General features: G+C 46.8%; 1 long non-coding RNA gene and 1 pseudogene across 1 annotated transcript; both read right to left on the reverse strand.

Annotated features, from left to right (window-relative positions):
* Window positions 1-13,615: 13,615 nt before the first annotated feature.
* On the reverse strand, window positions 13,616-58,451 carry LOC147353570 (uncharacterized). Its single transcript, XR_015145731.1, has 3 exons — window positions 57,509-58,451; window positions 14,412-14,629; window positions 13,616-14,236 (listed from the first exon to the last, which is right to left on the reverse strand). It is a non-coding gene; the product is annotated as an uncharacterized LOC147353570 (long non-coding RNA).
* Window positions 34,274-35,872, reverse strand: LOC147353571 (UDP-glucuronic acid decarboxylase 1-like; annotated as a pseudogene).
* Window positions 58,452-72,089: the final 13,638 nt, after the last annotated feature.

Below are 72,089 nucleotides of genomic sequence, written 5' to 3' on the forward strand. Positions count from 1 at the left end.
TTTTATATTTTGGTAATAAAAGCAAAAGAAAAGATGTAGTCCACAGGCACTCCCAGGAAATTAGGGGAGGCCGAGATGCAGACTGACTGGCGTAGTTCTGTTGTAATAAACTAAAGGGAAACTGTAATGGTGTATTTCAAGGGATCTTGACCAAGTGACACAAACAAGAGAAGCAGCAGACAGGACCATTTAACTTCAAACTCCACGGAAGCGAACCAAAATGTAGATTTCCTCCAGCAAGCCCGGCTGGCTACTGGGTGGCCATCTTCATTCCTCAGCAGAAAAGCCACCCCCTCAAGACGCTTCAGGCTCCCCCAACGGCATTTCTTATCGAGTGTCTAGAAGGTGGGCGCTGTTAGAATGCTTTTGTCTAGGTACAGATGATCACAGCCCCTTTTTCCCCTTTGGCTACAGACATACATGGAGTTTCAAATATTAGCTGGAACTCCGGTTCCTAATTGCTCTCTGAGGGAAGGGATCGTAAACGCAAGTATGGATGACAAAGATGCAGGCAGGAATCCTGCATCAAAGCTGTTTGCAAAGTGACACAACTAGTTATTAAAAAGTACATTTTTATTCTAGGCTTACAATTTGCATTCCTCAGAAACCCCGTGGATTTTGAAATGCAACCAAAGAAACATTGGGGTAACTGACCGTTCCTCATACCTACAAAGGAAAGACACCTCAGTATTTTCCCGGCCAGTTTAATACATTCAAGCACTTCTGTCAATAAAAGTAACCCACTCGTTTAAATGAGTTAATATTAGCACATCTTTCTTACCCGCTGCTATAAGCAGTCTGGCTGCAAGTAGGTAAGCAAAAAAGGCCAAGACAATGTGAGTTTATCTGGTCCCACCTGCATTTCTACTCCCGATTCTGCTGAAACAAATGGGAAAGAAAAACTTACTGACTTTTGGCAAACTACAAAGGTTAACTCTATTCATCATGGAGGAACGGATGCTAAGTGCTTTCTGTCTGTCCATATATTTTAAAGATTTAGAAGGCACCTGGTCGTGTTCTCAGGATAAAGACAGCCGTGTTCATCTTTGGCATATGCGGAGTTTTTCTCGCAGCTTTCTCTTTGTATTGCTGGAACTATTGAAATCCTTTTTGGACTAAGGAGTTCTGGAAACAAGGTTATTTTTCAGCGATATAAAAAGCCAAAGCTTTTCCTTCTTCGGATCTTTTGTGAAGTCTTTTAAGGTAAGTGAGAGGATGTGAAGGTGCCTTTACCCCTTGGAGGAGAAGCAGCTCACTCGCTGTAAAGGTAAGAATATAATTCTCATCACCCATATAGTGATAAGACATGCCTCTCCTGATATCGATAAAGCCTTCCCTGGAGAAGATTTCCAGAGACTTGGAAGCAAGTGAACGGTACACTCAGAGGAAATACAAGGTGAAAGAAACCAGGTGGCCTGGTTTTTCGATCTTAACTCTTAAAGCAACAGCTTCCAAAGTTCAGAGCCCAAACTGCCATCTGCTATGTGGCCTCACAGGGGAAGGGACAAGGAAGTTTGGAACCTGATGACCTCCTTGGTGGCCATCAGAGCCTTTCTCTGCAGCATCCCATGTCCCACCTTTGCGAATCGCCCACCAACCACTTTCTCCAACTCATTTACATGAATTTACTTTTTTGCCTTAAGAGGTGGTTGTATGTTAAAACACACAGTGCAATTTTATCTCCATAATATCACAAAAGAAATATTATGTTAGTATAAAGTTAAAAAAAAAATGCTTTCAAAATCTGCTGCTCGGCTAGCAGCAAAGCGCTGCTCAAAAGCGCCACCCACAGGCGGGAGGGGTGTCAAGCCATTCTGGGAGTGATCGTTTTTGTTAATTTCAGCAATCCGAGTGTAAAAAATGACAACGCCACGCAAGTTGAGGGAGGCTTTTGATTGAAGTGACTGATTGCCTCAGCTGCACCTGCGGAAAATTGATGACAATGCTGTCTAAACCATTCATTAGGATTGGGAACTTCACGGCGATGAACGCTGGATTCATAAATTTGCTAGACATGTGTTGTAGATAATATGACAAAGCACTGTTTCCAAATGAACATTTCTTTGACCTAATTTTATCGAAATCATGCGAAGGAAAGAAAGAATACTTGTTCCCAAACTCTTTGGGAACAGCTGCAACTAAAACTGAGTCTCTCTCATTCTCTTTCTGTCTCTCTTTCTCTCTTTGTCTTTCAAATAAATTTCAGTGAAACATATTTGGAATATATCTTCTGGTTTGCTTTAAAATATTTGTTAGAATGACAAGGCATCTATTTTTACCTCTTACGGACAATGTTACTCTCTTGTTTCTCAGATGAAGAAAAATTATTTTAAGGTTTTTTTCAAGATCCCAAATTTGCTAAATTGAGCACTCGCAGAAAATAGATGGTACTACTAATAATAACACCTTCACAGACATCTTGGGAGGAACCATTTCAGTACCAATTGGACCTGCATTCTGTGAGAACTAGACGGGCTACAGGCTTCAAGGGAGGAGAAATCCCTTTAAAAATGGACCCTTCTGGTCAAAAAAGGTGAAACCAGGAAAAAATATGCCATCTGTACACATTTTATATAAGATTCTTGACGTGCTGTTGATTTTAACGTATTGAAACACTATCAATATTGAATGAAGCTTTTTCTGTGTGTCCAAAAAAAAAAAAAAAAGGTTACTGAGAGGGGAGAGAGCATGGAAAGCATGGTGCTCAGACCTGGCTTTGCTTAGCTGCACGCAGGAAGGAAAGGCGGTGGCTGAATCCCTCTCCTAGAGCATTTCCCACTGGAGGTTTGACTTGTTAGGAAAGAGTTACGTTTTTAGAAAAGAATACCTGATACTAAAGAATCTGAAATTCTTGCTGTAGAAATAGATCTGACTCCTACAACAAGGACCCTCTGTCTTGTACTTGGAATCCCCCCCAAAAAAACAAAATGAATATTTATTAACCTAAGAAGAACCTGGCGCAGGTCGGTCCCATGCATCCCAATCTGCCAAACTGCTTCTAAATCTCTTCTCCGGCATTTAAAAGAAATCTATTTTTATAAATTCTCATGAATTTAGGTTTTACTACGAGTAAGGTAATTTCTGATTAGGCATCTTGATTTTTTTTTTTTTTTCCTTCTCTTTTTTCCTAACGCGTCCTTGCAAATATCAGGTGCTTATGTTAACCCCGCGCCTGGGTGGAGAAGCACCGCAGGTGTGAACAGCAAAGCTAATGGAGCTGAGTTCTGCCAAGCATTTTCTTACTGCTCTAGCAGTTACTCTGAACTGGGAAACATTATCCAGACAAATCCAAACAGGGCTCTTTAAGGATGCTCTGCCCAAGCTGCTGCAGATACAAAATTACCAAATAGATATGCGAAAACCCCTGAATACAGAACATCCGAGTTGTCTTCTAATTGCTATGCTTCATTTTCTAATGGGGGAAATGTGTAAAACAAATAACAGGGGACGGGGAGCTCTGAACAGTAAAAGCAGAATATTCCTGTGTTTCAGTACATCATTTAACTCTCTAATTTAGCCAGATCTGGAAGCCTAGAGCTCCAGCTGCCTCTTGACTATTCAGACCCCATGTGTCTGCTTCACATTCGGGGCAATATGTTTAAAACAATTTCTAGTTCGTCTTGGGTGACCTTCACAATGAGAATTCCAGGCCTGCAAAACGTCTGAGGTCAAACATGCATTGACCTCAACAGTCCACCAGCAAAGAGAGACACATGAGCCCTGGCTGTACTGCCCAGTCCTGGGTACCGAGAGGAACAGAAGGGGACGACAGAGGATGAGATGGCTGGATGGCATCACTGACTCGATGGACGTGAGTCTCAGTGAACTCCGGGAGTTGGTGATGGACAGGGAGGCCTGGCGTGCTGCGATTCATGAGGTCGCAAAGAGTCGGACATGACTGAGCGACTGATCTGATCTGATCTTTGCCCTGGGAGATGTTACAATATGGTCAGGGGTGTGTGTGTGTGGGTGTGAGGGGGTGCATAGGGAGTGAGGAGCAAGGAAGTATGGGTGTAAAATATGCATAAATTCTTGACAGGGCAAGTAAAGAAAACCCTGATGTAGGGACATCCCTGGCAGTCCAGTGGTTAAGACTGAGCAGGGGGCACAGGATCCATCCCTGGTTGGGGAACTAAGATCCTGAATACTGCATGGCACAGCCTAAAAAGGAAAAAAAAAAAAAAAATCTAATAAACTACTTTTTGAGCAAGCTCTGGGAGTTGGTGATGGACAGGGAAGTCTGGCATGCTACAGTCCATGAGATCGCAGAGAGTCAGACATGACTGAACGACTGAACTGAACTACTTTTAAATGCTGTTCAAAGAAAAGAAAGAAAGAAAGAAAAAGAGGGAAACTCAGCTGCCCAGATGGCTCCACTCTAGGTTAGGTTGACTGGCAGCTCTTGGAAGATGGGGACACGCAAACACAAACAGTAAAATCTTTGGAGGGAGGGGTAGCGGGGGCCTGTATGGCAGAGATATATATACATATGTCTCCAAGGACACATACAGACTAACCTGGGCCTGCTCTTTCCTCCTGCAATTAATTCCCCTCCAACTGTTCTGGCATGGTTCAGCCAAGCAAAGACAAGAAGGGTGGTTCGGGGTGGACTCATTCCCCGCCAACCCTGGCTCTGGCCTGGGCAGACACCTGAGTCTGTAATCCCTGATGGAGATAACCACCGCCCCCACCGCCCCCACCTCCACCTTCCATTCTGGTACTTTTTCAGGAAGCCTTTCTTCTCAACATGAGAAAAAGAGTTCTTTTCCTCCAAGATCTTTAGCTGAGAATCATTTTGCTCATCCTATATGTGCTGGTAATTTCCTTTTTCCAATTCCTTTTGCTCAGAAAGCCTGTGTCATCAACATAGTTTGGGAGTCTACACTTCTTCCAGTGAAAACTCCTTGGACGTGGGGTTTTGCCCCTTTGCCGTATGTGTCCCCTCAAATTCTACTCCAAATCCTCTTCTTTGGTAGCCTGAAAAGGGATCCTTTTTGAGCAAGGTGTGAGACAGCTTCTGTCCTTACTGGGGTCTCAAATGCTGAATTCATCTTCACTTCCCCTTAAACACAAGGAACTAAGACCAAGGTTTTGTTTTGATTTTAAGACCGAAGCTTTTAAACAAAGATTCCCAGAAAAGGGAGCCCAGCTTGAGCCAGATGCTCCTCTCAGGTGCCTACCATCTCAGCAAACATCTTTAGCTGTGGACTGGCATAATGAATGGTGCCTTGAAGTCCAACCACCTTGGCCGGGGAGCCAGGTCCTCCCACCAACACAGCTGTAGTGGGGTGCAGGGGAGGATGCCTCTTGGAGAAAAGGAAAAGAAGGTAAGTGCCCAATTTCAGGATAGTGAGTTCTCCTTGAAAATGAAGGTTTTTGAAGCACCTACTCCCCCCTCCAGCTCAGGTTGGACTAAGATCTTGGAGGTCCATAAGAAAACTGTGTTCCAGGGCTGAGCCTGACAGTTGTAATAGGCAGACAACACAGGGAGTGGGGAGAGGAGAGGGGAATGAAGAGGTTCCACAGGAAAAGTAATCTTAAAAATATGACCCAGCTTTCCTTCTTTGGGAAAGGAAATGGCTAAGAGGCAGAGGCCAGGCTAGGACCCGGGCCCACAGGATCTCTCCGCACGCTTCTCCTCCCACGATCTCAGGAGCCTGCTGGACCACAACCACTGAACTAAGTTAGCAACTTCCCATTCCAGACTTGAGAAGAAGACAGAGCTCCTTTCGCATCCATCTATCCATCCAGGGACCCAGTCAGTTACATCCACCAGTTACAAGTCTGTACTGGAGATACAAAGATGAACATGACAGCTGCCCTGTCCTCCAAGAGCTCCTGGTCCAGCAGGAGACAGTGGCAAGAAGCAAGAGGCAGGATCTCTGAGCTGTGTCCCAGTGGCAGGGATGCCTCGCACACAAACATCCACACTCTTGCTGTATCTCCCCTTGTGCCAGGCCAAAACAGAGCTGATGGAGACCCCATCTGGGCATGCATACACACACATACTTGAGTGTATCTACACATATCTCACCACCACCGGGAGGGAAAGAAAAAATTAACCATTGGGAACAACCGTGTTGTGAGACCCCAAACCGCAGCAGGTACCAATTTCAGAGGCAACAGCATCTTTAAATGCGGCAGGAATGCACTCCTACCTGAGGCAGGTATGCAGAGCTGGCCTTCCACCCTGGCTTTGCAGATTGCAAGGGGGCTGCACAGGAAACCCCTTACATATCAGCCTCTGTGGTCCTTCCCGAGGCTGAGAGGAGCTTGCTCTCAAAAGCGTGGTTGTGTCTGGGCTGAAAGAACATGGTCCCAGTGGAGAGTATGAAAGATCCCACCTCTGAGCAATGCAGCTGACACTCCTTAGCCCAGTTGTCACTTGTAACAAACCCCAGCTGGCCACATGGCTGATGTGTCCCCAAGCAGACACCAGTGTTGTGTAAATACCTGCAGCAGCAGGAAAGCCAGTCAGATCACCGGGGTGGGGAAGCCTGCCAGTGCAAGACGCAGGGAACAGGGACTATGGGGACCTGGGAGGGGTCGGCGCCATCTAAAGGGGCAGGGGTCAGCCCTGATGGGTTGTTCTCTGTAGATGTGCGGACTTGAATTTTCCAGCCCTTTCAAGCATTCAAATGAAGCCAGAAATCCAGATAAATATGTGAAATCTCAGATTATGAAACATTGGCAATAAATTCGTATTTCTTTTTAATAATCTGAGAACAAAGCAGAATACATCTGTGGGTGGCTCATGTCACAAAGATGCCCAATTTTGTGACCCTGGCCTAAGTCCGTCCTCCAAGGCTCCTGGGAGCTCACGTGACCCCTTTACTTCCTCTCCTTCCCCTGAATCAGGTGTTGCCCCATTAAATGGGTGACACTCTACGCTGGCCTATTGGGTCCGGGACTCATCAGTGGGACCGGGTCGTTTGGCAGAGTTCAGAGGCTTTGTTCTGAATGTGTGATATCAGGGGCTTGCTTCTGGGAGGAGTCCCAAGACACCCCCACAGAGTTGCCAGATATTCAACACAATGTTCCACAACCTCTCTGGGGAGCAGGCTTTGCAGGAGGGTTCATTTAAATGCGACCAATTTCTACTTCCTGCTTCCCTATGGAAGGAGGCAGAATTACCCCATGGTTGTAAGGGAATCACCTCTTCACAGATAGTGTGTGAGCTGGGTGACTTAAATTTTAGCTTTTGTCAGCAGTTGCTTCTATCAGATTTTATTCTTTTTATATATTATATATTTATGTATATTTACAAATATACATAATTCAGAAATGTACTTATTGTATATATATACATACATATATTTTGTCTCTTTCTTTGCTACAGATTGAGCCCCATGCAAAAGTGAAAATATCACATTTCAACAAATGGGTTTTTCTGTATTGAAATACGATAGCTGAGGCTCAGTGGGAATCAATTTGCTCTCAAGTTCCCCGATTCTGGGCCCTCTGATTTCAACAAGGAAAGCAGGGGGCTCCAGGTGTCCCCACTCAGGGGCTGCCACTGAAGGATCTACCAAATCTTCACAAAAGGGGGACATCAAACAGATCCTTTTTCTCTTCTCTGGTGTGTAACCGTGTGGGTGCATATCCGTGAGTGTTTGCATCTCGTGTATTTAAAAATCCTATTTAAGAATGCAAAGGTCCATACAGTGTCATTAAAACAAATGAGTATAACCCTTTGGTCATCTAGGTGAAAGCATTTTGTTGGTTTTTTTTTTTTTTTTCAAATTGCTATTGCTATATATAAATGTAACATATAGCAATAACCGTAGAAAGATACTGTGCCCTTGTGTATGGATAATTAAAATAGGAACATCTCCGGACTAAATTAAAATGTGTAAAAACCAAATCCTTATAGCATCCATGAAATTACAGAAGCTACAAGTGAATCACTAGCCCAGAGACGAAGCATTTCTCTCATTACTTCAAGAATCTCTTCCATGATCACAGTTTTACATTTTCACAAATCTACATGGTTCTTTTTATGTCACTAAATATCTCACCTCACTTTTACTGCCCTCTTTCTATAGATGCTAGTTGGTAACAGCATGCAAACACTCTCCAATCATTTAAAAGAAACCAACACTCTTAGTGCTTTTGATGACACGATGACTACACATTATGAACTAAAAATTTAAATAGGATAGATGGAGATAAATCATATCTTTATGAACATAAAGAAAAAAACACTCGTGTGTTTCAGTTTCAGAAAATCACACCCCACAGGTCATAGTCTATGAATTAAGAGGGTCTGAATACCTGAGGACCTGTACACAGATTTTTCACCTTAACCTGTGACCTACACAATCTGAGTGATTTCCCCCGACGGAGAGCTCCTGGTATGCCCTTTCCTCCTCTGTACTCTGAGCATAAGAGGTGTTATTACCCATAACTTTTTATTTAAAGGAATTGTGCAGCTGGGAAAATGAATGAATTTAATTATCAATGCAGTGTGAAAAAAATCATTAGAGCAAAGGCCTGGAACGCCACATATTAAAAATAAACAAAGGCTATTAAAAAACAGTTCCCAAAAAGAATGTCAGTTTTTCTTCAATTCTTAAAAGGTAAATACCAAAAATAAAACCATATGTAAACATCCATAGTTACAGAAGAAATTACTCTTTAAGAAAATGGTAAATGACTGACTGGATCATTTAACTTTAAATCTATACTTTATGTGGCAGTATGGGAAGGTCATTTGATTGCTATGCATAGAAAAATGAGAATTCTAATATGTTCTCAAAGTTTCACCTTCATAAGACAAAATTTTCATTATAAAATTTTATTTAATGGTGAGCACACGGAACTTCTGGCTCAAGCTGTACATGATGACACTTTCATAACCAGACAGCAAGCTTGCCTTAGCCTTTTCAAAGAGAGTAGAATTACATCTTTTAACCAAATTATTAAAAAAAAATTCTTTATTAATATTTCCTCACAAATGGAGGGTGAACGCATTAAGTGTGGGGGATAAATAGTAAGCAAAGTCACCTCAAAAGGCATCTCTGGTTGGAAAAGGCCACAGAGAAGCACACTCTGCAGACAAGCAGGGATGCTGAACCACGTGAGGGATGTGCAGGGCTTCCTGTTGGGACCCAACAGGACCTGTAGCTGCACAGACTCCCATGGGATATTTACAGCAGCACCACTTACAGCTCTGATGAGGTGAGGCTCAGGCAAGATGGATAGGGGCTCAGCCATTTTACACTAGGAGAAGCCATGTGATGACAGAGATCGTGGCCCCCAGAGGTCTACCTCCAGAGCCCAGTTAAACAGAGAACAGGAGACAAATTCAGGAATAAGGGAAGGAAGGGCAGAAGATTCCACCTGGGAGGGAAGGGCAGGGGGACTTTGCCTCCATCAATTCAAGGAAGCTCACTGACTCACGTGACCCTGAGACCTGGAACACCGAATGGGGTCAGAGATGCTGCAGAAAACGAGGAAGATGCAGATTGCAACAATGGAGGGTCCAGCCTACGGCAGAGGGGGAATGGCCCTGGGGAAGCTATATGCCCTGAGCTGTGTTCAAGACACCTGGAGCAGAGCTGCCTTCCTGTAGCCAGGAGGCGGATGTAAAGGCAGAAACTCACATTGGACAGGGGTCACCAACCACATCAGCCAGTGGTCCACACCATCCTGGTCACTTTGACGCAAAGCTTTGGTTTGTATGTGTTTCACACATGGCTCCTATTTACACCCCTCCTCTCCACTGGGATTCCCTCTGGAAGATTCTAGGAGGGAGTCCAGTGGGGCTTAGCTGGTTCTTCCCAGCACCACTCCTCTTGGACCCCTGCCAGGATCAGTCTCCAGTGGTCCCCACCAGAACCTTGCCCAGCCCCCCAGCCAGTCCCCTCCCCCAGCCTCAGTGGTGCCAACTGTAAAGCCAGGGCATTAAGCAAATGCATGGGAAGGTGGCTGGGGTTCTGAGTGCCTGCAGATGTTTGAGATCTCAGTCCCTGCTAGAGAAGAGCTCTTTGAAAACCCAATGGGAGCAATGGACTTTCTCCCCCGGGGGGAGAAAAAAAGCTGGAATATTGCATACAATTTCAGGAGATCCATGGACCATCCCAAAGCTCATGCACAGACCCCAGGCTAAGAGCCCCTGAACTGGCTCAAAGGCAACTTTCTCATCAACAAGAGTTTTCCTATCAAGGAAACTGAGGTTCCAGAGAACAGGACCAAGTGTCCCAGAGTCCCCCGAAAGTTGGTGTCCACACGGCTGAGAACGGTTTCCTCTGCACCCTCTCCCCTCTCAGGCAGTCTCCTGAGCCCCCAGTTTGCTATCTGGACACCACCATCCTTCCCATGCCAGAGCACATTTCCCAGCAAGGGCAGAGACATGGGTGGGTGGGGGGCGTGGAAGAGGTGGGACACAGAGCCAGAACAAGTGCCACAGTCCCCCAAATGCCATTGTCATCCAGCAAGCCCCAGGTTGTCACTGCGGGGAAGGGGGGCATGAAGGGATCACCTGTGCCTCCCTAGCAGAACAAGGGGCCCTAAGTTGTCTCCAAAAGCACATTTGCTATCTTTAAAAAAAAAAAATGTGGAGGAGGAGGAGGAGGAAAGGATGCTCAGTCTAGATAAATTCAGAATGATTTGAATACATTATTGTAGTTAAGTTTAGTACATAAAGTACTGGGGATGGCTCTGCGGCGCATTTCAATGAAGCCCAAAATAATGAGGCTCTGGCGGGCCGTTGCCGCTTCGTCAGAGCGATTCTCCCCTAATAAGCGGGAAGGAGGTGTCCACGGCCCCCTGCCCCTGAATTGTCCTCATGGGATTGGACCCAGCCTCAGAGGGACGGCAAACTTCTAATGGGTGTGAGAGGAGAGATTGAACACCTGGAGTGAAGGGCGAGCCATGGAGGTCATTTCAGACCTGAAGCAGAAGCCAAAGTCTGTCCCCTAAACCTTCCAGGGATCCAGCGTGGCCGGCATGCCAGAAGGGGAGGGCGGCTACCAATGCTTCTGCCAGCTCTTCCTTCTCGCCCTCTGCCCCATCCTAGCCTGTGGCACCCCCAGAAAATGGAAGAGTGGCATCAACTAAGGGGCTAAGAAGTTCCTTCCAGGACTTTTCAGAGGGAGGGGCTTAGGAGAGAAGGAAGGATTGGGGAAGAGGGGGAAGAACCGAAATACAGAGAGACAGTCTCCCAGCTGAGCCTCCTCCTTCCTTGAGTCAAGAGACATGAGGTGGGGTTTTCTCCAGCATTGCTGGGCTCAAACAGCTGAATCTGCCAGAGTTAAAGGAGAAAAGACTGACTCCACCGCCACCCAATGAGCCACATGTTCCAGGAAACATCCCAGGAGTCAACATCCGGGGACAGGAAGGCGGGGAAGGGTAGAAAAAGCATGCTAGAAAGACGTGACCATCTGTGAGGACTCTTCCCGGATCCTGTGTGTGACCATTCCATACTCCAAAGCTAGAGCAGAAAGAGCCCGTGAAGGCACCAGGACCACCCCACCCCCCGCCACCTAGGGCAAAACAAGCTTTCCTGTCCAATCTGACCCCCACCAGGGGAGCTCCAAGCCTCCGGTAGGTGAGCCTAGCAGATGCGACAAGCTTGCAAATATGGGGTGAAAGTTACTAGCCTCTGTATAAAAGGAAACCCACAGACTGTGAGCCAACCACTCACTGAGAAAATATAAATAGTTAAATGGGTAGAATCAGCCTCCTTTTCTGTTCTCTGGATATAACTTGCTCCTGGACTTCTGTGAATACTTAACTGAAAAGCTGTTGGGGTGGACATCTGTTGTTTTTGCCTGCCCAGCCTCTTTCCTCCTTTTACTGGAAATAGCATCCTGATTTTCCTTGAGGAATCACTCCTCCCCCATGCTCGATCCATGTGGTCTTGGGTGGAGCTGAACCCACCCGCAGCTCCAGGGATAGACAGGTGACCCAGACTGAGGCAATGAGGACATCACAACCCACTGGCCACCATGACTGGCTCAGAGGTGGGTGTAGGACACAGTCAGGACCAGACTGACTCAGGAACAGGTGTTTGTGCAAAGAATCTTTTCCCTACAATTCCTGAGAGGATTGATTGCTGGAAGCCATCTCACCACCACAAAGAGAGTCCAAACTGCCTGAAAATGGAATCAAGGCAGAAGAAATCAAAGCTGAACCCTGCCAACAGCGTTCTTGCCCCTGGATCCAGCCACACCTGAAGCTTGACTTTTCAGTCACACGAGCTAAAATAATCTATGGTTTGACAAGCTCATGTGACTTGGGCTCTTCTGAAAGAGCCCTGACTGAGGTTGTTGTTCACTGATGGACTGATGGATATATAACATTTCCTATGAAATCACAGGAATGATGAGAGGCTGAAGGCTCTCCACTCCCAGGGAACAAAATGCCTACCAGGTTCCCAGGGACTTCAAAAAAAGCACCTGCTGGCCCAGTTGCATTTTGGGAGACACTGTGACTGAAGGACTCCTTCTCTGGGAATCTATCACACTGTGAAGTATTCACAGTTTTAAAATTACTCATCAAGAGCTAGGTTTGTTTTTTTTTTCCCACTCTGCTACCTTAGTTACTGATTATTTCCAGATCCATCAGATATACAAACTCTTGTTTTTAAAATGCAATCAGCACACCCACGCACCCATCTATAGATAGTAAGGAACAGGTAGCCGAAGGTCCTAGAACATAATGTCATCACACAGGATGAAATGGATAGCATTACAAATGTATACTCAGCAGGAAAATACTATTTAGCTGGTAATTCAAGCTGGGGATGAATAATCAGTTCATTTTGAATAATGAACCAAGAAAGCACTGCCATTTAGAAAACTTGGGGTCCATCCTTCTCTTGGAAAGCCTGGTGTGGCTGTCTCACTCTGATGCAGAAGGTCACCATCCCTTCCAGAGGCCCCAGGCCATGGTCCTCAGCCAGCAGGGTGGCTGGCTGAAGACCACCCAGGCCGACTTCTCGGACTCTGGGTTTTCATCTGACTCCAGGTCTCTGGGAGGCCATACGAGGTTTCTCATTTCAGCAGCTCTGCAGGACAAATGGTGCATGGCTCTGTAGTCTCTGCACACATTTAAAAGCCCCATTTACTGTTTTCTTCTCTGTGCATCAGGTTCCCTCACCGACCTGCTCATGGCCAGGATCTGTAAGGTCCTTATGGGGAGGGGTCCTTCCAATTTTTCCTGACATGGCGACAAAAACTGCTTAGGTAATGATGCTTTTAAGATAGGACCAGCTACTTGAAGCATATACCAGAGGAGCATCAGCACAGGAAAATATCTTAGAAAAAGGAACTCACGTAACACCGCTTTATAGCTGACTTTGACCCATTTTGAAGAAAGTTGCTCCCTTTGTTAGTGTGACCATGATGTGATGTGTGTGGCCTACACTTTGATCTCCTTTTCAGATGGGAAATAAACAGACACTCCTGCCCGCCTGGCTGAGTCAGCAGCTTTGTCAGGCAAGGGGCCTGCAGCCTCCCTTATGGTTGTCCAATCTCTTGAGCCAGTAGCCAGAGATCTAATCCCAGACCCAGGACCTTAGCCTACCAGGCCAGGGGTCTGAAAAATCCACACATTCTGGACTTTGCTTTGGGCTGAAGCCATCCCCTCTCCAAAGGATCCTCAGATTCCATAAAAAGCTTTGGAACTTTATTCTCGTGAAACACTGACCTAATCTTTGCATGGAGACTGCTATTTACATTAAAATTGGTCACATAATGAAAAAAAAAAAAAAAGTAGTTCATTAATATGCTAAGAAGTGCTAATTTGAACATTGCTGAAAAGCAATTGCAAATTCCATTTTGCAACTTGCAAATGTGATGCAGTGCAAATTAAGGCTGATGGACTCATCTTCAGACATTCAAACTTCATCTGGATACTTCCTTAGCATCCAGGTCTCAGCTGCATCCACCGGCTTCAAGACCCAAAGGGGTGACTCCTCCTTCATTTGGGAAGAAAGAGCGTGCCTCCAGTAATGGGAGGGTTCCACTATGAGCCATTTCTACAACGACATCTGGTGAGTCCAAGTAAGGGCATCATGAGGGGTGCTGCTGAAACGACCCATAACGAAAGAATAAAATAACTCCCAATCTTCACCAACACAAATCCTCTGTAAGATGGAGCCATACCAGATTCACAACTTCCAGCTGGATCCCAGCCTCCAGCTCTCTTCCGACAGGTGACCTGTGATGCCCTGTTGACCCAAACTGGCTTGAGAAGGTAGCCTGAGATGCCCTCTCTCTGCCGAGGAAACCTGTGGGGGTCAGAGCCAGATTGGCAAGTGTCAGCCACTGTTCTCCCTGGGGAGCACCAGGGGCAACTCTGTGGATGGGAAATAAATCCCTGAGGACTATGTCACACTCAGGAGTTCCTTCCGTCTTCCTGCCACCCTCCCTGCTGTCTACACAGGCAGTGGAATCAGAACTTACATGGAGTGAGGCTCCCAAGTCAGCACATACAGGGCCATCTGTGTGGGCCTCGGAAGACCCTTAAGACAGCATAGCATCGGACACCAACATCCTTCTCCTGCTAAGTGCAGCATATTCACCTTCCTCCATCTTTGGTCAGTTATTCCTTCTTCTGTCGAATACCAGACGAGGTGGCTGGCTGGCTTTGGGGGCCGTACTATATTTTTGAAGTGTGTTATCTACAAACATATAAAAACTTATTAAACACAGCAAGATATTCCAGCTCTGAGAGGTACCAGTCAGGGGCCCCAATACTCATTGCCAAGGCTTGCCACCTTGGCAGGGTCAGCACAGGCGGAAGCCCCTTGTCGTTGCCCCACTCCAGGTGATTTCCCTGGAGGATGAGCAGCCCCACCTGCTGTCCCTTCAAGTCAGGAGCATTTAGTCCTGACCACATCCTCAGCTAGGCCTCAACTAGACTTTGCTCTCTTGACTCCCTCCCCACTGCTTCTCAAAAGGATGCCCATCAAACAAAAGGATGAAGTAAAGAGATGAAGGGACCTGGGTAAGGCAAGAGCAGAAACGTTAGTATAGAGCCAGAAATAAGCTTAATACAGAGTCAGGTGAACATGCAGTGCCAAGAGGGACATGAAAAACAGCTTCCCCGGAGGCAGAGCAAACGGAAACAAGAGGCGTGAAGAACTCTGTCCAGAAAACTGAAAAGGCTCTTCTGCAGCTGAGGGCTAAGAGAAGTTTCTCTGGTGGGTCCCCTTCAAGGGAATGGACACTGAAGTGGAACCCAGAAACCAAGCATTTGGCAGGTCAGCTCCTGAAATGTTGCTCAGTAAACACCCACAACAATCTGAAAAGGCAGTTTTGCCAGGTTGTTCCCTATCCCTGAGACACAGTCAGACCTATACCTGTATGTGTGTATAGGTCTGACTGTGTCACTCAGTCATGTTCGACTCTTTGTGACCCCACGGACTGTAGCCCGCCAGGCTCCTCTGTCCATGGAATACTCCCAGCAAGAATACTGGAATGGGTAGCCATTCCCTTCTCCAGGAGATTTGATCTTCCTGATCCAGGGGCTGAACCTGGGTGGGTCTCTTGCATTGCAGGCAGATTCTCTACCACCTGAGCCACCAGGGAAGCCCTAGTGAGACCTGTGCTTATGTCCAAAGTGTCTGTTTGCAGAGGATGTTTCTACTCTAAGATGGACACGAAAGGGAGATGACAGAGGTCCGTCCCACACCTGCCTCACTATGGCTTCTGGGCCCCCCATGCTTGTCCGTGTTGGTGCCATGACACCTGCTCGCCCCTCACACCAGCCACCCGGGAAGGCTCGGGGGGAGCTTGGGCAAACTGATGCTTTCTCATCACCCAGGTTTCCTCTCAAATGCGCCCTGCTCTGTGACAAGTCCGCTCAAGCTAACGGTGCCTTCCTAGTGCCTATCACCATCTGGAACTCCTTCCCAACTACTAGAATGTAAACTCCATGCAGGCAAGAACTTATCTTGCTTAAGCTAAATCCCAGGCACAAGGAATTTTGCCTGGTGCCTGACAGGTATTTAATAAATACTTGTGAAATAAATGAACTGTCTAACACACCCTTCTATAGCATGTTCTATGGGCCAGGCACCGCTAAGCCCTTTTAAAAAATAATAACTCTTTCTCCCTCAGAGTAGCTCTCATATGTAAGTTTTATCACTAACCCATTTCACAGATGAGGAAACTGAGGCACAGAGAGGTTTTAAGTCATTTGTCTAGGGTCACACCGCTAGTGGGGGATAGGACCTGGAGATCCAGCTCCAGTCACAGCCCTTGATCCCGCAGCCGATATGTGATGGGGGCAGGATGCCTGGCTCACGGCCAGCAGTTTTCATCCTCTTCCCCGAATTCAGAAAACTTCTTACACTCCTGCCCCTCATCCAGAGCTGCTGGGCACACTGATTCCAGAGATAAGTAGCCTAATCCATTTAAAATCTTCTTTTTCAACGTTGTTGATTTTAGCTGAAATGCAAAGTGCAGCACAGAGGAGCCCAGACGGCATCCACTGGAGAGTCTGGGATTAGTTCATTAATAGGTTCGGCTGCTGCCCATGAGGCAGCATACCATTAGGAGCTAACTGCTTCCGACCACGCGCCACTTAGAACCGCAAATTTGCAAATCAGCTCGAGATGCAGATCACTGTGAGAGATGGCAGTGTGAAAGAAAGGCATTTTTCACTTGTTCTCCTAGTAATAGCTATTATGGAATACGATTGGTGTAGACAATGCAAAAAAGTAGTTTTTCCCATTTGTTTTCTAAACCAGCCAACATACCCCATTCACACAGCACAACTCTGTGGGCAGCTGTGGGCATCTCAAACAGAAATCCTCCAGGAAGCAGTCTGGACCTGGGCAAACCAGACACGCCTGGCCTGGCCTGGTCCCCACATGCCTAGGTCCAGTGCTGAAAACACTGACAGTTTCTGCAGAACCCAGGAGAGGAGAATACACGCTCTGGGGAAGGAGCACCCTTTCTGTAAGGGAAGACCCCAGCTGAAGCCTGCAAAGCGGCCTGGCCCCCTTGTCCCAGAGACGCATGCTCTGGTGTGACCGTGTCATGCCTGTCATTGAACAAACTCCACCCGCCACTCTGTGCATCATCTCCATCCTCAGAAGATGCCTTCTCTCTTCTTCATTGTTCTGAGTATCCATGTGCTTTCTTTGCCTCCTGGTTTCTGCTGCTTCTGAGCTCCAGCTTTCTTGTGACTCCACTCTCCATGACCTCCCAAGGCCCCACTCACCTTGCAGCTTCCTTGCTGCCTTCAGCTTCAAGTGTGGTCTCCCACACTGAGAGCAAGCACTGCCTGGAAAAATAGCCAGAGAAACCAAGAAACTATCCTCTTCTCACTTCACCTTCCCAACTCTTTCCTCTGCAAAGAAGTATCCATGGGGTGTCAGGTCTCCTGGCATCCAGGAAGGCCAAGGAAACCAGTACCACTGGTTCTCCCCAAGCAAAGTTTAGTTTATCAGGCTTGTAGGAAATTGGAGCCAAAAAGTAAAAATTAACTTATTTAGGAGAGACCCTGCCTGAATGGATCTATCATTTGAGAAAAGTGGGCTGGCCCATTGCTCTTACTGATGGAACTACCTGCCTACTGGGGAAGGTGGAAAACACTGTTGCAAGAAAATATCTTGGCTCCAAGAAAGGCCAGCTCATGTTAATGCAGGAAGCCCAGTTTTCAGACTATTATCTTTCTCACTGTTAAGTAACACATTGAACTTCTGCGTTTATGCATCAGTCTCACAACTTTGACTAATGTGAGTCTATACCTAAGACAGATCCACTTTCAGAATCTGAATAAACTCCAATTTCTGGATTTTGAGGTTGAGAATCAAACTCAGGCTGTGATAGATTGCTAGCTAACAAAGGCCATTCTGCAGCAGCTACCTCTGGTTAATGGTCTCCCTCCATGCTCTATACCAGGCCCTAGTAAAACTCATCCTGGAAAGGAAAAAGCACTCAAGCACTCACAACTTAAAGCAAGTGATTCTTAACCTTGGCTACTGAGTGGAGTCAGCTAGATCTTACCCCAGATACTCTAACCTAATTGGCCAGCCCTGCCCCTTGGGCACTGCCCACCTCGTGGTTCTGTTGTACAGTGAAAACCACTGACTAGAGCTTGGAAGCCCTCAGGTCCATCTGAGCTACCAGGGAAGTGTAAAAGGAGGGACAACCCACTGCAGTTCTGAGCAGAAGCCTCTAGAGATGGAGGAAAACTTCCACCAAGGGCATAACTCACCTTATCCTCCCCCACCACTTCCTCACCGAGTCCTGCCATGATGGCACTCCCCAAGAGTCAGGTGTCTGTGCTGGCTGATAAGAGGAACTGTGAGCTCTGGCTAAAGTTTGGAACTGCATTTGGATGCAAGTTAAACCTATAATTAGAATTCACTGCCATTCCAATAATAGAGGACTGACCCACAGCCCAGGACTCCAGCGGCACCGGCTTCAGGCCAGTGATTGAAAACCTCAGTGGACAGATTTGCCACACCTTACAGCCATCTCCTGGTGGGCTGTCCCCTCTGATGTCCAATGAGGAGGAATTGAATTGTGGCCTCAGATGCCAGAGAAGTCACGGGGCAGGGGTATGGGGGTACGGTGGAAATGGCAATTATGCATGGACCCGGGTGGGCCACTGGACACAAGGCAACATGGGAAGACAGCCAATCTCCCCTTAGTCCTTCAAGTCTCCTTCAAGAAACCCATCCCAGTGCTGCTCTGGTAGAGAAGCAGCTGCCACGCTGGAAACAACACAGAGGTGTGAGCTTCGCCAAGAACCACCCCTGCAATTGCAGGGTCAAGACACCACCATCAGCCTTCACATTCACAAGTAATAAATATGCTCAAATTAAAAATGCATTTGCCCCACTCATTGTATCTCTGTTATGTATCATATCATGTAAATACACATTCCACTTGTCTTTCGTTTATTATTTACTTTCTGTTCTCCTGTTGGTCAGCAGAGGAAATAATAACCATCTTCCTATGTATGTATCTCAATATCACTAATATTCTTTAAATTTTATAGATTCTCCTTTAAGATTGAATGAAGGCTATCGCCTTTGGCACAGGAAGCAATTGAAAACTTTGTGAATTATATGCCTAGTTTGCTCTTATTTTCCAAGCTAAATATCTAAGATAGAATATTTAAGAATATTTTGTGACCACTAGAAAGTTCTTAACAATATGGTGAGAAGAAGTGTGGAGCCCATATCATAGTTGGAATCAGGAGACTCTGGTTTGAGTCCCAGCTTGTGCACAAAGCTGTTCTATGACTCTGGCTATTAGCATCTCCCTGTTTTCTGTGTCCTCAATGAACTGGGAACACCCTTACCTGGCCTGCCCACCTCGTGGTGATATTAGGAGCATCAACAGGTGCCCTACGAGGTGAGAAGCTGCAGGAAGCAGGGAGCAAGCAACAGGAAACCCGTCACCACAGATGGGGCCCTGGAGAAGAGTGTGGGCTCAGTTAAGGGAGGAAAGTAGGAACAGCGGGTTCCCCAGAGGGACCAGAGTGTTCCCAGAGCCCAGTACGCACTGGAACTTCAGAGGAAGGACCCCCTAACAAGTGCTTAAGCTGGGGGCTCCCCAAAGCCAGGCGACTGAGACAGCTTGCCCACCTCACTCTCCCCCTGCCTATGGTTTCCTCTGTGGCTCACAATGGCCAAGTCCAGTTGGAACCAGCCAGCAAGGACCACCCACATGACCAACCTCCAGAGGCAGAAGGAAGGGTAGAGAAGGCTGGAAATGGATGGGGTGGGGGTCATAACCAGCACAGAGGCTTATGCACAATCCAAATCTCCATTCAAACCCAGGTATAAAAGCCATGGTACTTCGCTGCAAAGGATTTTTCAAATGCCTCAGAATTCAGCTCCCCTCAACTAACAAAGACCCTCCTTGACGCTGAGTCGAAAGGGACATGTAGTTCTAATAGGGGTACCGATGAATTGACTCTGCCTTAAGAAAGTTCAATACCCAAGAAGGCAAAATTTAGCATAGAATCAAGAAAGGTTCTTCACCTTCAAAGGGCTCTCCTAGTGCAAGGATCCCTCCCAGGGCTCATTAAGCAGCAGGCCCCATCCCCTTCACTCACACACACATACGCACACACGCTCACACGCACACACGCTCACACGCACACACTGTCAGAGGCTGCCAGGGGCTGCAGGAGGGGGAGCCAGGAGAGCTGCAGGCGAGGGAGGGAGCTTGCCCACGGGTCAGTCACCGGCTGCAGCCAGCACCCTGTACCTTTTTAGTCTCTGACACTGCAGTGTCAATGGAGAAATAGGACATCTGGCGCCGTTTTGCAGTGTGCATACCTGTTTGGTCTCTGACATTTCACTGTCAGAGGAGAAATATGACATCTGGAGCAGGTTTTACAGCACCATAAGCAACCAGGGTGCACCCGAATGCTTGTTTTTGTCCTGGAAGTCCTCAGTAAACGCCCCGGTCATATCCTGGAATTTCATCATAGGAGAATATCGTGATGTAGTAACTGGGTGGATCTCAGAGGGTCAATCCAATCCCAGCTTCTGTTTGGCAGATAAGGAAATTGAGAGGCAAAGAGCAGATGTGACTTGCTCAAGACCACAGACACAGAGCAAGTCAGGGATGAAAGAATTCAGGCTTCCCTGGCGCCTAGTCCTGTGTTCCTTATCCCCCCATCTCCACCCCTCAGTGAGTGAAATCCATGTGAAAATACCTGAGGATGGGGTCTCTGTTAGGATATAAAGAGGACAAGAGTACAGGGTCTCAAATTTAATCGCTTGAGTTCAAACCTCTGCTCCATTTGGCTGAGTGAGTTTGAGAAAGATATTTCATCTCTTTCTAGGCCTCACTTGTTTCCTCTGTAAAATGGGTATGAAAAGCATATACGCACTTTAGCGAATCATTAGAAGGATGAGACGGGTCATATAAAGTGCTTAGTACATAATGAGCAATAAGAAAAAATGCCCAGTTTTGCCTGTTCATCGGAATACCAACATTAATGATGAGCATTTTCTCAGCCAAACCGAACATCCCAGGCATGGGACCCAATGTGATTCAAGAACTCAGTGAAGCAGCGGAAAGCAAAGCTCTTTCCATCCTCTCATGAAAAGTGAAAGTGCATTCTGGTACTGCCCTGGGGATGTGGAACCCAGGCCTGCAGGGGGCAGGATGGAGAGAGGAGTATGACAGGCTGCTCCAGCCACTGACCTGCCTGGGAAACTGGTCTGTCCACATGTCCCTAGCATCCAGGAGGCTGAAAAGGGGTAACATTGACTTTTTTGTCATTTTATTTTATTTTTATATTGGAGTATAGTTGATTAAAAACATTATGTCAGTCTCAGGTGTACAGCAAAGTGATTCAGTTATACATATACATATATCCATATCTATTCTTTTTTAAATCCTTTTCCCAGTTAGGTTATTACACAATATTGAGCAGAAGTTCCCTGTGCTATACAGTAGGTTGTTGTTAGTGATCTATCTTAAACATAACAGACTCACAGACTTAGAGAACAAACTTATGGTTATCATGGTGGGGGTGGGAAGGGATAGATTGAGAGTTTGGGATTAATATGTATACACATGTTGACAGTAAATACCAAAACTACGAGACCTGTAGTTCCCACCACCTTAACTCTGGATTCTGGCCCTCTCCTTCTGCCCTCTGCCAAGCGCCTCCTTTATTCCTGGGAGTCCTCAAAGGGAACTTCTGAAACACAGATTGCTTCATCCACCTACTGTGGACACCACCCCGCACTGCCATGCTCTACCCTCTTCAAGGACCCCCTCTCTGTTTCCATAGTAACTACCTGGTGCTACCTCTCCAGACCTCCAGGGGGTGCTAGACCAGTACTCGTGATAGAGCTGAGGGAGGGAGGAGACTAGGTCTCAGCCTTTCCCTCTCACCCAGGTCCTTGGGTGTCTCCCCGTCATTCCTCATCTTCAGTAACTCTCAAGGTCATCCCCCACCCCTCCTGTCCTTTGGTTCCTCCCCCCGCTGCCCCCAACCTCAGAGGGCTCCCCTCTGGGTCCTCTACTATCAGTACATTTTGGGATCTATGCCCAGCTACCTGGAATTGATGAATTATAGAGTAAGGCACCCCAACATCCACTGAGGCCATGGTTAGGGGCCTCCCTGGCCACAGGACATGAAATTTAAAAATTAAAGAAAAATAAAATTGCTATTGTTTCTGAATGAAATATCCGGATAATCACAGGAAAGGAGATCTTAAAACCATAATCATAATCATCTGTGGTCTTTGTTTGTGTAGACCTGGCTTAAGGCTTAAATTTAAACCCAGAGTGATGCTAAAAACTCCACAAATAGCTCATTTCCCAACAAAACTGCCATACAGGGAGGCAAATAATTTAAGTAGGGACAATGCTTCACCAGTATGCACATATTAAAAGTTCAAAATCACAACCCAGGGAAAGCCAATACAAGCATGAAGGAAAAACAAACTTTTGTTTCATTGCTTCCAGCTGGAAAGATCTCCCCTTTCTGAAACTGTCCTCAGTCTCCTGGCCAGAGCCCTTTTTTCCCTCTGAGCTGGGGTATCAAGGGGGTGACTGTCACAGATGGACTGTTGAGGTGGAAACCCCTCCTTGGAGGTGCAGAGGCAGGAATTTTGAGGGGGAGAGACCCAGCCATCAGTTCACAACTGGAAATTTACAATGGCTGTGTCTGCTCGTATCAGATTGATGGATGGAAGTGAGGTCTCATTTCTAACCCTAGGAGCACTTTAGCACTTTGATACAACATTATGTTTTCTGAGTGCTCCCCTTCCCCCCAGAATCAATGTATGGGTTATAGATTATTGATCACTAAGGACCCAGACCACAGCCTCTTGTTCAATGTCAGAATGAGAGCTATTGTTCTCCTTCCCAGGCTTCTAACCATGAGTCACCGTACATTTTCAGACACACAGCAATTATTCATAGTCAAGTTATCCTACCCAAGCTTATCAGGAATTTAAACGGAAAAATATGTACATATGCCTTCCTGTGGCAGCACGCTATAGATACACGGGGAAAGTCAGGAAAAAACGTTATTGGTCCAAGAGGAAACTTGAAACCATTGGCTTTTAATACGCAGCAGTTTCCACGAGACTAATATCGCCATCCTGTGAACCTGCCAGCAGATAGAAGCTACCACGTTATTGTGGTCTGTTCCTGAGGACAAATAAAGTATGCCGCTCTTTAGTGTTGTGTGGAGCACGCCACGCTCTAGACAGAAGTGTTTCAAGTCAACACAATATGAAAAAATTCAAAATAAAATGAAAAGTGTCTGAAAACAAACCAACATAAATATACAGCAGTCCTGTTAATTATGATTATTTATGATCCTAAGAACTGGCATCATTACTGTGGTTTCCTTTCCAAAATCTCACAAACTTGTTACTATACAGCAGTTTCGGAGTTCTATAGGCTTAAAAAGGTGGCGTGCTGGAGGCGGAAGTCATTTGGGGCCGGGACCACGTGTGTCCCGGCTGCAGGGACTGGCTTGTACACGTGCATACACGTGTGTGATGCTGACACACAGTAAAATCCTCTTGGTCCTTGCAACGTCCCCTGCCCCCAACATTAAACTGCTGGTAACGCATTACAGACGTCTCTGATGAGCACCACCAATCTATTAAACAAAGTGCTCCAAGCACCGGCAAGGGGCCTGAAGAATGATCTAGAAATCCGCCCCCTTGGGGGAAAACAGCCTAAGGAACATCACCGACAACACTGAATATTTCATCAGGGATGACAGGACTTTTCTCTTCCTGGTCCCCCACCGCCACCCCCTCCATCACCCTGCCTGCCACGTCCCCCCCCTTCCCAATTTTTTCTCCACTCACTTGACAACTAGTCACGGCCACATCACCGCCGTCCCGCTGTCCTTGCAAGCTGACCTCTGTAGTGTGCGGTGCCCAGTGGTCATGCTGTCCTCGTCTCTCTCCAACCACATCTGACAGGAGACGAGGCGATCACCGCAGCGGCTCCTGGCACCTGAGACGCCCTGGGACTACACAGGTAAACCAGGGAGCCCGTGTTGTCTCCAGACCAACAACAGAGGGAAAGACATGACACCTCCAGCCAGGAGCCCACGTCCGAATATTCAGAAGTTTCATCATGCGGGTGATGAAGGCGGCCCTCCCAGCCTTCCACGACGAGATGTGCGGGAGGCAAAGGGGGCGGGGAGGGGGGTCAGGAAGGAGCACCCGGCCCTGTCCTCAATCCAGGGTGAAGAAAAGCTCAGATGTAACAGGGCAGTGATGGCAAGTCCAGTGGGGGTGTGTAGTGGAGGGAGGTGGTACTGACCCCACCCACTCTTGGAGCCCCTCCTCGGGCACGCTCCAGCCCCCAGACATGCCTGCAGCCATGTGGGAGCTCAAGGCCACATCTGCCGACTGACTAGACCCAAGGAGACAAAGCAGGGAAATCACTGCTTTAAAAATGAGAAGATGGTTTTTTGAGTTGCTATATTCTCTCGCAACTCCTTTTTGGCGAAGTGTCGGAGTGCAGAAAAACATGAAGTATTTTGACTGAAATAAACGCTTGCATGGAAAACAGAGAGCCCTGGGGAGTATTCTGAGACTTGAAGAACGTCATACTATTTTAAGCAGGTGACAGTAATGTCATCGTCTGAGAGGTTAGGGTGTTTTCTCTAGACTTGCAAGAGAAGAGAGTAAGTTTGCAGCAAAAAAGTCAAGAAACACACTTTCCAGTTGCACGGATCACTCACAAGCTGCCAGGACAGGCATCCCCCACCCCGACCCCGCTCTCTGCCTTGGAGGGAGCTAACCAGTCCTGTCAGGGAGAGAGTGTTCACGGGCTCCAAGCAGAAAACCAAATAAAATACAAACACGCTTTTCAAATCACTCTGGTTTTTCCAACTTTAATTACACCCCCTACATCAACACGACTGCAAGCTGTTTGTTAAAAAAAAAAAAAAAAAACCTGTCTCAACATCCACTGTGGTTATTGTGGACCGGGATCTGGGGCAAATCTGGACAGCATATTCCATGTAACCCTGAGCTTAATTCTATGTAACCCTGAGCTTAACGCTTACTCCACGCCATCCCCTCCTCCTTTTCCGTTCCTGCCTTGGTAATACTTCATAGCAATAGTATCTGGTTGCTACCTACTAGAACCGCAGGCGCTGATGGAAGTCTTTCCTTCTTACACAGCACTAAAATATACACAAAGGAGTCTTGTGGGAATTTTGCTGGAAGACCTCACTAGAACCTTGTCTGCTTCACCCTGTTACGGATCAGGGTTCTTGGCCTTCTCCAATCAATAGAAATTGCTTAGAGGCCAGATAAGAAATTCAGGCAAGGCTTTACTGGGGCCCCTGCTGCCGCAGCAGGAGTGAGAACAAACAACTCCCGAGGAGGAGCAAACTGGTTCCTTACACAAGGTGAGGGTAGGGGTGTGTCCAGGGGTCAAGTCAGAGGGGTGGCTTTAGGTGCTATGTTCAGGGGGTATGGGCAGTACTCTGTTTTTGCTCCCAGCTCTTCAAAAGTGGCAGTTGGGATTTTTCAGTCTCTTTGTACCTGGGGGTCTAGAATTTGCCCCAGCCCCACATGCACACGTGCACACCGTTATTTTTAGCCCCATACAGTTTCTTTGTATTTTGTAGTTAGAGGAGAGCTATGTCCAGGTGCAAGCGTTGCAGCACTGTATACAGCAAAAGGGCCCAGGCCCAGCCTGCCGCCACCCCATGCTTCTTGACGTCATTCTGGAGGTGAGAACGGCTCCGGGGAGAGGGAGACAAGACAGGTAGCAGTCCCGTTCTCTGTTCTCTTGGGTTCCGTGGTGACGTCAGACACCCCTCCTGATCCAGGAGCTGGGGAGGGTGAGGATGCTCACATGTCTCCACCCCCCACCTCCCATGCACAGGTGTAACTTGTCTCACAGGGAAACAGAGCATCCACTCCAGCAGCCATACAGCAGCGCCTAGGGATACCAGGAATAGAGGAGAAGCAAAGGGAGGTGACTGACTTGGGTCCTGTGCCTCTGAGCTCAGGAATACCCTGAAGATGATGGGGGACAGGTGGGCAGGAGTCTGGGAGCACTCCTCTACCAGCAAAATGGCTGCTACTGCTGATGCATGAGAACCTGAAATCCTTCAGGCAGGACCAAGCTTGCATGCCCTTGAGGACAACGCAGTCCTCCCCAGGTGAGCACCAGCAATCTCCCTCTTGGCTGGTGGACCAATCCCTTAAATGAGTTCAAGTGGATGGACTGCAACGCTGAAGTCCCTGACGGGGTCATTGTTGAACTGGAAGCCCCCGGGGATTCCCTGGGATGCATAGCAGCCCCCACCTCTCAATCAGAGCCCCCCAGGTGGGTGTCCTTCCAGCCTTGGGATGAATCTCTTTCTCTTTTCTGGAGTACCCAGTGACGCAGTTGATATGACTATAGGAACCATATTATGTGAACTATGAATGTTTCTAACCACTAGGACCTCGCTACGTGTGCCCAAGGCTGGCTCTAAGAGGGATGGCGGTGGGGAGTGCCTAAGACCCAAGACCCAGCAAGGGCACTGCACATTCAGACCTCTACCTCCTGAGGCAGGAAAGACAGGGTGGGGCCCAAGATAACCTTCTCAGGCATAGGCATTAGGCAGAAGCCAAAGCTGCCTCCCTGTCTTGCACTTAATGAGGTCCTGAGGAACGGAAGAACAGTATCTAAAACAGAAACGTGGTAGCAGCTGAACAAGAAACTGACCATGAGACACAGACAAAGAGAACAGACCTATGGACAGAGTAGAGGCGGGGAGGCAAGGGTCGTGGGACGGATGGAGAAAGTAACATGGACACTTACATTACCATATGTAAAATAGACAGCCAGTGGGAATTTGCTGTATGACTCAGGGAACTCACCCCCAGGCTCTGTGACAACCTAGAGGCGGGGGATGGGAGGGAGGTGGGAGGGAGGTTTAAGAGGGAGGGGACATATATCTATGTGTCATGTGGCTGATGTGTGATTCTGTCTGATTCATGTTGATGTCTGACACAATATTAAAAAGCAATCATCCCTCAATTAAAAATAAGTTTTTTTTTTAAAAAAAGAAACTCTGACCATGAAAACCATGGAGAAGGCACAGGTTGCTGATGATCCTGTACCACCTTCCACGTGTGGGGCTCCACTAGTAAAGGAGATTTTGAGGTAAAACAGCTCTTAGAGCAACGCGTGTGCAGCGACTTCAGGAGAAGGGAGCAGAGGACCAGGAGATGAGGCGACCTGGTTCCATCCAGGCCACACCTCTCCTCTCCTTTCAATGAATATTCCAACCACGCCACGCCTCTCCCCTCCTCTCAATGAATATTTCACCCCTAATCAAAAAAGCCCCACCCATTCAAAGGGCTAAAAATAAGATAAAAAAGAGATGAAAAAACACTTGGTCACGAGGACCTCACCCTCACTTTTGCCTCAATCAACTGCTTCATTTTTCTCTTTGTGCCTCAGCCTCAGTGGGTTTTGTTTTTTTTTCTTCTTCTTCTTCTTTGCGTTCCTCATCCAAATTCTTCTTGGACGAGTTGAACAAGACCCTGGACTTCTGATAACAAGCTTTTCCTCTATCACCCTCAGGAAGCTCATTCTGGGATGACTCTCACCAAGTGGGTGCAGAGTGGAACTGTTAGAACCATCTCACCTATTTGATTTCTTAATTTTCTTTCTTTTTGCTTTGTTTTGAGGGCTTTTGTTGTTGTTCTTTAAAACTGTAGAGGCCACAGATGCTATCTTTTTTTTTTAATATTTATTTATTTGGCTGCACCAGGTCTTAGCTACAGCCTCTTTAGTTGTGGCATGTGGGATTTGGTTCCCTGACCGAGGACTGAACCTGTGCCCCCTGTATTGGGAGCTCTGAGTCTTAGCCACTGAACCACCAGGAAAGTCCCAGTTGGTTGATTTTAAAAGGGGTGTTTCTGTGGTCTGTATATTTAGAGTCAGACGTAAGTTGTGCATAAGTTGTAGCTATGTGCATGTCACAAGCTCATGAGGAAAACGCGCCTGGGAAAGTTTAAAGCAGGTTTTGTTGACGCTGGTCCCGTGGACTCTTTGGCTCAGGTAATTCTTTGCTGCGTGGAGCTGCTCTGTGCATTGTAGCTACTTTAGGCAGCATCCTCAGCCTCTGCCCTCCCAACGTGGGAGGCATTCATCTCCTAGTTGTGACAATCAAAAACATCTCCAGACAATGTCAAATGTCCCTTGGGGGTGAGGTTCCGGTGGGGGCTACCAAATGACACCATTTGAGAACCACCGCTCTAAACTTGCTGGTATTCACATGTGCAGTCAAGACCAGAACCCAGATCGTCTAGAAGCCCTTGTCCTTCCCATGATGCCCTGGGGGAAGGGAAAAGGCAGGGCTCAGCCTCCAGGTACTCTCCCCCCACCCTACTCCCCTGCCGTCATCATCCCAGGCTCCACCACCCTGATGCCACTCAGAGCCCATAACGCCACCCCCACCACAGAAAGAGGCTTTTCCTCTGAAGAAAGCTAGCCTTCCAACAAGCAGTGAAGGAATGAGACAAAGGCGTTGATAACCCATCTGCTGTCTTTAAAGCTGGGTCGCACAGTTTCACAGCAGCATGCCAGGATGACATGGCTTAAGTGGTAATGACTTCAGGATGCAATGTCATTCTACTGCTGCTGTGGATTCCTGCTCCCCACCCACAAGGTGGTGAAGGCACCTTTTGCACACAGCCCAGTCATCAGGCCAGGAGGGGGAACTCGTCAGAGTGGAGTCCATAGGACCCTCCTCGTGCTGCGTGGCCTGGGTCCCAGAGGGGCGCCAGGAAGGTGGACCTGAGACTCACAGTACTCAGTCTAGAGCAGAGGGGAATTTCAGACTTATCTGTGTAAAAAAAAAAAAAAAAATTCCAAACCCTGGCCAAGACTTCAGCCCCAAATCTCTCACAAGGTTGTAGGAGCAGCTCCCCCATCCCACACCCTGACCAGCCAGGTGCCCAGGGTGGGCCAACTGCCCTGGTTCCCCCAGAGAACACTCTGCTCCCAGCCCAGAGTGCCACTCATGGCTTTTCTCCCCATGCGGGGCTGTGAGATGGATTTTTATCCCAGTTACTCAGAGCATCCTCCTGGACGGTCTGCCAGGCTGAGCTCATGGCTTTGATCAGAAGGGTGAGCTCAGAACCAAATGTGCTGGTGGAGGCAGCAGCCCACCCAGGCCTCTCAGGGGGACACAGTTGGATAGAGACACCAAAGATAAGGACAAGGCAGCCAGCCACCTCCAGGCAGGGACATGAACAGGTACAAGGGCCCTGGGGCAGGGCTGAGAGTTTGTTCAAAGTACAGAAGGACGATCCTATAGCTGGAATAGAGACAGTTGTCCATCACATGAGAACTTGCAGGGCATGGTCAAGGGGAGATGTTTTCTTTTAAATGAATCAAAAGTCACTGTAAGGGTTTGGGCAGGTAGGAAGGATGCTCTGTTGCCAAAAAGACCACCTAAGCCCCAATAAGCAAAGAGACTCTGAGTGGGAAAGAGTAGATGCAGGGTGACTGGTGCTCAGGAACCAGGGGAGGTGGACAGACATGGGCATGATAGAGATGAGCTTGGAGAGTAGGATGGCTGTATGGGGCAGGCGGTGAGGGCTTTGCAGAGGAGAGAAGAGTCAAGCATGGCACTGCAGTCTGCCACGGTGATACTGTATGAAAATCCCCAAACTCAGAGGCTTCAGACAGTAAGCATTTAATTAGTTGACAAATCAGAACTGAGCAATTTAGGCTGAGCTTGGCGGGATGGTTCTTCTGGTCTTAACAATGCTCACTCTGACATCTTGAGGTTGGTTAGCTATTGGCTGGGCAAGCAGGCCAGCTGGCTCTCCTCCTCCAGCAGCCTAGCCCAGGCATGGCCTAATGAAGAAGGCCAAGGCAGAAGTGTGGACGAGTCCTGTCAAAAAACATCTTCCCGCCTCTGCTTCTATCTTATTTGTTAACACTCTTTGGTGGGAGCAGATAGAAACAGCAGCACCCTGAAGATAGACAGCAAAGGATAAAGACTAAGGCCACTTCTGCAATTGATCTGCCGGGGTGGCCGTAGGCTGGCCTAACTGAGCAGCTGGAGCTACCTTTACTGCCTTGCGGCAGACTGAGAGAGGAATGCACTGGGAGTTTCAGGAATTCTGCTTTGGTTTAGGAGTATGTATGGCAGCTGGTGGCTCAGATGATAAAGAATCTGCCTGCGGTGCAGGAGGCCCGGGTTCGATCCCTAGTCAGGAAGAGCTGCCGGAAAAGGGAATGGCAACCCACTCTGGTATTCTTGCCTGGAGAATTCCATAGACAGAGGAGCTTGGCGGGCTACAGTTCATGAAGTCGCAAAGAGTCGGACACGACTGAGCAACTAAACTAACACTAAGGGCCCCTGTAAGTTCCCTAAAGCACTCAGTAAGGGCTCATGGGAGCTGCCCAATGCTGATGGGCGATTCTCTCATTTTTAAACAAAAGCCACCAAGCTGGAATTCCAAAACTTCAAGACCACAAAACCTACTGATGAGCCGGCTTTGGAGACACAGGCCTCCTCCGTCGACTGTGTCCACCATTCTGTCTCCTCTGCGGAGTGATGGAAAGTCTACCCTGAGAGACTCTGATTTTATGCTGATCGTTAACTAAGAATATTTCTCTCCAGAGATTTATTACATTAATGAGCTCTGAAATTACTCAGAGCAATTAAGTATATTGTTTTGAAACTCTTTAGAAATCATCAAAACACACTGGTTGTTTCTCAGGGAAACATAAATAAGGGATGCAGTTGGTACCCAGACAAACCCAGCCAGCTCGCCTCCCACTGGCTTTGGGAGTCCCTAGCTCCCAGCTCCCAAGGTAGACACATGCCTGCCCGGCTGAGAGAGACTCTGCTTCGCATACATAGTGGTACTTTCTTTCTGAAGAAAGGACTGGACTCTGAGTCCAACTGGCCAGACCTTGGATGGCTCTGCTCCCTGGGGCCAGTATGAGAGCCAGGGCTTGTCCTGCAAACTGCTCCGTACTCACACACAAGAAGCAGAAAGACAGCTGAAAGCCACTCATGTGGCTTCAGAAGGCCTCTCGTTCCCAATAGCTGAGTGGTTTCTATATCCCTTGCTCAGCTAACACACACCTATAGGAGCCACTGCCCCTCAACTGCCCATGACACAAACGGGTCTTCAGATGGGGCCCCTGAATTGCACACATGACTCACTCCTCCATAACAAGTCACCATCATCACAATCACCTTCATAGCCACTTCCCAGGCCAGAGGAAGAAGGGCAGGAGCCAAGAGAAGCCCTCAGGTTTCGAGCTGCCTGACTCAAACACAGTCCATGCCCCTCACTAGCTGTCTCACATAACAAGGACTCACATAGCAAGGACTCTATTAACGCAGCATATGTCACAGAACTTGGTCCTCCCAAACACCTTGTAACAGTAGTTCAGCAATTTGCCAACATTCTCTCATTTACTTTGTTGTTGCTGTTGGAGTATAATTGCCTTACAACAATTAGTTTCTGCTGTACCAGGAAGTGAATCAGCTACACGGTTACATACATGTGCTCCCTCTTGCACCTCCCTCTCACCTCCCCATCCCAGCCCTCCAGGTCATCACGGAGCACCGAGCTGAGCTCCCTGTGCCTTACAGCAGCTTCCCACTCGCTTTGCATTTTACACATGGTAGTGTATGTATGCCAATCCTAATCTCCCATTTCATCCCACCCTCCCCTTACCCCACCCCACTCCTTGTCTGAATGTCAGTTCTACACGTCTGCATCCCTATCCCCATCCTGAAAACTGGTTCATCTGTGGAATCTAGAAAAATGTTACAGATGAATCTCTCATTTACTTTTCACAACTATGAGATGGGAACCACTATTTTTCCCTGTTTTACAAATAAGGAAACTGAGACACATGGAAGGGAAGTGTTTTGCCCAAGTCAGCTGTAGGCTTGGAGTTTCTAGAAATAAACTTCAGGGTCCTCTCCCCACACAGGGAGGCTGTCCTTATATGGACCATGTCATGGGCTTCTGGTCAAATTCAGCCAATGGAAGCCCCCAGAAGAGAGCAGGAGGGATAGGAAAAGTGGGACCACTCATTCTCCCAGCTCTCTCCTTACTGGTGACCTTCTCTCTGCTCCTCTCTGTTTGCAGGCTCCAGGATGCTCTGTCCCCCAACACTCAGGTCTGGACTTCCCCAGTCCCACACCCACAGACACCTAAGTCCCACCTGCTCCTTTACAAATTGTTCTCTCATTAAACTCCTCTAATTTGCACCCTTTGAGTGTGCCATCTGTCTCCCGCTGGGCCCCCAATTCCCAAGTCTGTACTCTAGGGACTACTGGGTACTGCCTACATTCTGGGCCCTAGAAAACAAGAGTGTTGACAGGAGGAAAACAAAATCATCTGTACATTTTTCACTTTTGAAGCTAAAATGAAGACCAGGAAGATCCAGCTCTCTAAGCCCTTTGACTGGGCTTCCAGCTTCCTGCTGGATGATAGGGGTCAGAGGAGCCCTGTCACAACCACCAGCACAGACCCTGGGAGCCCACGGACACAGCCAGAGTCCTGGCTACTTAGGTAACAGCCCAGGACAGTCCCAGCACCTCCTCTCAGCTCTGCTGTAAGCTCTGTGGTCCAGGAAGAAGGCCAATACTAAGTGCTGAGGATAAGGGGAGACCCAAAACCCCAGATCTGGGGAGCAATTCTCCAGCAAGCTCTTCCTAGAAGCCTACCTGCCAGGAAACTAGCTGACCTTTCAGAACCTCCAAGTCCCAAGTTCAACTGAGTGTGGCCTGGTCATTCTGGGCCCAGGATGGCCAGAGGGCTTTGCATTTAGAAGGGAAGAGACCTCTCTCTCTTACTCCCCTGCAGACAGCCCCTCCCCACAACACAAAGTGGAAGGCTCTGCCCTGGAGCTTACAAAGATAGCAATATCCTGAGAGACTGGGGTCCCAGGACAGGGGTGGGAATGGGCTGTTTTCTTTGTGTCTTTGCTTCCCTCCCCATCAACCTCTGGTGCCAATCACATCCATCTTCAGGTAAACATAAAATACACGTCCATTAGATTCTAGCACCATGAAGGGCCCAAATCAAATCCCTTTGCCTACACAGAGCTGGGCAAGGGACTCCTCGCTGAGTCCACTCAGACTTGCTAAGATGCTTCGTGCCGCAGTGTCCACCCCGTGGCAACTCCATGAAGAGAACAAAACCTTCATAGTCTCACATATACCCACCTGCCTCCTAATGCCTGCAGGCCTGGACACAGCCCACTTTCCAGACATTCCAAATAACAGTCAAAACAAAGAAAATCGCCAGCTTCCCTGGTGGCTCAGTGGTCAAGAGTCCATCTGCCAATGCAGGAGACACGAGTTCGATCCCCGATCTGGGAAGATCCCATATACCACAGAGCAACTAAGCCCATGTGCCACAACTATTGAGCCTGTTTTCTAGAGCCCATGAGCTTCAACTACTGAAGCCCAAGTGCCTAGAGCCCATGCTCCACAACGAGAGAAGCCACCGCAATGAGAAGCCCTGGCACCGCCACTAGAGAGTAGCCCCACTCACCGCAACCAGAGAAAAGCACGAACAGCAATGAAGACCCAGCACAGTCAAAAATAAAATAAAATAATAAAATTATATATTAATTAAAAAAAATACAGACCAGTGGGACAATAAGAGCCATCAGAGACCATCTGCACCATTATACAGATGGTACATACTTTTCCCAATATTTTATTAAAATAGTATATTTAACCACGGTTAACCAAGAATATTAACTTCATCCCACCCCCCCACCCCCATATGCAGCATGACATAGTAGTGATTTCAAAGATCCTTAATCGTGATAACCAACAAAAACATTTCAAAGTTTGCAACTAAAAACTAGACCTTGCAAAAATTCTGCATTAGAAGAAACATCACAAAGCTCTCGAGCAGAATTCTTTTCTCTGCCTGAGAGTTAATGTGGTATGCCACCCACCTGACATTACTCCTGGTCTGCTCTTTCTCCTCTATGCACAGAAGAGCGTCTCATTTATAAGTACCCACTTCATAAATAAATCAGCATTTTCACCTCATTTAATGTTTCTTTTCAGCTTCACAAAGAAACCAAGAAATAAAATTGTCGACGACAGTCACGACGTAGGCTCTCACAGTAAGACGAAAAAACTTGAAAATGTGCAGAGATGCATCTGCACTCTTTTACATAAAAAGATTTTCAAAAGTACAAGGCAAAATCTACAGTTTTTTTAGGGGAGATTTTAGGCACATCCATTTCTTAAAGCAAGCTTCAGTATGAATTCCAGTTTTGTCTTCATAACACCTGTTCTAGTTAGTCTTTCTTTAAAAAAAAAAAAAGGATTCCCGTCAAGTGTGAAATAGGGCATCTATGGTCCCGAAAGGGGAGGTTTTCAGTTATGGCTTGCCCGTTCTGTTTTCATCCTTGCTGGCTTTGGTTTGGGGATGTACTGGTTATTTGCATGGTACTCGAGTTCTTTCCGGAAGTAGAAGATGGCTTTGTTTAACCCTTCCTCCCGCAGGACCATTGGCTCCCACCCCAGCATCAGCTTCGCTTTCTTGATGTCTGGTTTCCTTCTCTGGGGGGTCGTCCTGGGCTTCAGAAAGAAACTGAATTTTACTCCCACTGCCAACAGGGTTTTTGATGAGCTGAGCAAATTCTAGGATGGTGTGTTCTTCCGGGTTCCCCAGCTTGACGGGGCTGCTGACGTTGCTGTTCGTGAGCGCCACGAGGCGGTTCACCAGGTCACTGACGTACCGGAAGGCCCTCGTCTGTGATCCGGATCTGTACACTGTGAGCGGTTCCCCCTGCAGCGCCTGCAGGATGAAGTTGCTGACCACCCGGCCATCATTCATGTGCATTCGGGGCCCAAAGGTGTTGAAGATCCTGGCTACGCGCACCGCCACGCCCTCCTGCTTCATGCAAGCGTAGCACATCTCCGCAACTCGCTCCCTTTGTTGTAGTAGGCTCGGGGTCCTATCAGAGAAGGCAATGGCACCCCACTCCAGTACTTTTGCCTAGAAAATCCCATGGACAGAGGAGCCTGGTAGGCTGCAGTCCATGGGGTCGCGAAGAGTCGGACACGACTGAGCAACTTCACTTTCACTTTTCACTTTTCACTTTCATGCATTGGAGAAGGAAATGGCAACTCACTCCAGTGTTCTTGCCTGGAGAATCCCAGGGACGGGGAAGCCTGGTGGGCTGCCGTCTATGGGGTCGCACAGAGTTGGACACGACTGAAGCAACTTGGCGGCAGCGGGGGCAGGGTCCTATGGGATTCACGCGGCCCCAGTAATCCTCGGTTTGTGGGTGGACTTCAGGGTCTCCACACACCTCTGAGGTGGAGGCCAGGAATAGACTGGCCCCAACTCACTTTGCCAGCCCCAGCATGTTCAGTGTCCCAACGGTGTTGGTCTTTAGCGTCTTGAAGGGGTTGTACATGTAACTGGGAGGGGAGGCAGGAGAGGCCAGGTGGTAGATCTGGTCCACTTCAATGGACAGCTGCTCCAACATGTCATGGTTGATCAGCTCAAAGTTCTCATGGCCGATCCAGTGCTCCATGTTCCTCTTCCTGCCCATGAAGAAGTTGTCCACCACGGTCACTTTGTGACCATCCATCATGAGCTTGTCCATGAGGTAGGAACCCACAAAGCCCATGCCCCCAGTTACCAAAATTCTTTTACAGTCCTTTTCTGATAAAAATTTTACTGGCGAGTATTTCTGGATGAAGCTCTTTTCCAAATCTCTGATTTTCTCCCTCAGTGGTTCAATGATCTTGTCAAGCCTGCTCTCAATTCTGAGCTCCCCGTTTTCCTGAATGGGCCTCATGTTACCAAGTTGTCCCAAACAGAGGCCACGTAGGCGAGCAGTGCGATGCACAGCAGCGGCTTCGTCCTCCTGCAGCTGACAGCAGACGCGAGGCGAAGCAGCGGCTGGCTCAGCATCCCAGGCCATGCGCTGTGGCCCCAGATGGTACAGATTTTACAGATGGAAAAAACTGACATAGCTGGGGGAAAGGGCTCAGACAAAAAGTCTGAATACAAAGACAAAAGGTCCAACCCCCAACCCAGGGCTCCCTGGGCTGTTACTCACTACAGTCTGGCTATATTCATTTCCATCTCTAAATTGCCCCAGAACCGTGCTTGGACCCAACCCAAGGAGGAACAATGCCATCTGGCCTCTGAGAGTTTGGGGAACGCTCTCTTTAGCACTAGATGCCTAGTGGCACTGGGCTTTCTTTGAGTTGAGTAATAATCGATGTTTGCTGCCACGGTTGCCTCAAGGGTTATAAGCCAGGGCCAGCTGCAGGCCCAGGGCTGCACACCATTTGATGGCCTCAGAAGTGTGGTAAATGTAAACGGTGCTGTGCTGTGCTCAGTCACTCAGTTGTGTCTGACTCTTTGCAACTCCATGGACTGTAGCCCGCCAAGCTCCTCTGTCCATGGGATTCTCCAGGAAAGAATATTGGAGAGGGTTGTCATGCCCTTCTCCAGGGGATCTTCCTGACCCAGGGATCGAACCCAAGTCTCCTGCACTGCAGGTGGATTTTTTTACCATCTGAGCCACAAGGGAAGCCCAATGTAAATGGTGGTTCTCTTTAAAAAGTGTCCGGTAAAACTTAAAACAAGGACTTCCCTAGCAGTCCAGTGGTTAAAAATTCACCTTGAAATGCAGGGGACACAGGTTTGATCCCTAGACAGGCAACTAAGATCCCACCTGCTAGAGGCAACTAAACCAGTGCCCCAGAACTACTGAACCTGTGTGCCACAACTAGAGAGAAGCCCGGGCAACCCAACATAGAGCCTTCGAGCTGCAAAGAAGACTCAGTGCAGCCAAAAATAAATATGTCTGTTCTTTAAAAAAAAAAAAAATGTTAAAACATCCTAAGAAGTTTAGAGCCTAATGTATAGATTTCAGCTTCTCCCACTTTCTACAAGCTCTGTACCAATTAATCGTAATAGTCTTAGTATCCTTACAGATTAACATAGAATAAAGCAATCCCTGTGAAGTCTCCATGAACCACCACAAAAGAAACCGACCAAAAGGAATGATAGGGGCTTGGCCAAGTGAATCCTGAGGGTAGGACCTCTGGTTATTATAGAGCGTTCCTGAGTCCCAGGCTCTGGAAGCACTATTTGGGAGGGAGTTATTTTTCAGTTTTCAAAATGAGACTTTCATCTGTCAGGGGATTACAAAATACCAACTCCACCAAGAAGGTTTTCTAAATTCAGAGAGCTCCCATTGGAAGCACAGCACCAGTTATCACATCCCAAACTCAAGAGCTATGAACTTCATCTGTGAACAACAGCCAATGCAGCCAGGCCAGGAGGTGGCGCTACTGAGGAAAACAGGATCTTGACCATCCTCCCACTCACTCCAGTCCTCTGTCCAGTTCCCTGGTGGCCACAAAACCGAAGATTTTCAAGAGCATCCATCCCCCTCCCCTATCACCTTCCCTCCCCTACCCCAGCCACACCTCCTGCTTCTAGAAGGTATAACTTTATTGGGAAGGTCCTTTGATGGAGCCAAAGAGCTTAAACCAAACAGGGCCAAGGATCTAAGTGGGGGATGACTCAGACACATGTGACCAGTATTGGCTCAAGTGATGTGTCCAGTGGAGACTTTTACTAAAAGGAGCTCACTATGGCGCCACAGGCAGACCCTCAGCCGTGGCCAGGCTCATGGGCACCATGATATGACAGAAATAAAAGTAAATTATATCACTTGTCATCATTAAGAAAAATTTTCATCTCCGTTCTTCATTCGAAAAGCACTATATTTAATGAATGAGTACTGAGTCATGACATGTAAATGACTGAAATATTGGAATTATACTAAGGTCAACTAACGTATTTTTAAACCATGAAATTAAGGGATCTATTCATGCCTGTTGACAGTGCCACTCTCAGTGATTATGATCTCTGCAAGGCTGCCCCTGGACACTGGGGAATGGTGGACAGTTCTACAAGATGTGGACCAGCTTCTGTGGAAACTCTCCTGTGATCAAATTGAAGAAATCTCGCTGACCTGTTTGCCCAGGTTCTGCAAGCCTCAGGACACTATACATATCTAATGAAGGCATGGCTGGTCTTGTGCAAGGCAAGCCGCATTCCAAAGAGCATCTTGTAGATTTATCACTCGTGGGAGAGGGAACACTGGCTCCTGCGGTTCTTCCAAAATGGTGGCCCCCACAAGCTGTGCGTCAGGAAAGCAGCTCTTTGTCAGCTGCATTAATCTCCTCTAATTTTCTCTAAGAAAATTAAGATGCCTCAACATCCAAACTCTGCAAAAATTTTGGTAAAAGATGGAAGAGAAAAGATAAAAGATGCTAAGGTCCACCAGGAAACCTGAGATGAGAAAAGTTATGGTGAGGAACTATCTTCCCAGGACCAGACACTTTCAGGCTAAAGTGGGCATGTTTTCATTTTTGCACCCTGCAGCCATTTTCAATTTTTTGGTAAAATAATACTCCAGACTTCTTTTGATGAAGGACTCCTTTCCATTCTTGGTCATGAAGCTTAGGTAGGATTTACCCTAGATGCAGCACCAAATTTGGACACTAAGTGTCCTAAGTCCATGAACATATGACTTTACCCTGACCACAGGAATTAATGACCTAGTTCTGGGTATGTAGTTGATGATTATGCATAGATACAAAGCTTTTGATGTCAGAAACATTTGTATTCATCAAAGGAAGTGTTTAGAGCTATTGGGAGGGAGAGATACTATTGTACTAATGAGGAAGCCAATACCAAGAGGCCCCTTGGTGCTATCCTATAACCTGCTGGATCAAACCTTACCTGAAGCAGAACTGACTTGGAATTTTTTGTTTACAAACACCAAAACATTTTCCTTTTTGTTTAATCTAGCGTAAAGTGGGTGGTTTTCTTGACAAGCCATATTCCCATAATGTGAAAGTTTCTTTCTAGAATCCTGTGTCCTAGAGTGCAGAGAGACTTTCTGACCCCTCCCTTTAACACCTAAACATGACACCAAGCAAGCATTCCACAAGAGCTGATAACACCAAAGAAAGGCAGCTGTGTTAGTATCAAGGACAGGGAGCCCATGGTTTTCCCAAGAGCTGGTGGCAAGGACCAATAGCCATTCAGGACTAACCACTCACCCCTAATTGTTTGTGGTTGACCTCTATTCTTGTTCATCAAATCTCAGGCCATCCCAGGCTATAACATTTGGAAATGCTATTGCCTTGAACTGTCCAAATCCATTGCTGATTAAAGCCTCTACCAACCAAGTTTATTAGCTTCTCTGAAATTCTGCTGGAAGCATATGAGGAAGAAACATGTTTAAATGCCCCCACTCAAGTTTTTCATTAAGGGATTGCATAGCTCTCTCTGAATGTGGTCACAGGCTATGAGGCCACTACAGTCTTGTGTGAAGCCAGACTTGCAAAAAGAGGGAGGAGAAAGATGTGTTCAAGGAGCCCATGTCTTCAGCTGAGACTGCAGCCTGGAGGCCGAAATGAGCGGCAGAGGCAGACTGCACTGCTGTTCTCTGATTCCAGCACTCAGGTCAGGATACAAACATGGAATTTCAAGCTCTGCCTGCGTAGAAAGGAGCTTAAATGTCATTTACTCTGACCCCTAATTTAACGTTTCTTTCCTCCCCAAGCTTTCCTTCAAGTGGTCACATAGCCTGTGTTGAACCTCTGGTGATGAGAACTCACTTCCCAAGTCCTATGGAAGCAATACCATTTGGGGTTGATGCACCCTGTTCTGGGTACATTGCCACCTGTCTAAAGTTCTCAGTCCTCTGAGCTGCTCAGCACTCGCAGCCTCCTCTTCCTCTGGAAGCTCTTCAAACACAGAAAGCCAGAAATGATGGTTCCCAGTGTGTGTATATTCTGAGCTGAATGGTTGCTATTCCCTTCTCACATAAGCCTGGTCCTGTGTATCTAAACCTGTCCCAATCTTTGCTGCTGCTGCTGCTAAGTCACTTCAGTCGTGTCCGACTCTGTGTGACCCCATAGACGGCAGCCCACCAGGCTCCCCCATCCCTGGGATTCTCCAGGCAAGAACACTGGAGTGGGTTGCCATTTTCTCCTCCAATGCATGAAAGTGAAAAGTGAAAGTGAAGTCACTCAGTCATGTCCGACTCTTCGTGACCCCATGGACTGCAGCTTACCAGGCTCCTCTGTCCATGGGATTTTCCAGGCAAGAGTACTGGAGTGGGGTGCCATTGCCTTCTCCGTGTCCCAATCTTTACTGACCACAATAATTTTCAGTGTGATCTGATCAGCACAGTAGGACAGGGCTCCTTCTCATCACCTCCAATGTTCTCTATACTATACTCCCGTTAATACAACCACAATTGCAGTGTTGGAGAAGACTCTTGAGAGTCTCTTGGACTGCAAGGAGATCCAACCAGTCCATTCTGAAGGAGATCAGCCCTGGGCTTTCTTTGGAAGGAATGATGCTAAAGCTGAAACTCCAGTACTTTGGCCACCTCATGCAAAGAGTTGACTCATTGGAAAAGACTCTGATGCTGGGAGGGATTGGGGGCAGGAGGAGAAGGGGATGACAGAGGATGAGATGGCTGGATGGCATCACTGACTCAATGGACGTGAGTCTCAGTGAACTCCAGGAGTTGGTGATGGACAGGGAAGCCTGGTGTGCTGCGATTCATGGGGTCGCAAAGAGTCGGACACAACTGAGCGACTGAACTGAACTGAACTGAACTGGAGAGACATACATCAAGGTCAGACCAACAGAATTCCCTTCCTCATCTCTCAACGAAGGTAACATGTGTCCTGCTGTTATGTTTCAAAGTGTTGCCAGTGACTATAAAAGCCCGTTCCTTGCTCTGTTCGACTTTTATACCATCCACCGTCCCCAGCATCTTGGGCTGGTGAGGGAGTGCATGGCAAGGTAAGGGCACGCCAGCATCCAGGCAGCGGGGGCAGGGGAGTCTTTCTCAGCTTCTGAGATGAATGTGTAAGTAAAAGTGAAGGCTACCAAATTGGACCTGATCTATGTAGGCCACCCATTGTTAATTGTCACCCAGCTATTTTGCTGGCACTAGTCACATGGTGGGTGACAGCCACGGACATTGATGGATTCTGACCCGGACTAGAAATCTGGCTTCTAGAAAAGAGAGAGAGGAAAGGCAGAGGAGACAACAAAGTTAGTGCCCAGCGTGAGGAGAAGGGAATGGGAACAGGGGGTGGCTCTGACAGCTCAAGCTGAGGAGGAAAATTAGAAAAGAAAGCCAGCTCCACCACCATATGTGGCGAAGCTGGCCGGGACAGCTGGAAGAAATATCGCCCGACCCGAGTCCCTGGCCAGGATTGTGATACATGCCTGCGTATGGCTATCAATAACCCTGCATGATTAATGCTAATGATTTATGTTAATTTTGCCATAAGCTTTTTTTTGTGCCAGTGTTGAACTTAAGGATGTCAAATCATTCCTTAGGAGGTTGTTAGAGATTTTTAAAAACAAAGTCTAAAATCCAACGCCTGACATTCCATAGATCACGGCCCCAACCTCCTCAACATACTCTGGGAGGCGAGGGTCACCATCCCCTGTGTAATTGCCTTTCGTTCAGCAATAAGTCCTTGGAAAAGGATTCAGCATCCTAAGAAGGATGGCTCCTCAGGGCCTCCAGGTTGCCCCTGGAGGGGGAGTATGGGTTTCAGGGGCTTCCCAGGTGGCGCCATGGGTAAAGAACCCGCCTGCCAACGCAGGAGACGTAAGAGACACGCGTTTGATCCCTGGGTGGGGAAGGTCCCCATGGCAACGCACTCCAGTGTTCTTGCCTGGAGAATCCCACGGACAGAGGAGCCTGGAGGGCTACAGTCCATAGTGGAGCAGGGTTGGACACGACTGAAGCAACTTAGTACATGCACATGGATTTCAGAGCTAAGAAGGCAAAGTCCATCCTGGTTCCCCAGCTGCTGTCCATGCGCCACCATTCAGCTGGGAGGCCAAGCAAGCAGGCAGGCTCAGGGGACCTCTTCGCAGGCGGCAGCCACTGAGCAGTCAGTGTCAGCAGGGCAGGGGGAGTGCCCAGCCCATGTTGCAGGAATGCTGGGAGTGCAAACACGGCAACACCATGGAAGCACTTTGCTCTCTGTGACCCCCCGCCCCCCCCACCCCCGCCACCAACACACCATGTCCTGCTGTCTCCAAGGATGCTCTGAGTTCCAGTTGCTTCCCTGGGACCCAGGAGTGGGGCCTGGAGGTGCGGGCAGATGTGGCCCTGCAGGTGTCACCTGCCCGCCTCCCTCTGTCTATCCATCAGTCATTGATCCACGTCCCTTTGGTACCTCCGCTTTTCACTCCCAGACACTGGGAACACTCTGGGAGTGTGGCTGGCCCTGGACAAAATGAACAAGAAAGGTGGGGGCAACTCGAACCTCTCAGGCTTGGAAACTTAGCCCTTGAGACTGAACTGCAGAGCATAACACCCAGGAATGAGAAAGCCACAAAAGGAGTTGACAAGAGATTGCCAGTGCTAGCCCGGTGCAGAGCCACTGGACATGACAACCGTCTGGCAGCACAGTTTCCTTGGTCCAGGAGCTCTGACCTTACACAGTGCCCTGTCTGCCCGAACTCATCTGTGAAATCTTAGCCCCCTGCCCAGCCCCTGCCCCACCAAGACTGGCACCACTCACTCTCTGTAGCCCCACCTCTGCCATCAGTGTTCCCCCAAGGGCCCGTCCACAGCTCAGGGAACAGTAGCTTCTTCCACCTGTAAACCAGTTACTCCATCAGTGGCTGCCCTGCCTTCAAAATAAAACTCTTCACATTCCCCCCTATTAGAGCCACAATCCAAGCCAGGGCCCAGCTAAACCCCATGCTGTGGGGGAAATAATTCTTTGGTAGAGGGGGAGTAAAGTCCAGATCCTTTCTGTCCCCTGCGCCCACCCTCTCTTACTAGAAATTCATTATCTATAGCTTAAAAGCAACAATTTCTATGTGGATTTGTACCAAAAAAGGAAATACTCTCTCTGCTTTCCTGGCTTCCCGTGAAGGGGCTCCACTAAACCTGCTTGGTCTGGGCTGTACGGCGAACACCTGTCAAAATGTATGGACCACGCCATTTATCAAATAATCTGCTCCAAGAACAGATAGGCACTATCAGCAATCTGGTATTGATCTGAACAGGCCCCTGCTATTGTTCATCCCTGCATCCCGAATGGCAGCAGGAATTAATGAAAGAAACAAAACAATGCATACCAATCACTCAGCCCCACAACTTTGTCTGCTGCGCTCATTAAGTTGGGCCAAGCTTCCCGAAAGCTTGCTTGGGGAACGGTGGTCCCAGGAGGCCAACCCTTTGATCTGCCCATGGACTCCCCAGCTGACTTCTCCCTCTTTCCATCAGCCATGGAGCCGTTGGGTGTTGATGCTCCCAACTCTTTGAAATCTATGGAAGTGGTCATGCTAATGGCAGGAGAATCCCACGTGGGTGCAGAAGCAGCTCTCCAGGGTCTGGGCAGAGATGGCCTTTCTCTGCCCTTCCTGTGTGGTTGTGTTTAAGCTGCCCTTGTCCAACATGGAGAACGTTTGCCTTCCAGGAGCAAAGACTCAAACTGGGGACAACACCCACAGGGCACCAATGGCAGGCTGGACACCAAGGTGGGAAAAGAGGTCAAAATTCAGCCCCTCCCCTAAGGGAAGACCCTTAAGAGAGATGCCCATCAAGCCTCATCTCTGTCCCCTCAACACACAGAGGCTCTCCTGCCTCACCATCACTGCATCCACCCTGGAGCAGCCTTCAAGGCTCAGCTTAAATGGCACCTCCTGAAGCCTCTCCCAATCCCTCCAGTTAGACCTGATCTCTCCCTCTGCTCAGCATTCATCATGCTTTCCTTGAGCTGTAACAAACAGTAAACTTTGTGTCTTATCCATCTGACAAATTTAGAAGGAGTAGGGAGCCAGGCGAAACAAGCACATCATTGTGAGTCCTGCCTTCTGAAGGCTGGGACACTGATGTGGTCATCTTTGCAGCCCTGTGCAGTGCCTAACATTATCAACAATTGGATGGAAAGATGGATGGATGGATGAATCGACTGATGGATGAAATGACTAATGGATGGATGAATGGGTGGACAGACTGATGGATGGTTAGGTTGATGGATGGATGGATGGACGGACAGGTGGGTGGATGGATGAGTGATGGGTAGATGGATGGATGCATTTGAGCGAAGTATGATAAGAACTCCAGAGTACCAGTCCCTTGGCAAGAGCCCACAGTGATGGCATCCTGGTGATGACCAGCACTGTGGATTTCACTATTTTTCTCAAACTAGCTGCTCATACTCTACCCATAGAGCCTGGGAGCTTTCTTGCCCTGATGGAGCAAAGAGACTGAAGCTCAGAGAGGATGAGTAATTTGCCTTGGATCACACAGAGTCAGGCTTCAGACAGCAAATCTCCTGAAAGGAAAGAAACTTGCTCACTGGTCAATAGCATACTCCTAATCCTCTCTGACTCCCCAGTCAGGAAGTCTCCAAGGCCAAGGTGGAACCCAACCACCACCCCAGACCAGCTAAGCCAGCAACTGCTGCACCTGAGAACACCACATTCCTGTTCCCCTCGAAGGGCTCCTACAGGGCTGGTTTGACTTGCAGGGTGGCGGGGTTTGGGGAGCTGTCTGTGTGTCCCTCAGGCAGCAGACACAGCAGCCTTCCCTCTTCAGAGGCCTCATGCTCAGCTTAAAGAAGCCTCACCAGAAAAACTACCAAGAAGCGAGGTTTCTGCTCAGCTCCAGGCTTATCAGGAAGAGCAGTTCACCCCGGATTCAGAAGATGAAGCTGAAACACTCCGTGCTGCTGACCAAGGCCTCACTCAGATGAACAGAGCCTCTGGGGGTGGCGAGAGACAGTTTCAGTCTGGAAAAGCTCCAACCAAGGGATCCAGCCAGGCCAGCCAGGCATGCGACACACAAGTCTCCAAGGACAGACAGCAAGTCTGTCCCAGGCAGGGCACAGGAAGGTCGATGCAGGTGTGGGGGCCCTTCCCCCTTCACCCCTGCCCTGAGACTCCCTACGGCATCACTTGGACGTGGGACCCTCCTCAAGGGCCACGTCACGTGTCTGCAGAGCAGGTAGGGAAGGGCGGCGACAGCTCCTGTTTCCAGCTAAGGAAGACAAGTGTAGATGATGAGGCTGGCCGGGCACTTGGAGGGGAAGAGATCAGAAAGGGGAGGAAATCAGAGAGTGACAGGAAAACAAAGCAAGCCCTGGTTCCTATCCTTAGGGACCCCAGAATAGAGCAGGGAAGGAGAGCCGTGAGATGGCACAGTCAAGCAAAGCCAGAAGCCGAACCGCAGGTCCACGCTCAGAAGCATCTTTTCTTCTGGAATTCCAGGGATGTCAGAATGCTAGGTAAGATTCCCCAAACCCCTCCTTCCTAAACTTCCAAATATCTCGTGAAGGATCAGAAGGCAGAGCAGGGGCCTGACAAGAGAGGATGCCACACACGGACAGAAAAGGAAAATAGAGTTTGGGGAAAAGATGATGACCGTTTCCAAGGAGTCCCACAACATTCCAAGGATGTATGAGTGGGAAGGGCCATGGCGTGAGGTCTAGACTCTGGGGACATATCATCCCGTGCCTCGGGCATCAGGGCTCTCGCTGCCAGGACCCTCTCTGAGTCCACCTCTGATGCACTGGGAGCTGGCAAGGGGAAAGCCTGCACCCAGAAGTGCTGCTCAGTGTTCCGGAGAAAGACAGTGGGCCAGGCCCCATGTGGTCATCAGCGGATGAGCACTGCTACCATCAGCATATCCTGGCCACACAGCCACTTACATCAGCTGTGGAAGCAGAGGCCATGGAGATGGGACAGGCCACCATGCTCCGGGACTCCACCCGGACCCTGCGGGCTCAGCATCAGACTCTCCTATCCATCGGCCCAGATGACAGCTCTGCTGCCCCCACTGCCTGCACTTGCAGGGCCAGCCCCTCCGGTGTCCACATGGGCCCCTAGGACGGGAGCCACTGTCCCTGGAGCCTGCCACCCGGACACGCTGGGCCTCGGTCCAGCCACCCTCTCACTCCAGGTCAACTTCAAAAAAGCGGATACAGCAGCAGAGTCGGACTTGGCAGCACCTGAGAGGTGGCGCTGGTGGCCCCGAGGCTGGCTGGGTGAGCCTGGGGCCACTGTGCCCGCAGATTACAGCTGTCTCTCTCTGTAACAGGATATTGCTTTTCAGATGGGTTCTGTTTGCTGCCTGCAGCCCGGTGAACCAAGCGGGATACTGCTCGGTGGGATCTTCTCAGGACCTTGAATGCCACCTGCCCTCCTCTCCACAGGCAGACATCACCTCTCACCTTGGAAATGAGCTGCCCCTTGTTCCACGCACCCACCCTGGAAGGGCCAATCTCTCTAACTCTCCCCTCTCTTTCCTCGCTTTCTAAAGCCAGCAGCTCATCAGCACGTGCCTTCCCAGGAAAGTAGCTGTTTATACTGATGTAGAGCCTAAGGTGAGACACTGAACAAGAAAGAAAAATTTTCAAAGCTCTGGTTCCTGCCCTTAAGGATCTAGGATATAGTTGGGGGAGAGAGCCACAGGCTCACATGGTCAGACAAGGACAAGAAACCACGCCACAGACCCAGTCCCAGCAGCATCCCATCAGAGATTCCAGGGATACACAGAATGTCAGGTGAGATGCCCCCAAATCTCCCCTTTCTGAATTTCAAAATATCTCTCACCCAGGGCTCAACCAGGCTCTGATTATTCCCCAAGCACCGACCCCCTACCCAACCCCCCATCCCCCACCACCAAGCCTGGGTTTGGGAAGCCACTGCTTGGCAGGATGTTGACACAGAACTAGACTCTGCAGCTGGAGGCCAGTGAGGTGCCCAGGTGGACCTGCTCATCCCTCCTCGTGGCACTGCTGTCATGGGAATCCACCCCTACCCCCACCCCCACCCCCGCCACCTTGGCAACTCAGACACTTCCTGCTGCTCAACCCCAGACTGCTCCAAAGCTACAGGAACCCATTCAAGGCAGGTTAGATGAGATGCTGTCCAGACAATATTATCCCCATACCCTGCCGTGAAACCAAGACTGGGGTAGCACAGCAAGTACCAGATGTGGGAGACGTCAGAGAGTGGAAAGCCACAAGTCCATGGTCCAGTATGGTTTGACACCAATTATTTTTTTCACTTTACGCAACAGTTAAAATTCAGAAGGTTGTAACTTTTGTAGTATCTGGGCCACCACTTCTGTGTAAACTATGGAACACCTGAGGATCCTGGGTCACATCCCCACCTGGCAACATGGACTGGAGTAACGCTGGCCCTTCCAGCCCACTCCCCGGGTGTCAGCCTCCCGCCTGGCCCTGGCAAGTGTCTGGTTTGCAGTCCTGGGGCAGATGTTGGCCATAGATCTCAGCACAGTGAGGAGGACGAAGTTGGCCATAGTGATCCCCACTGTTGCATCACCCTAAAAGAATGTGACCTTGGAGAAACAGTTCTCTTTCCAATGAGGTCCTCCTGGGCCTAGCCAGATCATCCTGGACCCAAACTTTGCTGGTTGGGGGAGTAAATTTTTTTCAGAGAGGCAAGGCCAGGACTTTATGAGTCCTTCTGAAATGAGGCTGGCATCTGGCTCCCTGGGTATTAACGGCAAGTGGATCCTCAGCTGGTAGCTCTTTCTGGAGGCAGGCAGAGCTGCTTTAAATGCAGGGAGAGCTTGTGATTGACTGTTGAGATCCAGTAAACAAAGAAGGTTAAAAAAATAAAGCCGGGCTTCCTGTCTGCCCTTTGCACACTAACAGCCACTGTTTGCCCAGGTTCCACGTGAGTAACACGAGTGCACTGATTTCTATTACACAGAACATTAATAAGAGAAGGCACTGACCCTCGATTTCCGAGAACCAGGTAAATGACGGGGAGGGAAAGGGGCAGAGAAATGGTAGGCATTTTACACTCCACGACTTGAAGGGGAATGCGTTGCCTATAAAGATGACGGGTGTTGTAGCACGGAGGAAAAAAACATAATTTTTCATTGATGTACGGCAGCAGGGCTGGAAGGAACACAAATAGTACAGTAGATCCATTAACTGGATGACAAGAAACAGTGTTCACATCCACTGACTAAACTGTTTTTGATTCTTTAGTACCAACATGCAGAATGATCCTTACATTATGTTGCCAGGGAAAAACCTTAAAATGCATTTATTTCATAATGTAACTTTCTTGTATTATCATAATAGAGCCATAACGGTTGTTGCAAACACTATGGGGTCTAAAAAAAAAACAACAACAACAAAACACCTAAGGAGAGTTATGAAATTGGAAATTTTTTTTAAAAGGGAGAAATTTGGAGCATCTCCAAGATTATAGCTGCCAGTGGCGATGGGGAGAGTGGCCGTGATATCTCACCTCCGGCCTCTCCTTCTGGCTGTCCAAGCTCTGGACTCTGAGCTCCGCCCGTCACAGCCAAACAGGACAGGGAGATCGTGGGAAAGACAAGTGGCAGACACGGAGCCGTCCACGTGCAGTTACTCGGTGAGAAGGGGGATTTGCAGGGAGGTGCGACAATCACTTTTCCAGCTCTTCCGTCTCCACCTCCACACGCTTCCCTCCTACTCGTCCACTACCTCTGGCCCTGCAGCCTGCATATCCTATACGGACAATGGGTACAAAAGTGACTCTTCCGTAGCATATGCTAAGCACAGTGCCTGGACATGTGCTTGGTGATCAACGGATGGTTATTACCATCAGGACTATTCCTTGTCTTCCACACTCTGACCAGCACGATGGGAGCCCACACCCATGGAAATCAGTGGCAGTCAGGGTCTGAACGAGTCCATCCCAGATCAGAACCTTGGTTCTGCTACATCCTCAGGACCTCGAACATGGAAGTTATCCTTACGGCTATTATAGCCAATACACCCGTTCCAGGTACCGTGCTCAGGTGTGTGGCGTATCCAGCCCCACCTGCAGGGACCCCACCTGCAGCGGGTGCAGGCGATCAGGGAGCAGGAACAGAAGCATAAACCAAGGGTCAGAGGTAAAGGAGGAAAATGAGGGAATCCTGTCTAAGAGGCAGCGTCATGAGACCTGGGGTTAAACAGACACACGAGATGAAGACCTTCTGGCGAAATGAGCAGGTCGACGAAGACATCTTGTGCAGGTGGGGAGTGTGTTTGTCTGGAGCAGCCAGAGCCCAGCCTAGAAGCTGGCAGAGAAAGGCTGGTTTAGCAGTGGGGAGAGACTGATTCTAAAACCACGCTTCTTGTCGCTCCCACGGGTGCCATGATGGACTGGAAATGGCAGGTGGGACCAGAAGGAAGATACAAGATGATTTATTTTCTTCCTTGGATGCCTGGGTGGTTGGTATAAACGTGGGGAAGAAGAGCCAGTTTGGGGGAGGTGATAAGTTCAGGAAGATAGGAGATGAAATGGAGGATAATGGCCATGGAAGTCCCACAGTCGGTTTTTCAAGGGAATCAGTGAAAATACAGAGGGATCAGTAATAGCAGGAATCCACATTCACTGAGGATCTGGGTCCAGCCAGTATGGGGACACCCACCGTGCATCCAACATCTCATCTTGGCCTCACCCCAGTCAGGCAGCACAGTGCCAACCCCGCCTCCTGACCAGGAGGCCTCGGCTCAGAAAAGGTAGGTAAGTCATCCCACTGCACAGGGGGTTGGTTATGGAGCTTGAATTCAAACCCAGATCTCACAGGCTCCAAAGCTCATTCTCTTAACCGGGACAGTTTCTTTGCCATCTCAGCTTCTCTGTGTGCAATGGGGAAAGAGATGACCACCAGGGTGGGAGCCATGAACTTCACAGCAGGACAGACCCAACAATAACATCACCATAGATGGGCTATTTGGAAAAAATAAAATGCATCTCTTACCATACTCAACACCATCATGAAAAAAATAATCCTAGGCAGATTCAAATGTGGCAAGATAAAACCATAAAATTCCAGATGAAAATTAGATGATCATTTTTATAGTGACAAGGTGGGCTTTACAAAATAGTGCCAGATAGAGCTAGATCTCCCACCCTGATTATCACCATCACCTGTTCTTGGCTGAAAGGAGCTTGGTCTTCAAGCCTCTTTTATTAAGACTCAGATTTAGCCTTCCCCGGTGGCTCAGAGGTGAAGACTCCACCTGCCAGCGCAGGAGATGTGGGTTCGACCCCTGATCTAGGAAGACCCCACATGCTGTGGAGTAACTAGGCTCCTGTACCACAACTCCTGAGCCTGCGCTCTAGAGCCAGCAACTGCAACTACAGAAGCCTGTGTACCCTAGAGCTCACGCTCTGCAACAGGAGAAGCCCACACACGGCAACTAAAGAGTAGCCCCATCTCATCTGCAACTAGAGAAAGCCTGTGTGCAGCAACGATGACCCAACATGGCCAAAAATTAATTAATTAATTAAATCATTTTTTAAAAAGTAAAAAAGATGCAGATTCTCCCTGAGAAGAGGGATCACCTTCTGCAGAAGTAGCTTATTGGCTTTCTTTCCAGCCCAACAGCACACAGGAGAAGGGACAGGCTCTGGGCGAATATGTCTTGATTGGGGTGGGGGCGGGAGCCGGGGCAGAGCAGACGTTATCCTTGGAGTCCTGAGGTGGGAGGGCAGCCCATGTGATTTCAGGGTTGCAGAGGGTGTTTCCCTACAGTCCCCGCCAAGATTCTACAAATCTTTGCTGAGGTCCTACTGTGTGTCATGCTCAGTGCTGTAAGTAATGAAGTGGTCGTTAACAGCATAGATATGCTATCTACACAGGGTTCAGTGCAGGCAAGACACTGATGGAAGGTCGTCTGACCCAGTAAGTTATGGACTCAGTCATGTCCTGGCCACAGAACTCCATGCCTTTCCAGGGACGGGAGCCTCTGAGCTGCTCTGTGCTGTGCTGTGCTAAGATGCCTCAATCGTATCCAACTCTTTATGATCCCATGGACTGTATCCCACCAGGCTCCTCTATCCATGGGAGTCTCCAGGCAAGAAAACTGGAGTGGGTTGCTATGTCCTCTTCCAGGGGATCTTCCTGACCCAGGGATCGAACCTGCATCTCTCATGTCTCCTACACTGCAGGCGAGTTCTTTACCACTAGTACCACCTGGGAAGCCTCTGAAGCTGCCCTGCCTGACAGCATCTCTCTTCCACCAGACTTCACAGAAGCTGCCAATTACTTCTCCACATTTTAATGCAATCAGATCACCTAACTTGGTATAAAAGGGAATCACAACAGGCCCTGGGCAGTGTAGGTAAAATTATTCATAACCCGCATAACTACTGTGGTTTGGCTCTGATGCTTCAGAAAGGTGGTAACTTCCACACCAGTTTTCAAGCCCCAAATTTCTATTGGCTGCCTGTAGAGACAGAGACTTCATTGCCAATCCACAGTCCAAAGAGCAGAAAATGCTTGTGCCCTGTTTTGGTTTTTATTTTATTTTTTTAATTTTCCAATGAACATGGTTTGCACTATGTGATGTTTGCATTGAATATCTATATCTATATCTATAGCTTTTCACTGTTTCTTGGTGCCATATGAGTGGTAAACTCCTCAGAACATCATCGCAGGAAATCCAGCAAGCAGCCAGACCAAAGTTGGAGAGTCAGCCATGTGATTTCTTGTTATCTGTCCAGAAGCCACTGTAAATTCACTACAAAAAGCAAGCTCCTGGCTCCCAGGAGGAGAAGTGTCGCTGGAAGAAAGTCAGGAGGATGCGGCTTTATTTAATTGAGAACTAAATGTCTTTGGGATTGCTCTCTCCTAAGGAAGGGCACTTTGCTGTACACGCATGTCAATGCCTCCTTGGTGGTCTGTCCCCTGATTTAGCCCAGGTCCCCACTCTGAATTATAGGTTCCTCTTTCGTTTGTAGAGACACTACCTGCCAAGGCAGTATTTGGGTTTCCAACACCATTCCCCATACCCTCGAGCCCCTCACGCCCACTTCTCCCCCTCAGTCAGATACTCAGAGGCCCCCACTCAGAGTCACAGAGACTCGCAACGTATTAAGATGGCAATATCATCTTATTGGCTATTAACACAAATGTGCCAATAAACATAGTGCATAAAAATTATACATATTCCCTTGGAGTCCATAATCCTGAACTGCTATGGCTAATGCAGAACACGCTTCCCAAAAGTAGTGCTGGAAGTCACGATGTACAAATTGAATTTTAAATAAATTTCCTGAAACAACACCAGTGGCTCTAGCCACCCGAGCTATACGTATGTGCTAAAAATAGAACACAGAGTAGTCATGCCCATCCCAACCCCTAAGGGATGGGACTGGTGGGCATGTATGTTGCTGCCTTGTCCATTGTTTGTGGGGGGGGGGGTATCACTACACATGCATTTGGGGCAATTATTAAAACAACCCAATATATTCCCCTTAAAGGTTTCCCCTAATTATCAGGTATCATCAAGTTCCAAAAAAGTCAGCTTGTCTTCACCTCACTCTCCATCACAGAGGGAGATGCTAATTGCATTATCGCCTTGCCAACACCCTCAGAAATGCCGCAGTGATCGCTAGCCGTCTACCACGGAGTCAGAGTTGGCCCAAATTCCAAACCAAACAGTGAAGTCATTCCCAATCCCACTGTCTGCAAACACGAAAAATACAAGACAGTCACCATAGAAAAGGGGGCTCTGGGATACTTAAAAACAGACCTGCCCCCATACAACTGGGGATGGGCAACACTCCATAATATGTCCAGCTGGTTGGGCTCTGGGATTCAACACTCACACACCCATACCCAGGCACACACATGGGCAAAACAGGGGAAAACTGGAAGTCCCCCAAGCCTTGTCATTTCACTCACCCACCCCCAGTCCCAAAACTCTCTGCATCCTTGACCGAGACAGTAGTCCAAGGAAGAAAATCAAGGCGAAGCTCAGCTGTCTTGTTGAAAGTTTGTCAGTATGCCTTCTTTCTTAGATAAGTAAGTGCTCATAGAGTTTTTTACATGTTATTAGCAGCAGAGACCAAAACCAAAAATAGTTTGCCCTTATTCACTCATTTCTTTAAACGCATGAAGTGAGATTGTGATTTTCCTAGGTGTATTTCCTTTGACTCATTCAACCAGGTATCCAACTATCAAAATCCTTCAATTCTTCAAGTCCCATCTCAAACCCCAACCTTTCTCAGCCCCATGAGAACAGAGAAGGTTAGCTGTTGAACTTTATACTATAAAGAGTCCTTTCCTTTGAAAGAGTTCTTGAGGAGAGCCCAGTGCTCAAGGGAAAAAAAGGGGACTGGTGCAAATGACCACACCATTCTCAGTAGAAAAAATATACATATTCAGTAGACAGATGAAAATGCATTTTATCCCAATCATAAAAGAAATTTCAATTCTAAGTAGTTCCATCTATCAAACAGGCAGCTTTGTAAAGATCATCTCCTGTTTGGAAAGCAAGCCTGCCACTCTTCCATGTGGTTCAGAGGACAAACCTTCCCTGGAGATAAATTCTTCAAATTACAGGGGCCTCACCATAGAGAACTTCTTCACCATAGAGGAATTCACCATAAGGCGAAAGCAGAGATGCACCCCATGATTTATGTTCAAGTATATTTGTCACACCTGCACTGCTAAGGGCAAAAAATTAGAAACAACTGTGTGTGTGTGTGTGTGTGTGTGTGCGCGCACGTGCATATGCACGTCTGACTCTTTGCAACCCCCATGGACTGTAGCCCGCCAGACTCCTCTGTCCATGGAATTTTCCAGACTAAACTACTGGAGCAGGTTGCCATTTCCTTCTCCAGGGAATCTTCCAGACCCAGGAATGGAACCTGCATCTTTTTGCATCTCCCGCATTGGCAGGCAGGTTCTTTACCAATTGAGCCACCAGGGAATGTTTCCCAAAAGGGAAATGGTCAAATAAAATGGTACAACCATAAAATGCAATTCTGTTCATTCTTTTTTTTTTCAATCGGAGTATAGTTGCTTTACTATATTGTGTTAGTTTCTGCTGTACAACTAAGTGAATTGGTTAAAGTATACATATACCCCCTCTGTCTTGAGCCTGCCTCCCAGCCCCACCCCCATCCCACCCTTCTAGGTCATCGCAGAGCACCAGGCTGAGCTCCTTGAGCTATACAACAGCCTCCCATTAGCCATTTTACACATGATCGTGTATATATTGTCAATTCCAATCTCCTAATTCATTCCTCTACCCTCTTCCCCTTCCGCAGCCACATGTCTGTTCCCTGCACCTGCCTCTCTATTCCTGCCCTACAAATACGTTCATCTATACCATTTTTGTAAGGTTCCTAAAATTAAAAAAAAAAAGTTTGTGAACACCATTAAGTACATGGGAAATGTATACAATATGTTAAGGGGGGAAAGTGAGACATAAAAACTGTATAGTATAGTAGAAACCCAGTTTGGAAAAAAAATAATACATCTAAATGCCCATGGGCCTGTGAATAAATCTATAAAAATTTTAACCATGTTCATCTCTGGGTAGTGGGGATTACAGGCAATTTTTATTTACTTCTGGAAACTTCCCTGTATTTTCATATGTTCAGAAATAAATGTACATTCCTGCTCTATTCAGAAAGCAATGATTTGCTTTTGCTCTTAACGTTCACTGAACCCCCTACGGCACTTGCTGCTGGTGAGACTGACAGCAAATAGCCCATTGTGACCCCACTTCTGGGGGAACTTGAGCAGACTTCTCCTCCAGACTGGGTCTCCCCCAGAAGGAATCAGTCCTCTTCCTCCCTTGCTCTTGACCCAAGGTCTATGGGCTCAGTTCCTTATTGCTGTTGTTTGCCTCCAATCTGACCACTTAGCCTGTACCAAAAAATCCCAGACAAGCTGCCTTGCTTTCCTGGGGCAGGCACCCAACACCCACACACACTGTCCACAAGAAAAAGAAGTCAGCCTCAGCTGGGCTATCCTGGCTCTCCTGTGTGGTGTCCCATGGACCACAGTGGTCTTGTCCACCCAGAGTCAAAGGATGCAGCCATGGCTTTGACAGGTACCCTTTGGTTTGTCACACTCTCAATCACATTTAACCATGAGCCCACTGTTCAATCACATCTAACCATGAACCATGAACTCAAGGCTAGAACTCCCATCAGAAGGGCCTTCCAGGTGATTTGCTCATGGAAGGAGTGGGAACTGGAAGGAAACAGGTAGAGACAGTGGACAGATGGAAGTAGGAGGTCTGAGAAACTCTCCTTGGTCCTGCTGGAAAATTGGCTGCTGTGCACTCAGGATGTGCACAGGCTTCATCCTGGGAGTTTCCCAATATGCACTTGTCATAACACAGAGTGGAGATGCTGCTGCTATGTGCTGTCCCATCAGTGAGACGCTATCCTGGGTAGCCTGGAGATGGAGAGGAGAATCTGCTGGTCCCTTGGTCAGGGTCTCAAACCTGAGGCCCTCGTGGCCTCATTGTGCCACCAAATGATTATGATTCTAGAGATGAGTAGCGATATAGCAATCTATCCCATCACTAGAGTCAAACAGGCTATGCTGGACTCAGGGTCATTCTCTAATGCAGTGCCTTCCCAGCAGGCTAGCAAGGAAATTGTAGCTTTTTTCTAATTTTACTTTGCATAGCACATTGACTTTCAACCCTACCTCCCGAGTGCCCGTGAGGACGGGCCATATCGTTCTGTCCTAAAGTATCCACTTCCCCATCCTGCCTGGCCTCTGGAAAGACTCTCAGAGCCCTGGATACCATGCCCCTCCCTCAAACCCTCTCTCCCACTCCCGTGGCCAGCAGTGGGACACCAGTTGTTCATGATGGCAGCACAGCCCTGCACCATGCATAGCAGGGTCCTGCCACCAGAGCCACAACTGGCCAGAGATGGGAGGGGCCACTGTAGAAAGGCGAGAAACAGATGAGTTTTCCACCCTCTGATGAATGTGCTTGTTACATAATAAACACTCAGCAGCCAGAGGCTCCTCCCCAGACGCCTTTGAAAATGGCAATTTTAGCCCCGGGAGCTTCCAGAGGGGCACAGGTTCAGGCCAGGCTCTCTCTCTGGCTGGTTTGTTCAGGCAAATCTATCACCCATTCTGACCCACAAAATGTCAAGGAGACTGGTCCATGCAGGTGAGTTCTGGTTAATGGCCTCCTCTGGTCCTAAAGGAGCACGGATGGCACGTACAGGACAGTTCTGTTCTCCTTGAGGAGCCAAGTGTTAAGGAAAGTGTTAGTCACCCAGTAGTGTCTGACTCTATGCAACCCTATGAATGCAGCCCAACAGGCTCCTCTCTGTCCATGAAATTCTCCAGGCAAGAACACTGGAGTGGGTTGCCATTTCCTTTTCCAGGGGTCTTCCCAACCCAGGGATCAAACCTGGGTCTTGTGCATTGCAGGCAGATTTTTGTACCATCTGAGCCACCAGGGAAGCCCAAGACTTCTTACCTAAGAACCAGGAGATAACTGGTCACTTCCAATAGGCTGTGTTCACTCATGGGAATGCCTGTCTCACCTGGCTTTCAGAGGAAGCTCACCCTGGGACAGGGTTATCGGCACCCAAGGTGAGACAGCAACAGGGTTTCACTCCATCCCAGCAATTTCTGACGAGATGCTACTGCCTTTCAACTTTCTCCACCAACAGGGTCAGCCCTGTCCCCTGGCCTCCACTGAAGTTAGCCTGACACGCTGGAAGCCTCAAAACAAATTAAACGAGGCAAAGAGGCCATGCAGTGAACATTCCATTATGGCCCCTCTGCTCCCTTCCACGAGTGACTCACACAATCACTTTTAGGAGGTGAGGCATCTTATTCAATCAACACTTAATCTCCGTGCCTTGTCTTGGAGGAGGGAGAAAGGACGGTGGGTGCATTATCCCTGATCCTTCTATTTTCTGAGACCCTCACTGGAGATGTCTGCTGGTGGTGGGGGTGGGGAGAATTGTGGGGAACCTTGACCCTGTTCCAGGTAAGCTTCTGATTTACAGTTCATTGTGCTTTCTAACAAATAATTTTTATATAATAATTCCACCAGTGAGCACCAAACCTTCTTCTTGGGAATGCAATTAAGGGAAAAATTAGCAATAAATTGTTTTCAGTACTTAACCCAGCTCCAAATTTATGGTTGCTGCAATTTATTGTTTCAGAGGCCTGAAAAATGGCAATGAATTTTGTCCCATTGGCTGTCATTCACCCTCGAAGTGGAAATGTAAATAAAGAATCGTTCAGGGCCTTGGGTTTTCCGGATCCTTACTAAATCTCACAACCTTAAGCCCCTCCGGCCAGTTCCCACGACGGATCCCCCAGCCTTAGAAACAGAGCGAAACGCTCCCGGTCTGCAGGCAGGCGGCTCCTCTCCTTCTGCGGCCCCACGCGCCGCCCCAAGCAGGACGCGCGGCGCGGAATGAGTGTAAATGAGAAAACACTAACTTCGCTCCTGACGGCGATGCAGGATGTATCCGCTTACCCTATAAATAAGCACTGATCACCTCCATTTTATTGAACTCATTTTCCAGGCAAGCAGAGACCACAAGATTCTTCAGCACATTTTCTCTTTACACCCTCTAGGACGGCTGCTAGTGTCAACTCCGACAGATTTATAGCCCATTCATTCATGGGAACAAAAACCCTGCCACGGCTGGTCATGGGACACGCAATAGCAGTTAGTTCAGAAGATAACAGCGGCAATACCTCACCTCTCCATTCAGGACTACAGAGCCGGCACCACTTTGGAGGTAATAAATGCTTCTTCTTGGGCGATTGGAGTCGTAATCCAGAAATCGCTGTGGTGAGCCTCCCCCCACCCCCGGCTCCGCCTCCAGGGGAACTAGCTTATCCCCACCGTACCCCAGCCTTAACTCCAGCCCTGCGTCTGCCCCGCAAGGGACTGGCAAGGGGCTGACGGCAGCCCCTCGTGGAACCAAAAAGGACACCCAGCCTCTTGCTTCCAGTCCACTCAACATGGGCTGTGGCTATTCTGTAGGACTCGAGCAATACTGCAAAGCCGAGAAGGCTGACTCCTTGCTCGTGGTGAGTGGCAATGCAGGCGTACACATTTACTCCAGTCTGCCAGATGCCCTCTGAGGCCCCCAGCTTGGGCACACATCACCTCCTTTTATCCTCTCTCAAGCAGCAAATAAGAATGACCAAGGGCCCACATTTTCTTCACAGACCCAACAGCAGCCAAAGGTGCTCCCAGGTGGAGCCCATGAACCCAATGAAGAATCAAAGGCAGGTTGGGTCTGACCTTGGAAATGGGTCAGAAACATCAGAGCTGGGGCGCAAGCCTGGTCCCCACAACAGGACGAAGCTGGTCTGACTAGTTCATGTCTGTCCCCAGAGCCTGAAACAAGCCAGGTACAAAGCAAACACAAAACAAGCATGTGTTGAATAAACCTTTTTTTTTTTTTTAAGCAAACAATCCGGAAAGGGATAAAGACAAATGGGGAATCTGAAGCTTAAGTTAAGGACAAAGCAGCAACAACTATGGTTAAGCGTTCTGTCTCATTTTGAAGTCAGCTTCAACCACTTCCAAGCCTCAGTTTACTTATCTGTAAAATGGGGATATTAACTAAACCTAACTCAGAGTACTGAGCGACTTCACTTTGACTTTTCACTTTCATGCTTTGGAGAAGGAAATGGCCACCCACTCCAGTGTTCTTGCCTAGAGAATCCCAGGGATGGGGGAGCCTGGTGGGCTGCCGTCTATGGGGTCGCACAGGGTCGGACACGACTGAAGCCCCTTAGCAGCAGCAGCAACTCAGAATATTATTGTTAGAATTAAATGGTATATAAAAATATATTAAATGATACATAATGCATAAATATACAAGAAATTATCATAAATGTTTATATACATAGATATGTATATAAAGGGCTTCCCAGGTGGTGCTAGTGGTAAAGAACCCACTTGCCAACACAGGAGACTTAAAGAGACGTGGGCCCAATCCCTGGGTCAGGAAAACCCCTTGGAGGAGAGCATGGCAACCCACTCTACTATTCTTGCCTGGAGAATCCCATGGACAGAGGAGCATGACAGGTGGCAGGCTACAGTCCACAGGGTCACAAAGCGTCAGACATGACTGAAGTGACTTAGCACAGCAGATATGTTATCAAATAAGTTAAATTAGTGTAATTGGAGAAACAAAAGATTCACACAAGACAATTTAAGATCAATAGAAGACAGAAGATCATTGAGCACCAGATGATGCTTCGAGGCTCACGCCTTCAGTTTTTGAAACCTCCCACAGGACACAGATACCTGCTTCCACCCCTCAGTACTCTGTGGCCTGTTTTCTTTAGAGATGCGTTATTTGTTGCTGTTCTTCTAGGGTTCTGACAGTTAAACAAAGTAAGAAACTGTTAGTTGCTCAGTCGTGTCTTTTTGTGACCCTATAGACTGTAGCCCATCAGGCCCCTCTGTCCATGGTATTCTTTAGGCAAGAATACTGGAGTGGGTTGCCATTTCCTTCTCCAGGAGATCTTCCCAACCCAGTGATTGAACCCAGCTCTCCTGCATTGCAGACAATTAAACATCAAAGCAAGAACCTAATAGTCTTCCCTCAGGGATCCACCCACCTTCACCCACGGGTCACCCTCCTTGGAGTCCAGGTAAGAGAGGAGTGTGAAGAGCCAGCGGGTCCAGGGCAGGTCATTGAAATGGAAGTTGAGAGCCTCCAGGACGTAGAAAGTGCCAGACAGAGAAACCAAGGTTAAGCTCTGAAGGAAAACGCAAAATTCAGGGGACAGGGGAGCTTATGAAAACGCATAGAAAATGACACTGGGCATCAGTTGCTGTAAGTACATTCTTTGCTAATCAATCAGCTTTTATTGTGACGCCTCCAGCTCAGCTCATAACGCAGGGAAGCAGCCTCAGCAGCAGTTTAAAATGTTTCCAGTTTAATAATCCCTGCTAATTGAAAGCAGCTCAGAAACCGGGGTAAGGTTGGGGGTTGGCGACACTCTAGCACAATTGATGGTAACAGAGCTGTTCCTACGGGGAGCAAAATAACCTTTGATGCTGGAAGGAAAACCTGCTTCCCCAGCCCTAAACAACTAATTCCTACAACTGTCTGCTTTGGTGCTGGATCATTCTTGTGTTTTAATTGTGTGATGTTATGGCCGCGAATTGTTGTGAAACCTGTTTTTATCTATGGAAAATTAACCACCCCCTGCTGCAAAAACTAAATTTTTTTTCTTCAAAAGAGAATTACATTCATTTTGATAATTGTTCTTTCCTTTCAAATCACCTAATATGACAAATGCTGGGCGACGTTATAGTTCATCTGCTAAAGAGTGCCTTTATGAGTTGAGGCTTCGATGCTTTAATGGAGAAATTGCCTGATTTAAGTAAATCATGTCACCTTCACCCTTGCGATCATATTTGTTGCTGACGTCTGCTGACCTAACCTGCAGAGCAAAAACAAAAACCCATTTACGTTTCCCGGCTGAGATATTTGGTTCACATGATGTACAAATAGGTCATAATGAAGAGTGATTTTAGCACATGGCAAAGGTACGATTTAAGGATACTTTTGACAGTTTTTACACATACAAAATTATTCAGTGTTGTAATTTAAACGATAAAAGACAGACTTTTAGAACAAAAAGCCTCTAATTCCTCAGCCCAGGTCTCTTTGACTTCCATGGCAGAGCTACACTTGAGGATGCAGGTACAGCAGAGAGACGTCATCTGTTTGATGTGCCAAGAATCAGCTGGGTTCCTCCTTCTTCCCTTGGGTACACACAAATCTATCCTAGAACATGGATTCGGGTACCCAGATTTTGATACCTGGTCCTGCTCTCCATGACACCCATTCTCCCCTTTATTTGTTCAGTGAATGAATGAGTATCCAAAATTTGGAAAACAAACTTCAAAAACATCAACCAATATGCAAGTGTAAATGCACGTGTGCATTTCTCTAATGAAGGAGATTAACAAACATCACGGGAAGCAGATACTCTCATCACCCAGACCTTGTCCTCCTTGAAACTGATTCTCAGCCAATGTTTATTGAGCCAGTTTAGTGCACAGGGGTAGGGAGAGGGGTTCTTCTTATTTTCCCTCTGCTTCTTCTCAACCCAAGTCTCTGTGTATTAAAAATATAATCACAAAAAAATATATATATATAATCACATCCTTTGCTTTTCTTCAAAGCTTTTAAGTGCACTTCTTGAAATCTAGGAGAGGCTAGAGATCTTATCAGGCAGCAAAGTACAGTTCCTTTAGTAACAAAATTTAAAAAGTGAAAGCCGCCCAGTCATGTCTGACTTTTTGCAACCCCAAGGGCTGTATAGTCCATGGAATTCTCCAGGCCAGAATACTGGAGTGGGTAGCCTTTCCCTTCTCCAGGGGATCTTCCCAACCCAGGGATCAAACCCAGGTCTCCCACATTGTGGGCAGATTCTTTACCAGCCGAGCCACAAGGGAAGCCCAAGAATATTGGAGTGGGTAGTTTATCCCTTCTCCAGCCAATCTTCCCAACCCAGGAATCAAACCGGGGTCTCCTGCATTGCAGGTGAATTCTTTACCTACTGAGCCAAGAGGGAAGCCCAACAAAATTTAAAAGCTATATGTAAACCTAATTGGTTAAAATTTTTGTTTTGCTGAAATAAACTATATATTTAGCTGAGTTTTGCCATATATTAGCAGTCCATCTAAAAGACACCATAAAATTATGAGGCATTACAAGTGTTATGTTGCTGTAAACAAGGAGACTTTGCGCTTATAATCAGTGCCTCTAAAATAGTAGTTATGCTTCATTCTCAAACTTCCATCTACCACCACCACTACCCAAGATGATTTGGGGGTGTTGGTGTATTTTTTTCTTTTAATTTTTAATTTATTAATTAAAAATTTTTAATTTCTAAAGAAATTAGAAATAAAGAATTTTTAAATTTTTCTTTTAACTTTAATTTAAAAACATTTGGGATATTTACATTTTATCCTTAATCAAGGACTAGGCTTAGAGAAGTAAATTTCTTTCCTGAAATAACAGATTTATTTCTCCAGAAAATGGTACTGGCACCACATGATGTGTGAGCAGTTAGAGCTCTACTTACAATCATGGTAGGAGGTGGGCTGGCTGGACCAAAATCAGAGATACCCTAGGACTGGACACAGTTTGGTGTCTGTGGTAGAGTCAGCGAAAGACTGAAAGACGGAAGCAGAGCCTGGTCCCAGCTCCTCCCAGCCAGACCTCCCAGACCCAAGTCATCCCTGGGAAGCCCTCCATTCCTTTCGGACTGGAAAGAAGATGCTCTGGGAAGTGGTCTGCCAATCATGGTGTCAGGCTCAAGAAGAACATCCACTTCCATAATGACACCCTGGGGTCCTGGTGGCCAGGAGTCCCTTCCCAGATCATCACAGTCACTGGACGGCCACACTCACGTGACACAGACACATCATGAGACTCAGGCTTGTTTAATCTTCTGGTCTAGAGTTTTAAAGACTTACCTGCATTCACTCTGAAGATGCAAGGAAAGAGAAGCAAGACAATTTTTTTAACTTGGTATTTTGTATTGGGTACAGCCAATTCACAATGCTGTGATAGTTTCAGGTGAACAGGGAAGGGGCTCAGCCACACACACACATGTATCCATTCTCCCCCAGACCCCCTCCCACCCAAGCTGCCACAGAACACTGAGCAGAGTTACACATGCTAGACAGCAGGGCCTTTTTGGTTATCCACTTTAAATATAGCAGAGAGTGCAGGCAACAATAGTTCAGTTCAGTTCAGTCGCTCAGTCATGTCCGACTCTGCAACCCCATGAATTGCAGCACGCCAGGCCTCCCTGTCCATCACCAGCTCCTGGAGTTCACTCAGACTCACGTCCATCGAGTCAGTGATGCCATCCAGCCATCTTATCCTCTGTCGTCCCCTTCTCCTCCTGCCCCCAATCCCTCCCCGCATCAGAGTCTTTTCCATTGAGTCAACCCTTCACATGAGGTGGCCAAAGTACTGGAGTTTCAGCTTTAGCATCATTCCTTCCAAAGAAAGCCCAGGGCTGATCTCCTTCAGAATGGACTGGCTGGATCTCCTTGCAGTCCAAGGGACTCTCAAGAGTCTTCTCCAACACCACAGTTCAAAAGCATCAATTCTTGGGCGCTCAGCTTTCTTCACAGTCCAACTCTCACATCCATACATGACCACTGGAAAAACAATAGCCTTGACTAGACAGTAAGTTCTTCTCTATGTCTGTAAGTCTCTTTCTGTTTTGTAAGTAAGTTCATTTGTATCATTTCTTTTTAGGTTCCACATATACGGGCTGTCATACGATACTTTTCCTTCTCTGACTTACTTCATTCTATAACAATCTCTAGGTCCATCCATGTAGAAGCAGGACAAATAAAGCAAGAAAATAAATAATACAAACAATATAACCCTTAGAATAAAACATATATCCATAAATCCATGTTGATATCTGTAAATAATTGAATAAATAGACAGATGGGGGAAGGGGACAGCTCTTCCTTACTATAGAATTTTCATTCAAAAGTATAGACAGGATAATGGAAATAGAAAGTCACCATTAAACAAACAAGATAGAGAAGCTCTATACAGTCAGCAAAAACAAGACCAGGAACTGACTGGCTCAGATCGTGAACTCCTTATTGCAAAATTCAGACTTAAATAGAAGAAAGTAAGGAAAACCACTAGGCCATTCAGGTATGGCCTAAATCAAATCCCTTACAATCATACAGTGGAAGTGATGAATAGATTCAACAGATTAGATCTGATGGACAGAGTGCCAGAAAAACTATGGACAGAGGTTCGTAATATTGTACAGGAAGCAGTGATCAAAATTATCCGCAAGAAAAATAAATGCAAAAAAGTAAAACAGTTGTCTGAGAAGGCCTTACAAATACCTGAGAAAAGAAGAGAAGCAAAAGGCAAAGGAGAAAAGGAAACTATACCCATCTGAATGCAGAGTTCCAAAGAATAGTAAAGAGAGGAAAGAAAGCCTTCCTAAGCGAACAGTGCAAAGGAATAGAGGAAACAATAGAATGCAAAAGACTAGAGATCTCTTCAAGAAAATTAGAGATACCAAGGAAACATGTCATGCAAAGATGGGCACGATAAAGGACAGAAACAGCAAGTACCTAACAGAAGCATAAGAGATTAAGTAGAGGTGGCAAGAATACACAAAAGAACTATACAGAAAAAAGATCTTAATGACCCAGATAACCATGACGGTGTGATCTCTCACTTAGAGCCAGACGTCTTGGAGTGCAAAGTAAAGTGGGCGTTAGGAAGCACTACTATGAACAAAGCTAGTGGAGGGGATGGAATTCCAGCTGAACTATTTCAAATCCTAAAAGATGATGCTGTTAGAATGCTGCTCTTGATATGCCAGCAAATTTGGAAAACCCAGTGGTGGCCACAGGGCTGGAAAAGGTCAGTTTTTATTCCAGTCCCAAAGAAGGGCAATGCCAAAGACTATTCAAACTACCTCACTCATTTCACATGCCTACAAAGTAATGCTCAAAATTCTCCAAGCTAAGCTTCAACATGTGAACCAAGAACTTCCAGATGCTTAAGATGGATTTAGAAAAGGCAGAGGAATGAGGGACCAAATCGCAAACCTCCACAGGATCATAGAAAAAGCAAGGGAATTCCAAAAAGACATCTACTTCTGCTTCTGCTTCATTTGACTATGCTAAAGCCTTTGACTATGTGGATCACAACAAACTGGAAAATTCTTCAAGAGATGGACATACCAGACCACCTTACCTGTCTCCTGAGAAATCTATATGCAGGTCAAGAAACAATAGTTAGAACTGGACATGAAACAACAGACTGTTTCCAAATTGAGAAAGGAGTACATCAAAGCTGGATATTGCCACCCTGCTTATTTAATTTATATGCAGAGTACATCATGCGAAATGCCAGTCTGGATGAAGCACAAGCTGGAATCAAGATTGCTGGGAGAAATATCAATAATGTCAGATATGCAGATGATACCACTTTTATGGCAGAAAGCGAAGAAGAACTACAGAGCCTCTTGATGAAGGTGAAAGAGGAGAGTGAAAAAGCTGGCTTAAAATTTAACATGCAAAAAACTAAGATCATGGCATCTGGTCCCATCACTTTATGGCAAATAGATGGGGAAACAGTGGAAACAGTGGCTGACTTTATTTTCGTAGGCTCCAAAATCACTGCAGATGGTGACTGTAGCCATGAAATTAAAAGATGCTTGCTCTTTGGAAGAAAAGCGATGACAAATCTAGACAGTGTATTAAAAAGCAGAAACATTGCTTTGTCAAGAAATGTCTGTTTAGTCAAAGTTATGGTTTTATCAGTAGTCATGTATGGATGTGAGAGATGGACCATAAAGAAGGCTGAGTGCCAAAGAATTGATGCTTTGGAAGTGTGGTGTTGGAGAAGACTCTTGAGAGTCCATTGGACTGCAGGGAGATCAAACCAATCAATCCTAAAGGAAATCAAACCTGAACATACATTGAAAGGACTGATGCTGAAGCTGAAACTCCAGTACTTTGGCCACCTGATGCAAAGAGCCGACTCATTAGAAAAGACCCTGATGCTGGGAAAGATTGAAGGCAGGAGGAGAAAGGGATGACAGAGGAGAAATTGGTTGGATGGCATCACCAACTCAATGGACAAATATGAGTAAGCTCCAGGAGATGACGAAGGACAGGGAAGCCTGGCATGCTACAGTCCATGGGGTCACAAAGAGTCAGACATGACCGAGGGATTGAACAACAATAAATTAAACAAATATCATGGTAATATTTTTATTTCTCCCCTTATATAGACTGTCTTTCCATTTTATTACTTGATTTCTTGCTGTGAAGAAGATTTGAGTTTAATGTAGTCCCATTTGTTGACTTTTGCTTTTATTGTTTATGCTTTTGGTATCATGTCCAAAAAAATCATTGCCAAGACCAATTTCAATGAGCTTCTTCCCAACATTTTCTTCTTGCAATTTTATACTATCAACTCTTACGTTTGAATCTTGCATTCATTTCAAGTTAACTGGGGGGCATGGTGTGACAAAAAGGTCCAATTTCACTGTTCTGTATATGAATATCTACCTTTCCCAGCAACATTTGTTGAAGAGACCATCCTTTCCTCATTGGGTATTCTTGTCTCCCTTGCCAAATATTCAGTTCAGTTCAGTTGATTAGTTGTGTCCAACTCTTTGCAACCCCACGGACTGCAGCATGCCAGGCTTCCCTGTCCATCACCAATTCCCAAATCTTGCTCAAACTCATGTCCATCCAGTCATCTCATCCTCTGTTGTCCCCTTCTCCTTCTGCCTTCAATCTTTCCCAGCATCAGGGTCTTTTCCAATGAGTCAGTTTTTCCCATCAGGTGGCCAAAGTATTGGAGTTTCAGCTTCAGCATCAGTCCTTGCAGTGGATATTCAGGACTGATTTTCCTTTAGAGTTGACTGGCTTCGTTGATTTCCTTTAGGATTGACTGGTTTGATTGCCAGGTATTCAGTCCAGTTCAGTTCAGTCGCTCAGTTGTGTCCAACTCTTTGCGACCCCATGGACTGCAGCAAGCCAGGTATTAGTTGACTCTATATGCCAAAATTTTATTCTGGGCTTTCTATTCTATTCCATTTGTTGATCAGTCTACTTTTGTGCCAGTACCATACACTTTTTATTGCCATGGCTTTGTAGTATAGTTTGAAATTAGGAAGCATGATACCTAGAACTTTCTTCTTTCTTCTCAAGATTGCTTTGGCTGCTTGAGATCTTCTGTGGTTTCACACAAATTTTAGGATTGTTTCTTCTATGTATATGTATAGTTAAGTAACTTTGCTGTATAGCTGAAACTAACACAACATTGTAAATCAACAACAATCCAGTATAAAATAAAAAAATTTTAACAAGAAAACGTCCCATCAAACAGGACGTTTAAGCCTGTGAATATTTGCTTTTCAATGTGGTGGCAATTGATAAATCTCTGCTGTGCTTTATTGCAATGTCCAAAGTACCCACGTATGTGCTCAGATTCTGTAGTAATTTACTAACAAAGTATGCTACTTGGGTATCAGCAGTTCCTCTTCTGGCACTTGGGTCTAAGAGTTAATATTTGTGCAGACGTCACAGTGACAAGCTCTAGGGATGGACAGGTAAGCTGTTCTCCTACCACATGTCCCGTCACTGTGCCCAGGTGCTGCTGCTTCTGCTGCCACTGTCACCACCAGTGACAATCTGAGTCCAAGCACCAGACCACGCTGCTACCCATTGTCACTTCTCTGCTCAGGTACATGCTCCATCATTCCATCAGTCTTCATTTACAAAATACAGTTCCAAGAATAAATTATTAGGAATTTTTTAAAATTTGAAAATTATTAAGAATGCTTCAGCACAGCATTGGCATACCCAGAATTTGACCACAAGCCTGTGAAACCAGCTCTGCATGTAGATCTCTATTTTGGAGATTATTTATGAAGACCATTCTTCTAAACGTGTCAGTCCACTACTTTGCGTTCACTCACAAACGGATCCTGGAGCTCTGTCCATATTCGTGCATACAGAGCTGCCTCATCCTTTTAAGCTGCTGCGTGCTGTTCCACACTATTGTTTGTCATTGCCCTGTTGATGGAATTTCTTTGTTTTCAATGTCTCATACTGTACCACACACTATTCTGCAATCAACATCCTTGTGCATTTTTATGTTATTGCTTCTCTGGGATATGTACCAAGAAGTGGAAGTACTTAGAGGTTTGTTTGTTTGTTTGTTTGTTTTAATTAAATATGTCTACCTTTTATTGAGTTGTTGCTATGTGTCAGGCACTATGCTAGGTGTTTTACAAAAACAATCTCATTTACTACTCTTACCATCTTATAAATGAGAAATCTAAGACTCAAAGAAGCCAAGTAAGTTGCTCAGGATATATAGTCAGTGAAGAGAAAATCAGAATTTTTACACCAGGCAGCTGGACTCCAGTACTTGTGATCCTGACTGCTTTGCTGCTCTGCCCATTGTGTGTATTTATGAATGAATTTGCATTTATGAGTCAAAAACCCAATATGTGCCATTCACTGTGCAGCAAGAAGCTTGATGATGTTATATCAGTGAATCATCTCAACCAATGAGGTTGAAATGCTTATCTCCACATATCAGAGAGGAGACTGAAGCTCAGTAACTTTACTCCCTTGTATCGGAGAGAAAACAGAGAAATCATGAGTCATGTGGAAACATTTAGCCATTCAAGATACAGATGTCATCTGAGCAATTAGAGGAAACGACACATTACATGGCTAGTGGAAGAAACAGGAGAAAAAGGTAAAGATTCTCTAGGTGTTCTTCCGAGAGAAACTTTCAACTATGAAAAGTATGGGAGTATTAAGATGGAAAAATCTGAAAAGACTGCTTCTGGGGTGAGAAATATGATTGACTCATTTTCAAATGGAGAATTAAAAGACCAGCTCAGGAAATATTACCAGGACTCAAAAAAAAAAAAAAGTCAATGAATGAAAAATGAAGAAGAAAAAGAGGGCACTTAAACTAGATATAAAAGTAGTTTAAAGGGAAATAAGAATGGAGAAGTAAAACTTAAAAAGAAAATGTCTTCTTTAGGCTCCATGAATATGGAAGGTCTTCAAGGTGAAAGGGCCACACTGATCCTCACCAAGAAAGAATTACATAGGAAATGCTTTAATTTCACATAAAGAGAAAAAGCCCTGAAAGGAATTAAGCATAAAATGTAAATGAGTTAAATTTCTCTATTTAAAGACTTAGTATGGGTCAAAACCAATATCCAGGTTTGTGCTATTATAAAGGAACACACCTATAATACAATGTCCCAGTAAGTTTTAAAAATTCATTTAAACATTTATTCATTGAACAAATAAATATTGAGCTCTTCCTACATGCCAAATAAAGTGATGGGCAAAGACTTACCATGCAAACACAAACAAAAATAAATCAGGGATGATAATATTAATATTTAACAAGGTAGAGATTGAAGCAAATGGTCAGTGTGAACATTTTTCTCTCTATCTTTGCCAGATATGCAAGAAAGTAGAGGATTTGACCGATATTATTAATAAACTTGAGTATGTCATATAAAATAATATATCCAAAGATCCAATATGATATTTGGACAAAACGGATTTTAATAATATTAGTAAACTTGAATATGTGCATACACCTATATATATTTCTAATAAGATACACACATACACACACATCTGCCAAATCTTACACCCAGATTAGAAGTCTAATATGGTAGCCACAAAACCCAAGCAGCTATTTAAATTTAAATTTAAACTAATTAAAATTAAATAAAATGAAAAGTCAGTTCTTTAGTCTTACTAACCTCCTTTTGTGCATTTTGCTGTTCAGTTGCTAAGTCATATCCAATTCTTTGCGACCCCATGCACTGCAGCGTGCCAGGCTTCCTTGTCCTTCACTATCTCCCTGAGCTTGCTCAAACTCATGCCCATTGAGTCGGTGATGCCATCCAACCATCTCATCATCTGTCATCCCCTTCTCCTGCCTTCAATCTTTCCCAGCATCAGGGTCTTTTCTAATGAGTCTGCTCTTCACATCAGGTGGCCAAAGTACTGGAGTTTCAGCTTTAGCATCAGTCTTTCCAATGAATATTTAGGGTTGATTTCCTTTAGGATTGACTGGTTTGATCTCCTCACTGACCATGGAACTCTCAAGAGTCTTCCCCAACATCACATTTCCAAAGCATCAATTATTTGGTGCTTAGCCTACGTTATGGTCCAACTCTCACTTCTATACATGATTACTAGAAAAACCGTAGCTTTGACTATATGGACCTTTGTAAACAAAGTGATGTCTCTGCTTTTTAATACGCTAAGTTTGCCATAGCTTTTCTTCCAAGGAGCAAGCATTTTAATTTCGTGGCTGAAGTAACCATCCATAGTGATTTTGGAAGGCAAGAAAAGAAAATTTGCCACTATTTCCACTTTTTCACCATCTATTTGGCATGAAGTAATAGGACTAGATGCCATGATCTTAGTTTTTTGGATGTTGAGTTTTAAGCCAACTTTTTCACTCTCCTCTTTCACCTTCATCAAGAAATTCTTCAGATCCTCTTTGATTTCCGTCATTAAAGTGATATCATGTGCATATCTGAGGTTGTTGATATTTCTTCCAGCAATCTTGATTCCAGCTTGTGCTTCATTCAGCCTGGTATTTCAGATGATGTACTCTGCATATAAGCTAAATAAGTAAGGTGACAATATACATCTTTGATGTACTCCTTTCCCAATTTTGAACAGTCCATTGTGCCATGTCGAGTTCTAACTGTTGCTTCTTGTCCTGCATACAGGTTTCTCACGAGACAGGTCAGATGGTCTGGTATTCCCATCTCTTGAAGAATTTTCCACAGTTTGTGATCCACACAGTCAAACGCTTTAGCTTAGTCAATGAAGCAGAAGTAGATGTCTTTTTTGAATTCCCTTGCTTTTTCTATGATCCAACAGACGCTGGCAATTTGACCTCTGGTTCCCCTGCCCTTTCTAAATCCAGCTTGTACATCTGGAAGTTCTCGGTTCGCGTACTGCTGAAGCCTAGTTTGAAGGATTTCGTGTGAAATGAGTGAAATTGTACAGTAGTTTGAATAGTCTTTGGCATTGACATTATTTGTGATTGGAATGAAAACTGACCTTTTCCAGCCCTGTGGCCACTGTTGGGTTTTCCAAATTTGCTGGCATGTTGAGTGCAGCACTTTAACATCATCATTTTTTAGGATCTGGAATAGCTCAGATGGAACTCCATCACCTCCAGTAGCTTTGTTCATAGTAGTGCTTCCTAAGGCCCACTTGACTTCACACTCTGGCTCTAGGTGAGTGATCACACCGTTGTGGGTATCTGGATCATTAAGACCTGTTTTGTACAGTTTTTCTGTATATTCTTGTCACCTTTTCTCAATCTCTTACGCTTCTGTTAGGTACATACGCTTTCTGTCCTTCATTGTGCCCATCTTTGAATGAAATTTTCCCTTGGTATCTTCAATTTTCTTGAAGACATCCCTAGTCTTTCCCATTCTAATGCTTTCCTCTATTTCTTTGCACTGTTCACTTAAGAAGGCTTTCTTATCTCCCCTTGCTATTCTTTGGAACTCTGCATTCAGTTGGGGATATCTTTCCTTTTCTCCTTTGCCTTTTGCTTCTCTTCTTTTCTCAGGTATTTGTAAGGCCTCCTCAGACAACCATTTTGCCTTTTCGCATTTGCTTTTCTTGGGGATGGTTTGGTTACCACCTTCTGTACAGTGTTACAGAATCCCCTCCATAGTTCTTCAGGGACTCTGTCTCCCAGATCTAATCTGTTGAATCTATTCATCACCTCCACTGTATAATTGTAAGGGATTTGATTTAGGTCATACCTGAATAACCTAGTGGTTATCCCTACTTTCTTCAATTTGAGCCTGAATTTTGCAGGAGCTCATGATCTGAGCCACAGTTAGCTTCAGGTCTTGTTTTTGCTGACTATATAGACCTTCTCCATCTTTGGCTGCAAAAAATACAGTCAATCTGACTTCAGTATTGACAATCTGGTGATGTCCACGTGACTTGTGATGTTGGAAGAGGACGTTTGCTATGACCAATGTGTTCTCTTGGCAAAACTCTGTTAGCCTCACTCTGCTTCATTTTGTACTCCAAGGCCAAACTTGCCAGTTATTCCAAGTATCTGTTGACTTCCTACTTTTGCATCCAATCCCCTATGATGAACAGGACATTTTTTTTGGTGTTAGTACTAGAAGGTCTTATAGGTTTTCATAGAACCATTCAACTTCAGCTTCTTTGGCATTAGTGGTTGGGGCATACACTTGGATTCCTGTGATATTGAGTAGTTTACCTTGGAAACGAACAGAGATCATTCTGTCATTTTTGAGATTGCACCCAAGTACTGCATTTTGGACTCTTTTGTTGACTATGAAGGCTACTCCATTTCTTTTAAGGGATTCTTGCCCACAGTAGTAGATATAATGGTCATCTGAATAAAATTCACCCATTCCTGTCCATTTTAGTTCACTGATTCCTAAAATGTCAGTGTTCACTCTTGCCATCTCCTGCTTGACCATGTCCAGTTTACCCTGATTCATGGACCTAACATTTTGGGTTCCTACACACTGTTCTTTACAGCATCAGACTTTACTTTCACCACCAGACATATCCACAACATACTCACAATTTCTGCTTTAGCCCAGCCTCTTCATCCTTTCTAGAGCTGTTTCTCCCACACTTACCAACCTGAGGGGTTCATCTTCCAGTGTCTTATCTTTTTGCCTTTCCATTGTATTCAAGGGGTTCTCAAGGCA

The sequence above is a fragment of the Bos grunniens genome, chromosome 18, assembly GCF_055505025.1.
Source record: "Bos grunniens cultivar Pamir isolate PY7600 chromosome 18, Bosgru_T2T1.0, whole genome shotgun sequence".
NCBI classification, from domain to species: Eukaryota; Metazoa; Chordata; class Mammalia; order Artiodactyla; family Bovidae; genus Bos; species Bos grunniens.